Genomic DNA, 71830 nt, shown 5'->3' with positions numbered 1-71830 from the left:
GACAAATATTTAGGAACGGAGGGAATAGAAAACAAAGTTGGTGATGATGGTGTGTGTGCCGACCTGCAATATAGGCCGTCGGATTTATATCTAACGGATAGGAAGAAAACTATGGCAATTTTGCAAAAATATACCCACACCCCTCTCCACGTTCGCAAATACGGCCTTCCCTCGTTCATCCTTTTCTCTCACAAGATAAACTACTCATACAAATGCATCCTGATGTTCCGTGCAACGCACGGGCATCTAGCTAGTTTCTTTTAAAATAGTTACTGCGATAATTGGGTTGAAGTGATATATTTTATGTCTGCCCCGAATGATTTCAGATTCACTAGTAGTAACAAAGAAAAGGTTGCCTTGTTAATTAGCAGAAAACAGGGTGAAAACTATCACATGAGGCCGGTAAAAACGAGGCACACTGGGTTCAGCGTCATCGTCACTACAGCTGTGCGCACGCGAGAAGTCTACATATCAAGGGGGCTACTGAGCGAGGCACAGAGACACAATGTTCGAGAGAGAAACCAATTGACAGATTACGATCAGATCGAGTTGTCACCCTTCTGCTGTCATTGTTGGGGTGGGGGGGAGGGGGGAGAGAAAGACGTATCGAGAGTGTGCGCGGTAGGCACAGATGCACAACTAGCGAGTGTGTGTGTGTGTGTGTGTGTTTGAAAGAGGAGTAGATAGATTACTATCAAGATCGAGGTGCCGCCCTACTCCTTCGGTGTCGGGTAGTGTGTGTGCGTGTGTGTGTGTGTTTGAGAGAGAAGCCAATCGATAGATTAGTATCAAGATCGAGGTGTCACCCTACTCCTTCGGTGTTGGGAAGTGTGTGTGTGTGGTTGTGTGGGTGTGGGTGTGTGTGTCGGGGGTCCTGCAATATAGGCCATCCGATTTATACCCGACGGAAAGGAAGGAAACTATGGCAATTTTGCAAAAAGATACCCACACCCCTCTCCGCATTTGCAAATAAGGCATTCCCTCGTTCATCATTTTCTCCCACAAGATAAACTACTCATACAAATGCATCTTGATGTTCAGTTCAACACATGGGCATCTTGATAGTAGGGAGAAGGAGTTTGTGTGACACATATCTAGCTATATTAAGGGACAGGTAGATAGCATTTGTGTGAGGCATACTTAAAGCATCATGAAGATAAATAAAATTGTGTGGATGCAAGTGCCAGAAAAAATGAACCGAGAAACAATGTGTGCGCGCGCGTGCGCGCGCGCGCGTGTGTGTGAGAGAGAGAGAGAGAGAGAGGGAGAGAGAGAGAGAGAGGGAGAGAGAGAGAGAGAGAGCGAAATCTCAAAACAAAAGGTGCTCTGTTGGAATCCCATTGTATGTATTCATATGGTTCCGGAACTCGAGTTAACCTTAGGCATATGTGTGAGAGACATTATTATACTTTGAGACATTAGTGGCTGTGGGTGGGCGGAATTAAAGGGGTGGGCATGTTCGACAGAGAGAGCGTGTGTGTTTCTGTGTGAGAGACTTGTAGGACGGGGTAGAAAGACGAATTCTAACCTTGACGGAGGGAGAGAAATACACGAAGTGCGCGTGTGTGATTCCGATGCCCACAGGGAAATGAGATATGTATGCGTGTGAGAGAGATTGCACAATTCATTCACGTATCACTATCTAGCGATCGTGGACGTGCATCGCTTGAACATAAATCAATATCTACTTCGTATCGTGGCAAAAGGTACAATATCGATTCAACGCTATAAAGATTGGACACTCACATATCACATTTTTTCTATTTAAATAAACCTTTTCAGTTGTGCATGCCAAAGTTACAGTGATGTTTCTTCCAACAACCAATGTAGCTATCATGTACATGCACCATTGTTACTCTTGCATTCAAAATCATTAGTCTTGGATGATTTAAGGTTCTATTATGAAGTAATATATGTAATATTCATATATGAATTCAACGAGTACGCAATTTATGAAATGGAGGCTATGTAATCATATGAGGTACCACTTTTAAGTAGCGGACTACAATATCCATTTCTTTTTGTGCGCCTCTACACTAACACGTCAATGCATTATGTTTAAAGTAAATAACCAATTGCACTAAATTATCTATTTACACAAGAAATACATAGGCTGAGCGTTTGATCACTTTTTTTGTGAACGCGCCACTACACCCATACGATTGGCCGTGCCCGTGTGAACGTCCAAGTTATCGGCGCATCATCCCGAGTTATTGTCTTTTTTTCTGGGGTGGACACACCAGTTATTAACTGCTGACGCGTGCCCCGTGTACACAGTCTCGCATGACCTTCCCGCTAGCACGGTCCAAATTAGTTGAAACTGGATACGAACGATCCCGCGGGCGGCAAAATCTCCCGCCTCCTTCTAAAATTTCAGCCACCTTAGTCTTTAGCATGCGAAATTCCCCTTTTGTCCTTGGTGCACGGAGACCAACAGTTACAATACCGCCCTCATCTACATAATAGGTCGGGGCTGCTTTGGTAACTTCTGGTTCCCCCCACTACATGGCACCCCCATTTCCTCTCCCTCTCCCGCAAAAACGACTAACTCCACAGCACCAGAGCATCTCACATCACGCCGTCCGTACTTCATCGGCCTTTATCCCCTCCACCGGCGTACCAGAGCCCATTCACGGCCAGCGGCGTCCACCTCGTCGGATCTGCTTCTGCGGCCGCATCTACCCCTCCCACCTCCCCTAGAAACAAGTAGACTGCTCATCCACTGTACCACAGCCCATTCAGTGCCGGCCTTGTCCACGGTGCCGGATCTGCTTCGGCGGTACTCTCGTCAACCGCAGCGCATCTGCAGCGGCTCATTCGTACTCCCCACCGGAGACGCTTCGTCCACACCCCCCCCCCCGGAGCCGCCCCACCGACGCCCCCATCGACGGCCTCTGATCCTCTTCGCCGACACCTTCCTCAACCCTACCGAAGCCACTTCACCGACACCATCGTCAACCCCACCGGAGTAGCTTCGCCTATACCATTTTCAACCCTACCGGGGCCGCTTTGCCAACTCACAAGTCCACGGCCTCAGACCTGCTTCCTCCACCCTCATCCAACCTACCAGAGCAGCTTCTGACGCCCCGTCCACGGCCGCAGATCCGCATCGTTGACACCATCCTTAACCCAACCACCGGAGCAGCTTCACCTACGCCCTCGTCCACGGCCACAGATCCGCTTCGCCCACACCGTAGTCCACCCTACCGGAGCCGCTCCACAAACACCCTACTCGACGGTTCTAGATCTCCTTATCGGACCCCGACAGCCAGCGCAGTGTCATCACCCTTGATGTTTCTAACCTGATTCCCACCGTCTGGCAAGATGCCAAGCACCCGCCATGGCCTAGGTACTTGTCACCTTTAAACCCGTCCAGCATCACCTGCCCCATGTACTTCAAATATACTAACAGGTCGCTGTTACCTGTTATGCAGCTGGCAAAAACTACAAGGACGATGTTTCTTCTGGATCTAACAGCTTGGCCAACCAAGATCCTGGACTAAGGCATTGCTATGATCTTGTAAGCGTGTCTCTCTCTCTTGTATTGTTCTGTGCCTGCCAGCGTGCTTTGCTAGGATTTTCGACCAGTAATCCCTTTGTGCAGACAATGATTTCTACTACTGGCTGCTAAATTAGATTGTAGATGTCATACATGATACTACCTCGTACCTCCGTTCCTAAATATAAGTCTTTCTAGAGATTCCACTATAGGCTACATACGGAGAAAAATGAGTGAATCTACACTCGAAAATGCATCTATATACATCTGTATGTGGTCCATACTGGAATCTCTACATAGACATATATTTAGGAACAGAGGCAGTACATTACACAAAATCGTAGGTGGCATGTAGGAATTCCAGTACACTACATTAGGCTCCCTTAGAGTGCCTACTAGTCCAGCACACAGAGTCATGGCTAGTTTATGCTACGCACACAATCATTAATTGATGGTTTAAATATGCGCAAGGGATATGCAATGTATTATCATGTAGAGATGTCTGAAATTAGCCGTGTCAACTTGCAGATAGGGTTACACAATGAAAAGGTACAAGATGTATGTGGCAATTTCATGGAACATCGCAAAAAAAGGAAAGCCAGCGGTGAGCCTCTGCAGTGTGCTATGGTACGTCACTCCTCTATTTCAATCATCGTGACATGTTATTTGTATGTGAGTTCTATTGGCCAAATTTCTTAGGGACAGTTATTACGAGTTATCCTAAGAAAATAAGCACATGTGAATATAAGCTCCATGTAATAAGCCAACCAGTTCTTTTCATTGCGTTTTCAGCTTATCTTTGGTATGATCAGTGAAAAGTCTAGATTGCATTATATTTTTTCATTTTATTGCCCATATGAAAATTAATTTGACTTGCAAACATCACAAATTGAACGCAGTGCAATAATTAATATGATAGGAAAACAGACCATCAATATTTGCTCAAAAATGCAAATACAAAGATACCATCTACTTGGCACAATCTACTTTGGTCAATGTTTTCCATAGAGATCCCATTGCCTAATATAAACAAAAAATGCATGACCCACATTTAAATGAAGAACAATTATTTATTGAAATTCGATGGTCCAAGTGGCTGGTTATTATCATATAGCAGCACCACCTGAAAGCATCATATAGCAGCAGCAGCAGCAGCTCATAGCAACTCATCATACAGCAGCAGCAGCAGTGTGCAATTCATCATATACCAAAAGCAGCTCATAGCAATTCATCATATAGCAGCAGCAGGAGCAGCTCATAGCAATTCATCATATAGCAGCAGCAATAGCAGCTCATAGCATTCATCATATAGCAGCAGCAGGAGCAGCTCATAGCAATTCATCATATAGCATCAGCAGGAGCAGCTCATAGCAATTCATCATACAGCAGCAGCAGGAGCAGCTTATAGCAACTCATCATATAGCAGCAGCAGCTCATAGCAATTCATCATATAGAAGCAGCAGCAGCTCATAGCAATTCATCGTATAGCAGTAGCAGCTCATAGCAATTCATCATATAACAGCAGCAGGAGCAGCTCATAGCAATGCATCATATAGCAGCAGCAGAAGCAGCTCGTAGCAATTCATTGTATAGTGGATCAAAATGAAAATTTGGCAAAAAACCAGAGGAGATCCTCACCTTGTTGGATGAGCTCATCCTTCAACAGCACCTCAAGGCCACGGTCTGGGAGGTGGGGAGGGGGAATAAGGTGCCTTCTGCCGCAGTGTGGCATCAGCCGTAGTTGTGCAGCGCCTGCCGGAGTAGTGCGTTGGATGAACCACAGTGGAGCAGCTGCTGGAGACCATGAGAATGAGGGGCGGCACCAGAGGGAGGAGCGGCCAGGGAGATTTGCCCCTACCCGCCGGCCATGTAGCCTAGCTGGACAGAGCATCGTCGAGGACCAGGCCAGATGGGACCAGTGGCGACGGCTTGCTGGAGGAACCCTAGTGCTGCAGGCAGGGGATCGAGGTAGAGGGAAAGGGGAGAGGAGATGCAAGCGGGCAGGGCAATGAACGCTTGCGTTTTTGTTTTTACTTGAGGGTGAGGTGTGACGCGGGCGTCACCAGTTGCCTTTTGAGTGTAATATAGGCAGACAACATAGTCATTTCACTATTCCCCTTCCCTTCAATTTTTAGTGAGGTTCTACCCGAAACACCCCCCCCCCACTAGTAGAAAAAATGCCATTTGTCCCGGTTCATAAGGCCCATCTGTCCCGGTTGGGGAACCGGGACTAAAGGGTCGTTACTAATGCCCTAGGCCTTTACTTCGGTTCTTATACTAACCGGGACAGATGGGCCTCCACGTGGCCGCTCCGGCGAGCCCAGGCAGGAGGGCCTTTGGCGTCAGCATTTCAGGGGCTGGTTTTTTTTTAAAGGAGGTGGTTTAGGGGTTTTGGGGGTTAATTTAGGTTGGTATAGGTAGCTAATAGAGAGATGTGTCCTCTCTTATCTCCGTGCTACTGCTACTGCTATGCCTAAACATGACTTAGATTGAAGTGAGGCAACATGTGGTGCATGTCGAAAGTAATACTAATCCTAACTTGATCAAGTTTGGATTGTACTACTTTCGACATGCACCACATGCATGTTGCCTTCACTTCAATCCAATCCATGTTCATTTCACCCACAGATATATATACTAACTCTTCATGCTTGCATCATGCATCATCATAATAACAAGTCCTACTAATCATCATCATACAACTTCTACTCGTTCTTAATAACAAGTCATACGATCATCATCCTGATAGTCATCGAACCAACCCTACTTAATTGTTCTTAGCACATGATCATCAGTATTAGGCAGGACCTAAATACCCTATTTAAGGTAAAATAGCATAAAACAATATAGACCCTGACTCTCCATTATGGAGAATGGAGATCATCCTGTCTACAATTCTTGCGCGGCGCTTCCTTTTGCTTCCAAGAACCTCCTTACGACTGTCCATACATTTTTTTCCATTCTCTGATTAGCATGTCTCCACTTCTTTTAGAAATCCGGTATGGACAGTTGAGATTCATAGGATGACCTGGTTGTATGTTCAAAAGATGAAGGCTACCATACTCATACATCAAATGAGCCACACAATCCGTCGGGATTCTCTATTGAAAAACATAGTAATAACTTCATAGTTAGCAATGATGTACTAGTTTTAGAAGTATGCAAAAGATGCACGGATGTCGTAATAGTAAAAAATCTTACCAGGGTATCTCCATGGTAGTTACCGTAGTTCAACACGTGCACTAGTGGCACGTATTGACCATAATGTTGAGGAGTTTGATTGTAGATATTGTAATTCTCAATATCAGTAAAAAATCCGACCAGATGATTTTTCTCCTTATAAGTTAACTCAGAGCCATCGGTGTAGTAGGTTCTGTCTACCATCTTCCGCACATTCTTTGAACAATCAAAATAAGCTGTCAATGGAAATAAGCTGTCAACTATTTTGAAATGAACAATATAAATTATTTAATAATTAACTATGTTTGAGAAACTCACATAGCGGTAGAACTGGAGGCGTATCAACAAGGACCCAAATGTCCATATTTTCTTGGTCGATGTCAGGATCACCAAGATCCATGGTGATAAGCATACCCTCATGAAAACCATACATCTTGCAAAGTGCTTCCCAACTTTTGCAACCAAAATGGGTTATGCTCTCAGAATTATACAGATTTACTTCAAAATCCACATCATGATGAGTTCTTAGGTGAATTTTCTTTGTTTCATAATTTTCATGGTCTTCAAAATCCATCCTCTCCAAGACATAGCGTCTTGCATGGCATGGGATAAGCTACTCAAATTGTAAAAGATGAAAATTACACGTTGAAATAGTTCAAGTCATGCTTAATTACGAAAAAAACACTTGTCGTCATTGCGTACCGTTTCAACTTCGAAGGTCTCCTCGAGCTTAATGCTGAAGCGCCGATCATCGTCCAGGTGAGGCCTGTCGCACAGACCTCGATCGTCGTGGCACCAGCTGCACTCCCCCGGGAGACTTTCGTCGTCCGATGATGACATTTCCTACGTTCATAATTCAAAGATTAAACTTGTACAATTAAATATATGTACTACAAAAACTAAATTAGATCATTATTATTCATCACGGGTTGACTATCGGTCTGTCGAGTCTTTTCTTGAAAACTCTCAGCTCACGTGGTGTATACATTCGACCGTTGGTGATGGTCGCTCCTCCATTCGTCCCCGAGTGCATTACACCAAAATGTCTAGCACACGGGAACGAAGGAGAAGCGACCCCCACGACAACAGTCGGGATTCTTCGTCCTCTCATATATATATGGTGGAACTCTCCCTCACTGATTCCTCTCGACATTTGTGACCGTCGGTGATGGTAGCTCCTCCTTTCGTTCCCGAGTGCATTACACCAAATTGTCTAGCACACGGGAACGAAGGAGAAGCTACCCCACGACAACAGTCGGGATTCTTCGTCCTCTCATATATGGTGGATACTCGACAGACTTAAAGTCAACCCAAAATATCGTTTAATTATCTTTCTAAAAAAGGATTTGGCTGGTCTCACCTCGAGATCGGAGGGGGTCGGTGACGGGGACGACGGCGGGGATGATGGAGGGGGGCTCCTAGATTTCTGCGACAACAAAAACCCTATAAGCTATCAACTAATCATATGCATACGCCTTGCATAGTGCTCTCCAATTTTAGCATTCAAAGTAGGAGTAGTTTTCCAATTTGAGCATTCAATAAGCAAAACCAAATCGTAAAATAAAGTAGTATTCAAATTAGCATGCATTCAATTATAAGAAAAACTACATCATCTCTTGCGTCCGTAGATCGTCGAATATTATCACTAATACACCTCGAATACTATCATACATATAGCATCGCTAGTACAGCTAGAACCGTAGCGCCCGACGGGTATCGGCGCGGGCGGTGGACACCCAAAGGGAAGGAACCATCACAGGATCATAGCTCCAGTGAGATCCCTGAAGAACCTGCCAGGTATTGTCGAACCTGCCCTCCAACGCAACCATGTAGCGACGGACGTGCTCGTCCTCCTCGCTGACACGGTGACGTACAACCTCCGCGGTGTCCGGAAGCCTAGGCACTGTCACTGGCCCACGCGACCGCCACCAAACAAGGAGCAGGTCAACGACGGGCTGGCTCCTCACCAACCTACGCCCCCCGGAAGGTAGCACCTCCCAATACCAGCCCGGCGGAGCCCAGTCCCGGACATGGCCCCTCTGATCAAGCCGGTCTCCTTCGCCGAGTCGACGACGAGGATGTGGGATAGCCATCGTCGACGTCGATGCGGGAATAGTTGCTTGAAATAAAAAAATAAACTAGTTCTATTCATTTTCTTGCTAAAATAAACTACTTCTATATATATTAAAATAAAGTAGTTTTGTTAAATCAACTAGTTCAACTACTAAGCACTTACTATAAATAAAATAAACTAGTACTTACTAAAAATAAACTACTTCTATATATAGTAAAATAAAGTAGTTTTATTAAATCAACTAGTTCAACTACTAAGCACTTAATTTTACTTTTTCCTCTACACTAACCTAGAATGCACTAACCTAAAATCGATATCTACTAACAATAACCTAAATAAAAAATTAATACATATATGAAAAAAACATATATAAACAAAAAATGCTATGAACATTATATTCATACATACATAGCCACGTCCATTCATCATATAGCTACCACATACATATATACATTATATATATGACAAAAATGCAATGAACAAAAAAATAATACACATTAAATATGAAAAAAAGCACTGAAAAACAGAGCCGTGGCGGCGGCGGCTCACATCGGGGCCGGCCGGCGAGGGCGACAGCGGGGGCGGCGAGGGCGTCGGCGACGGCCACGATGGGTGGCGCGGGCCGGGGCAGGGGCGTGGCCGGCGACGACGGCGACGGTGGGGGCGGGTCGTGGCGCAGGGGCGCGGCCGGGCGCGCTCGGGGGCGACGGCGTGGGCTCGGTGGCAGCGGACGGCGTCGGCGTGGGCTCGGGGGCACGGGCGACGGCGACGGCGGCGGGGCAGCCTCGCGGCGTCGAGGAGGTCGGCGTCGTCGGGCGGCAACTGGCGATGAAATCTGAAAAAATGCTAAGTTTTGGCTTATATAGGAAAGGCTTTAGTCCCGGTTCGTGGAAACAACCGGGACCAAAGCCACCCTTTAGTCCCGGTTGGTGCCACCAATCGGGACCAAAGGCCTCTTTTCAGCAGCCCAAAGGGCGGGAAGCAGAGGCCTTTGGTCCCGGTTGGTGGCACCAACCGGGACTGAAGGGGGGCTTTGGTACCGGTTCGTGGCGCCAACCGGGACCAATGCCCCCCTTTAGTCGCGGTTGGTGCTACCAACCGGGACCAAAGGCCTGCACCTGCCAAAGCCGCGGTGCAGTGGGATGTTTAGTCCCACCTCGCTAGCCGAGGAGCGGCAGGACCTGCTTATAAGGCCTGCCCCGCCATCTCCATTGAAATCCTCTGAATTGCAGGCCTCTGGGCCTAATCTCGCATTGCTATGCCTGTGGGCCTGCTGGGCCTTCTGCGGGCCTGAATCCTGGCCCATGGATGGGTTTCTAGTCGTATTAAGGCCGTGGTGGCCGAGTAGGTGGCATTTTTTTATTTTTTCCCAGTTTATTTCTTTTCTTTTTTGCTTTATTTATTTTATTTTGTTTCTACTTACAACAAAATACTTATTTATTTTATTTTATTTTGTTTCTAATTACTTATTAATTTTATTTTATGATAATTCTTTTTGCTATTAAAGTTTCTAACAAAAAAGTTCTTTATGAAAATTCTTTTTGCTTTTAATGATTTTGAACAGAAAAAACTTTGATAATTTTAGTTGCATCAATTTTATATAATTTTAGTTTCAATAATACTAGAGGTTGCCTATAATGTTTTGAACAGAAAATACGTTGATAATTTTAGTTTCACAAATTTTATTTATGTTATTAAAGTTTATTTTATTTTGTTTCTACTTATATATTTTATTAAAGTTTATTTTATTCTGTTTCTAATTACTTATTTATTTGATTTTATGATATTTGTTATTTTCCATGCATTTACTGATTATTTTGAGCTATAAGACCCTGAAATTGAAAAGCACTACAAATGAACTCTGCAAAGGTTGAAAGTTGGCATGGTATCATCATTTCACCCACATAGCATGTGCAAGAAAGTAGAGAGGGTTACGGAAAAAACTGGATGCACTTCGTGTACAAAACGGATAATCTCTTTCGAAGTATCAGGGTTTCATGCGAAACTCGTCTCTTACAAAGGGATTTCATTTTTTAGAACTTATTTGAACTCCATAGTTTTTCTGTGTTCAAAATGCACCATTCAAAGCCAGATCACCAATTTTCAACCCTTTCTGACTTCATTTGTTATTTTCCATGCATTTACTGATTATTTTGAGCTATAAGACCATGAAATTTGAAAAGCACTACAAATGAACTCTGAAAAGGTTGAAAGTTGGCATGGTATCATCATTTCACCCACATAGCATGTGCAAGAAAGTAGAGAGGGTTACGGCAAAAATTGGATGCACTTCGTGTACAAAACGGACAATCTGTTTCGAAGTATCAGGATTTCATATGGAAACTCGTCTGTTACAACAGGCATTTCAAATGAACTACGAAAAGGTTGAAAGTTGGCATGGTATCATCATAATAGTTGTGGAGAGAAAGTCTTCACTTTTTTTCGCTTGTGTGCTTTGCTTATTGCGCCGTAACCATGGATAATCTTCATCGTTTATCAGGATGCTTGGGTCAGCCTTGACTTTGAAGGGAGGAATTTCATGAAACTTTTCATAATCTTCACACATGTCTGTCTTGCCCTCCACTCCCACGATGTCCCTTTTTCCTGAAAGAACTATGTGGCGCTTCGGCTCATCGTATGATGTATTCGCTTCCTTATCTTTTCTTTTTCTCGGTTTGGTAGACATGTCCTTCACATAGATAACATGTGCCACATCATTGGCTAGGACGAACGGTTCGTCAGTGTACCCAAGATTGTTCAAATCCACTGTTGTCATTCCGTACTGTGGGTCTACCTGTACCCCGCCTCCTGACAGATTGACCCATTTGCACTTAAACAAAGGGACCTTAAAATCATGTCCGTAGTCAAGTTCCCATATGTCCACTATGTAACCATAATATGTGTCCTTTCCCCTCTCGGTTGCTGCATCAAAGCGGACACCGCTGTTTTGGTTGGTGCTCTTTTGATCTTGGGCGATCGTGTAAAATGTATTCCCATTTATCTCGTATCCTTTGTAAGTCAATACAGTCGAAGATGGTCCCCTGGACAACGAGTACAGCTCATCACAAACAGTGTTGTCACCTTTGAGACGTGTTTCCAACCAACTGCTGAAAGTCCTGATGTGTTCACATGTAATCCAGTCGTCACACTGCTCCGGGTGTTTAGAGCGCAGACTGTTCTTGTGTTCATCGACATACGGGGTCACCAAGGTAGAGTTCTGTAGAACTATGTAGTGTGCTTGAGACCAAGAATGCCCGTCCCTGCATATTATTGAGTCCGCTCCTAGCGTGCCTTTTCCAGTCTGTCTCACATCATACCGCGATTTAGGGTGACCTATCTTCTTAAGGCCAGGAATGAAGTCAACACAAAACCCAATGACATCCTCTGTTTGATGGCCCATGGAGATGCTTCCTTCTGGCCTAGCACGGTTACGGACATATTTCTTTAGGACTCCCATGAACCTCTCAAAGGGGAACATATTGTGTAGAAATACGGGGCCCAGAATGACAATCTCGTCGACTAGATGAACTAGGACGTGCGTCATGATATTGAAGAAGGATGGTGGGAACACCAACTCGAAACTGACAAGACATTGCGCCACATCACTCCTTAGCCTTGGTATGATTTCTGGATCGATCACCTTATGAGAGATTGTATTGAGGAATGCACATAGCTTCACAATGGCTAATCGGACGTTTTCCGGTAGAAGCCCCCTCAATGCAACCGGAAGCAGCTGCATCATAATCACGTGGCAGTCATGAGACTTTAGGTTTTGGAACTTTTTCTCTGGAATATTTATTATTCCCTTTATATTCGACGAGAAGCCAGTCGGGACCTTCATACTGAGCAGGCATTCAAAAAAGATTTCCTTCTCTTCTTTGGTAAGAGCGTAGCTGGCAGGACCTTCATATTGCTTTGGAGGCATGCCGTCTTTTTCGTGCAAACGTTGCAGGTCCTCCCGTGCCTCAGGTGTATCTTTTGTCTTCCCATACACGCCCAAGAAGCCTAACAGGTTCACGCAAAGGTTCTTCATCACGTGCATCACGTCGATTGACGAGCGTACCTCTAGCTCTTTCCAGTAGGGTAGGTCCCAAAATATAGATTTCTTCTTCCACATGGGTGCACGTCCCTCAGCGTCATTCGGAACAGCTAGTCCGCCGGGACCCTTTCCAAATATTACATGTAAATCAGAGACCATAGCAAGTACGTGATCACCGGTACGCATGGCGGGCTTCTTCCGGTGATCTGCCTCGTCTTTGAAATGCTTGCCTTTCTTTCGACATTGATGGTTGGTCGGGAGAAATCGATGATGGCCCAGGTACACATTCTTCCTGCATCTGTCCAGGTATATACTTTTGGTGTCAGCTAAACAGTGCGTGCATGCGGGGTATCCCTTGTTTGTCTGTCCTAAAAGGTTACTGAGAGCGGGCCAATCGTTGATGGTTACAAACAGCAATGCATGCAGGTTAAATTCCTCCTATTTGTGCTCATCCCACGCAGGTACACCGTTTCCATTCCACAGCTATAAAAGTTCTTCAACTAATGGCCTTAGGTACACATCAATGTCGTTGCCGGGTTGCTTAGGGCCTTGGATGAGAATTGGCATCACAATGAACTTCCGCTTCATGCACATCCAAGGAGGAAGGTTATACATAAATAGAGTCTCGGGCCAGGTGCTGTGATTGCTGCTCTGCTCCCCGAAAGGATTAATGCCATCCGCGCTTAAAAAAAACCATACGTTCCTTGGGTCACTTGCAAACTGAGCACAGTACTTTCTCTTGATTTTTCTCCACTGCGACCCGTCAGCGGGTGCTCTCAACTTCCCGTCTTTCTTACGGTCCTCACTATGCCATCGCATCAACTTGGCATGCTCTTTGTTTCTGAATAGTCGTTTCAACCGTGGTATTATAGGAGCATACCACATCACCTTCGCAGGAACCCTCTTCCTGCGGGGCTCGCCCTCAACATCACCAGGGTCATCTCGTCTGATCTTATACCGCAATGCACCGCGTACCGGGCATGCGTTCAAATCCTTGTACGCACAGTGGTAGAGGATGCAGTCATTAGGGCATGCATGTATCTTCTCCACCTCCAATCCTAGAGGGCATACGACCTTCTTTGCTGCGTACGTACTGTCGGGCAATTCGTTATCCTTTGGAAGCTTCTTCTTCAATATTTTCAGTAGCTTCTCAAATCCTTTGTCAGGCACAGCAATCTCTGCCTTCCACTACAGCAATTCCTGTACGGTACCGAGCTTTGTGTTGCCATCTTCGCAATTGGGGTACAACCCTTTTTTCTGATCCTCTAACATGCGATCGGACTTCAGCTTCTCCTTTTCACTTTCGCACTTTTCCCTTGCATCAACAATGAACCGGCGGAGATCATCATCTGGTTCCTCTTGATCTTCAGCTTCCCACGTTGCAGCATCACCGTATTCAGGGGGCACATAGTTGTCATCGTCCTCTTCTTCTTCGCTGTCTTCCATCATAACCCCTATTTCTCTGTGCTTCGTCCAAACATTATAGTGTGGCATGAAACGCTTATAAAGCAGGTGGGTGTGAAGGATTTTCTTGTCAGAGTAAGACCTCGTATTCCCACAATCAGGGCATGGAAAACACATAAAACCATTCTGCTTGTTTGCCTCAGCCACTTCGAGAAATTTATGCACGCCCTTAATGTACTCGGAGGTGTGTCTGTCACCGTACATCCATTGCCGGTCCATCTGCGTGCATTATATATAATTATGTGTGTCAAAAGTAAGAAAATTAGACAAGTATCTATCTAAAGTAAGATTTTTTTTCTTTCAGAAAGAAGATAAGAACAAGAGGCTCACCACGGTGGTGATGGCGACGAGATCGGCGCGGGCAATCGACGGCAGTGAAGACGAGGACGGGGCGTGACAGACCGCTAAACCTAGACAAATCTCGGAAAAAATGGAGCTCGGAGGTCGAGCTTCGAGAGGAGAAAGCTTAACTAGTGTGGCTCGGGCATTTCATCGAACACCTCACATGCATAAGAGGTGAGCTAGAGCACCCAAATGCCCTTCCTCGCCGGCCAGCAAAAAACAGAGCACTGTGGAGTGCTCTGCTCGCCGGCGATGGGGTATATATAGGCAACTCATTTGTCCCGGTTCGTGGGTGGAACCGGGACTAAAGGCCATCCTTCTGTCCCGGTTCCTGCCACAAACCGGGACCAATGGTTGTGGGCCAGGAGCGAGGCCCATTGGTCCCGGTTCGTGCCAAGAACCGGGACAAATGGGCCCAAACAAACCGGGACCAATGCCCACGTGGCCCCGGCCGGCCCCCTGGGCTCACGAACTGGGACAAATGCCTCCATTGGTCCCGGTTCGTGGCAGAACCGGGACTAATGGGCTGGCCAGGCCCGAACGAAAGCCCCTTTTTCTACTAGTGCCCTCCAACGCGAAATTAGTTAAGCCCAAGCCCATAACTCAAAAATGACTTATTTACATCTTTTATGGCTTATTTTGACAATAAGCCCTGAAAAGGCGGAATAGAACTGGCCCTTAACCTGCAATTCAATTGTGCGTGCAATGATGAATCACTCCTGCCTGCTATAGTGTACATTTAGGCATCATCATACATGACATAACCTAATACATGTGCATTCCATTGTAGAATCTGGAATATGCAATGTTTATGTTAGTTCATACGTTGCACATGATGTTTAAATGCCCCTTAAATCTGGTCAGTCAAGTGATGGTCTTTAAGCCTCCTTCTTTGCTTCTTTCCTTGATATGTAAGATTTGCTCACACATTTGTTCAATTGCTTGTTTGCATCAACCAGCCATACTAGGACTGTTTGCTTTGATTACTTGCTATTCTTGACCTAACACTCTAACACAGCTTGTCAACGATTTAAACACTAAGGGCTGTTGTAGTGGGGCCTTTTCTAACTCATAGGTGACATAAAGGTTTGGCTGTACACTAAAGTAGGCTCTCCAAGAGTACCTAGAGATCCAGTCCGAAGGTATGCCTAGTTTTTACATAGTGCAGACATAGTAAATGCTCATTTCCTTGTGTGCAAGTGCAAGAGATGTGGCATGTTTCATTATGTGGTGTTGTTTTGTTATAATCTCATCCTTTTGTGTTCACAGAATAGAAAGTATGCATATTTATCTTCCAAGGAGACGAGTAACTAGTTTGTGTCACCTTGCAGAGGGGGTGCAATGAAGATAAGATTGAGGATTTCCAAGTACAAGATGTTAGGAAGGAGCCTTGCAAGAGAAGTAGGAGCTGCGCTGAGCCTCTTCAACCTGTTAAGGTAAGTCACTGTATCCAACTCAACAGTTCAATTCCTTGTTTGTTTCAGGCATAGTTAATTTGCTCTTTTCAATTGCTTTATTTGTCCTCAGTTAATGAGATGCCCAAAGAATGATGCCTGATGTTGGGTACTTGTATAACTATTAGTTGACATAATTAAAGGCCTTACCATTTAATTACTCTGCCGAAGTGTGCCTGAAGCTTTGAAGTCTATTAACCAACTTTTATTGAATGAGGCTCACAATCTAGTTTATACTAGGCTAATGATTGCATAGTTTTGCTTGCTGTAGTATGTTTGTATGAAATCCTCTATTGTTCATTATGCTCCCTAAGACTTTAATTGAGCTACAGAATGGCCAACTGCTTGCTTACTTCTACGCAACGTGCTGTCTAAATTTGTAACTTGTCTGTGTTTTGGATTGGGCCCCAACATCATGCTCCTCTGGTGAGCTAAGAGAGATTTCTGTATGCAGGCTGCACAGACTACCTTTTTTTATAATTTTTAAAATATCACCTGCTTATGCTTCATGACGTGTAACATTATTGTTAGTCCTGTTTTGCCATGTACAAAATAGTCTGTCTTGCTCGCTTCACTGTTGTAACTATATTTTTGCCCTAGTCATGTGTACTTACAGAAACATTTCAGGATGAAGTGACATCAACACAAAGATCTGCGAGCAGTGCAGCATGGCCGTTACCGAATGATTATGGATTGGAATTGGAATGTGCTGATGTTCTCGAGCATCAACTAGAGGTGGCAAGACAACGTGTACATGATTCTGAACGTACAATCAACAAGTTGAGACTGGACATGCAGGTATTAGATGCAGGAGTCAAAAATGAAACAAGACACTGAGGTAACAACGAAGGAATTGGAGATTTTGCAGACTGAAATTTGTGCTATCTAAATCCGGCCAATCCTATTTTCTAAAGAGATTATAGTACAAATGGTAAGTTATGTTGATGCGCGTCCATTATGTATGAGCTGTATTTGCCTAGTGTATGTAATTTGCTGTTTGTGTATGCTTTATTATCACTGGTGCCGAACCATAATGCCCAGTGGGTATAATCGGCTATAATTTCTTTATTGTATAGTGTAGGATTATTCTACGTTTCTATGCCTTAGTCTCTTTATTGTATAGTGTATATTTTTTAGAGGTGATAGTGCAGAGTAGGATAACTCTTTGAATATGCTATATCGTTCAAACGGGGGCCAACTCGCCCTAACGTTGTAGTGACCATGGCCCTCCACAGGCCGTACGATCCATGGGCCATCTACGGGGCGGACAATCCATGGCCTTCTATGGCCGTCGGATTCGTGGGCCTTCTATGGGCTGTCGGATCCGTGGGCCTTCTATCGGCTGTCGGATCCATGGGCCTTCTATTGGCCGTCGGATCAATGGGCCTTCTATGGGCCGTCGGGTCAATGGGCCTTCTACGTCCCGTAGGATCCATGGGCCTTCTACGGGCCGTCTCATCTATGGGCCTTGTACGGGCCGTATAAGGGGCCCTAAACGGGCTAGAGTGAAAATCGTACGTTTTATGGGCTGACCATAACGGGCCGTTAATAGGCCGTATTTGATGATGCTATGAAAATGGGCCAACAGATTAACGGGCCACAAACGGGCCGACTGTATCCACGGGCTGAATTTGGCCCACAAGCAAAAAAGGCCAGTAACGGGCCGTAAGTAACCGAATGCTGGAAATGAGCCCAAGAATAAATGGGCCCTCAGAAGGCCGGAAGGTAACACGGGCTGGAAACGACCCAATGGAATAATGGGCCGCTAATGGGTATAAAGCGATACACTGTTCATTACGGGCCGGTTTCACCACGGACCATTAATGGGCCAAGAGTTACAAAGGGACTCATATGGGCCAGAATACGTCATGGGCCATACATGGGCCGGAAGTTAAAATGGGCTGGAATTATATTGGACGGCCCAGATGACGCTACTGGGCCTAATTCGGATAGGCCGTAAACGGGCCCTGGGTTAGCGGGCTGTAAATGGGCTATATGCGAACAGGCCGTTAACAGGCTTGCCGTGGGCCAGCCCGCCACCTTTTGACCAAGTCAAACGGGCTGGCCTTTTCACAGGAATGGGCCTCTGTTCGGCCGTGCCACGTGTCGACGTATCATAGGCGCTTTGGGTCCAATGAGTGGATGACATCTGTCCCAACGGTGAGCCGACACGTGTTTCCTCCAGCCAATGATGATTTTACACGTGGAAAATCCCCATTGGTCGGGGCTGTTAACGGGTTATCGGATCCAAAACCGGACCCGATAGCTTAACGGCGTTCCATTACGGTGGATGCCACGTGTCGGTCACCCTTGACGAAAGCACTTCTGTGACGCGCGATTTATCGTCATGGAAGTGGACACTTCCGTGATGATAATTTTGGTAATGTCATGGAACACTTCTACGACAGCACAGGTATGACTATCTTGATTCTGTCATAAATTTGTCATGGATGTAAATGCATGACAGAAAACGTGACCTACTGTGACAAACACGTATCATCACGGAAGTGTATTTTTTTGTAGTGTTCCTTGGAGTCTTGTACTCATCAAGCATCGTCCGTGCCATCTCAATGAGTGTTCTGTTCTTGCGCTCCACGATGTCATTCTGCTGAGGTGTGTATGGAGCAGAGAACTCATGAGTGATGCCCAATGTATCAAGATAAGTGTCGAGGCCGGTGTACTTGAACTCTGTGCCGTTGTCACTTCTGATGTGCTTGATCTTGATGCCATAGTTCGTCATGGCACGATTGGCGAAGCGTCTGAAGACATCCTGCACTTCATTCTTGTAAAGGATTATATGCACCCATGTGTATCTTGAATAATCATCAACAATGACGAAGCCATAGAGTCAAGCAGTGGTAGTGAGAGTTGATTAGTGAGTAGGGCCAAATAAGTCCATGTGAAGCAGCTCGAAGGGTTGAGATGTCGTCATGATTGTCTTCAAGGGATGCTTGGCCCTTGTCATCTTTCCAGCTTCGCAGGCACCACACAGATGATCCTTCTTGAACTTGACGCCCTCGATGCCTACGTCATGTTTCTTCTTCGCGAGTGTGTACAAGTTCCTCATGCCAGCATGCCCTAGCCTTCGATGCCAGAGCCAGCATTCTGAAGCTTTTGCTAGAAGACATACGGCCATCTGTGGTCCTTCTGAGAAATCTACCATGTACAAATCGTCCTTTCGATATCCTTCAAAGACTAGAGATTTGTCAGACTCCATAAGCACAAGGCAACGATCTTTTCCAAATATCACAATCATGTTCAAATCACAAAGCATTGAGACACACATTAAGGTGAAACCAAGGGATTCAACAAGCATCACTTTATCCATGTGCTGATCCTTTGAGATTGCAACTCTACCTAGACCCAATACCTTGCTTTTACCAGTGTCAGCAAATGTGATGTGACTCTTGTCAGATGGACGTAAGGTTGAGTCCATGAGAAGACTTCGATCACCAGTCATGTGGTTAGTGCATCCACTGTCCATAATCCATTCTGAAGCCTTTGGTGTCATACCCTACAGTGCAGTTAGGGGGATAGGCTTCACCAAGGGTATTGTGAAGCATAAACATTTGACGAACGAGTGGATTATGAAAGTTCAGATCCTGGTTAGGGTAGATAGGATGACTGTCAAGGAAACCAGGAACAAAATACATAGTAAGACCATTTGGGCATTTTATCTTGCGCCCCACAAGATGTTTTAGGTCCCCAGCATAAGCATCAGACGCCTTTGATTTCCGGCTGGAGACCCTTCCCTGCAAAAGAGAGTTAAGTTTTCTTAACCACCCACATTTTCAGGGGTGGCTTACAAGCAATTAGTCTAAGTGCAGCATCTGAGAACTTTGGCTTTGGAGCCCTAGCAAATAGCCTTGCAGGAGCTGAATAATACCCATATGAATAAGCAGAATAGTTCTTGGTCTTATGAACATAGCGGTTTGATGAAACCCGCTCATATTCACAAGTCTGAGCATGATTTCCCTGCAAAACATTGGCATTAGGGTGACTCGGGTTAGTCCTCTGTCTGTATGAAGCCTTTGGACCATATGAAGCCTTTGGTCTGGGGTTTTCTTCTTCCCAGGTGGTGTCATGATGACATTCACAGGAAGATTCTCAAGACAACTTTTGGGTACCCAGATCTTCTTCATAGGTGGTCCATTCCTGCAGTTAATACCAATATACCTGGCAAACACTTTACCATTCTGATTCTTAAACAGTTTATAGTTTGCATCAAAGGATTCATCAATGATAATCGGGTTAGCACAAGTGAAGCCAGATAGGGTAGATGGATCCACTGAAGGTCCCTTTGCAGCAACCCATGTGGTTTTGGGGTACTGCTCAGGCTTCCAGTAAGAACCATCAACATTCATTTTCCTCTCGAACCCAACACCCTCTTTCCTAGGGTTTCGGTTCAGAATCTGCTTTTTGAGGACATCACATAGTGTCTGATGCCCTTTGAGACTTTTGTACATCCCTGTCTCAAGCAATTTCTTCAACCTGGCATTCTCATCAGCAATAGTAGTGGTATCCTCAGTAGAGGGGTTAGTTAACACATCAGCAGTTGATGATATTGCAGTAGTAGCAGAAGTAGAACATTCAGCAATAGAGACAGCGTTATCACGCTCAAGAAATTTTAGACATGGTGGTTCAAATCCTTCCTGAGCGGGACTGATCTGTTGGGCGGGAAGTGACTCGTTCTCCTTTTGAAGATCTTCATGAGCCGCTCTCAATTTCTCAAGTTCTTGCTTCCGTTGAAGATAATCGTAGGAAATCTTTTCATGAGTTGTTGAGAGCGTTTCATGACGACTTTCAAGTTCCTCATATTTAAGATGAAGATTTTTGATGTCTTCAATTAAAGACTGAGACCGGGTCATTTCCGCGTCCAACAGGTCATCGCTTTTGTCTAGCAATTTTCGAATATGTTCCATAGCTTTCTGTTGTTCAGTTGCAATTTTAGCAAGTGTTTTGTAGCTGGGTTTGGATTCACAATCAGAGTCATCTTCACTTGATGTTTGAAAGTAGGCATCGCGTGAGTTTACCTTGGCACCACATGCCATGAAGCAGTAGGTGGGAGCAGAGTCGTCCTTGTCATTAGCATCAGTGTTGGTGACAAAGCCAATGTCTTCAGTGTTGAAGATGGACTTGGCAACGTAGGTTGTAGCTAGAGCCAGACTCGCAACGCCAGAGTCGGACTCCTCCTCCGACTCCACCTCTGCCTCCTCAGAAGCAAACTCCTCTTCTGAATCCATCTCCTTGCCAACAAAAGCACGAGCCTTGCCAGATGAGCTCTTCTTGTGTGATGAAGACTTCGACGAAGATTTGGAAGAAGACTTTGATGATTTCTTCTTCTTCTTGTCATCCGAATCATATCCCTTGCTCTTCTTCTTCTTGTTGTTCTCATTGTCCCACTGCGGACATTCAGAGATGTAGTGACCAGGTTTCTTAAACTTGTGGCATGTTCTCTTCTTGTGGTCATGAGTAGAAGCTTCATCATTTCTTGAGCTGGATCTTGAAGACTTTCTGAAGCCTTTCTTCTTAGTGAATTTCTAGAATTTCTTCACAAGCATAGCAAGCTCCTTTCCAATGTCTTCAGGATCCCCAGAACTGCAGTTAGATTCTTCTTCAGATGAGGAAACAACCTTTGCCTTCAAAGCGCGAGTATGGCCATAGTTGGGACCATAGATATCTCTTTTCTCAGATAACTGGAACTCATGTGTGTTGAGCCTCTCAAGTATGTCAGACGGATCGAGAGTCTTGAAGTCAGGGCGTTCTTCAATCATCAGGGCCAGGGTGTCGAGTGAGCTGTCAAGCGATCTCAGAAGTGTCTTGACGATTTCATGCTTGGTGATCTCATTGGCGCCGAGTGCGTGAAGCTCATTTGTGATATCAGTGAGGCGATCAAATGTGAGCTGGACATTCTCATTGTCATTTATCTTGAAGCGGTTGAAGAGGTTGCGAAGAACACTGATCCTTGAGTCTCTCTGGGTTGAGACGCCTTCGTTGACCTTGGAGAGCCAGTCCCAGACTAGCTTCGCAGTTTCCAGAGCACTCACACGACCATATTGTCCTTTGGTCAGATGACCACAGATGATGTTCTTGGCTGTAGAATCCAGTTGAATGAACCTCTTGACATCAGCAGGGGTGACACCTTCACCGGCCTTGGGAACGCCGTTCTTGACGACATACCAGAGGTCGACATCAATGGCTTCAAGATGCATGCGTATCTTATTCTTCCAGTAGGGGTAATCAGTGCCATCGAAGACAGGGCACGCAGTGGAGACTTTGATTATCCCTGTAGTCGACATAGCTAAAACTCTAGGTGGTTAAACCGAATCACACAGAACAAGGGAGCACCTTGCTCTGATACCAATTGAAAGTGCTAGTTATCGACTAGAGGGGGGTGAATAGGCGATTTTTATGAAAGTCTTCAAAACACGGGGGCTTTGAAGACAAACAATAGAAATGAACCTATTGACATGCAGCGGAAGGTAGACTACACTAGGCAAGCCATACTCAAGTAAGCAATGAAGTGAAAGCACGAAGACTATTAGTAGCTAGGTAGTATGGATCAGGATGGAAGATAGTATGAAGCCAAACAACAATAGTCGTCACACAGTGAAGTCAGTCAGATCAAGCAAGCAGGCAATGACTTCACGAATGCAAACTGTAAGTAAAGAGAGGTAAGAGATAGAACCAGTAGCTTGGTGAGGACAGGGATTTGTTGGACCAGTTCCAGTTTTTGTGACAACTGTACGTCTGGTTAGGGAGGCTGAGATATAACTCAGAAGACCGCGTCTTCACCTTATTCCCCTTGAGCTAAGGACACTTAGTCCTCGCCCAATCACTCTGGTAAGTCTTCAAGGTAGACTTCCAAACCTTCACAGACTTCGTTCACCGGCAATCCACAATGACTCTTGGATGCTCAGAACGCGACGCCTAACCGGCTGGAGGATTCACAGTCCTCAAGTGTAACAAGTCTTCAGGTCACGCGAACAGAAAGACTTCAGTGATGCCTAACACTCTTTGGTTCTGGGTGTTTTGGGCTTTGTCCTCGCAAGGATCTCTCTCTCAAATGCTTCGGAGGTGAGTTGATCTCAAACGACGAAAGCCGTGTACTAACTCTGAGCAGCCACCAATTTATGGTGTAGGGGGTGGGCTATTTATAGCCAGGAGGCAACCCGACCTGATTTGTCCAAAATGACCCTGGGTCACTAAGGAACTGACACATGTCCAACGGTCAGATTTCAAACACACGCGGCAGCTTGACTTGGGCTACAAGTAAAGATGACTCATCCAGCTCTGGATAAGATTTGCTCTCATTGTCTTCGCTCGAAGACATAGGATTTGGTTGAGCATCACTTCAGTCACTCTGACTTTGTTCACTTGGACCCCACTTAACAGTGCGGTGGTTCCTATGACTCAACTGTTGTTACAGAAACGGAACTACTACTCGCCGTCGATCACCGGAGACAAGAAAGAAACGAGAGAGGAGGGACACAGAGTATTTCCAGGCGCTCGAACACCTTGCCGCATGGACGGCTCATGTGTATTTCCGTCGAGTTCGCCTGGAAATACTTTGTGTCCCTCCTCTCTCGTTTCTTTCTTGTCTCCGGTGATCGACGGCGAGTAGTAGTTCCGTTTCTGTAACAACATCAACTAAGAAGAAAAGGAAACTACGAAACAACTATGTCTTCGCAGTCCATAGTCTTCACGTGAATGTCTTCTTGAGTCATAATCTTCGTTGTGAATATCTTCACAGATCACCATTGTCTTCAATGTCTTCACACATTTTTAGGGGTCATCTCTGGTAGGAAAACCGAATCAATGAGGGACTACTACCTGTGTTATCCTGCAATTCTCACAAACACATTAGTCCCTCAACCAAGTTTGTCGTCAATACTCCAAAACCAACTAGGGGTGGCACTAGATGCACTTACAGGACATGACGGTGGACGGCGTGGAAGGTGGCTCCGGCGGACGACGCTCCAGTGGAGGGTAGGGACGATAGCTTTGGCGGCTGCCTCTGGCCGCAAATTTGACCGGTCCAGGGAGTGGGAGAGGAAAGGAAGTGGCGAGAGAGGAGGAGGTGTGGGAATGAATAAGGCTCGGTTGGACGAGAAGCGGTGGTATGTATAGAGAGAGCAGTGGCGGCCTGCCACTACAAGGGTAGATACGAGTGGCGGGCACCTTTGTAGGGACTGCCACTGTAAAAAAATATTTTATTTGTTACTAGGGTTATATTTTTAACATAATTTCCCCTGTAGAGATGAAACTTGACACGGTATCTTAACTGGAGCCATGTAGGGTGTGTCAAAATTTGAGAGCATTACGGAAAAAAATGATGCACTTTGTGTACAAACCGATTACTCTCCAGCGAAGTGTTAGCGTTTCAAATGGATACCGCCGCTTTCCACACACAACTACATTGTTTTACATGATTTCAAATTTCATTTTTTTCATGATTAATACACACCATTGGAACCTCCATGCTCAAATTTGATCACTTTTTGAGTTGTTTTGCTATTTTTGAAGCATGAACAGGTTTTTTTTAGTCACTAAGAAGGGTAGAGCGCTATTTGGTTCAACATACCGTAGAAACGAGCTCCGAAAGGGATGAAACTTGGTGTGCGGTCTTAATTGGACCCTGTAGGGTGTGGTAACAATTTAAGAGTGTTACGAAAAAAACATGATAGACTTCATGTACAAATTGAACACTCTCCGGCAAAGTGTCAATGTTTTGAACGAAAACCACGGCCTTCCACAGACAGCTCCATTTTTTACATAATTTCAACTTAAAACTTTTTCCATGATTAATACACACCATTGGAAGCTACGTGCTCAATGTTTCTCACTTTTTTAGTTGGTTTCCTATTTTTTTAAATATTAACTGGTTTTTTGGCCACTGACATATTTTGCAAATGAGCTCCGAGAGGAATGAAACTTAGCAGTGTGTCTTAATTGGAGCCCTGTAGGGTGTGCTAAAAATTTGAGAGCTTTATGGAAAAAAATTGATGCACTTTCTGTACAAACCAAACACTCTCCGGCGAAGTGAACGAAAACCGCTGCCTTCCACAGACAACTCCACTTTTTTACATGATTTGAACTTCAAACATTTTTCATGGTTACTACACACCATTGGAAGCCCCATGCTTTAAATTTGACCACTTTTTAGTTGGTTTGCTATTTTTGAAATATTAACTGGTTTTCAGCCACTTAAAAGGGTGAAACGCTATTCGGTTCAACATACCATGCAACGAGCTCCACAAGGAGTGAAACTTGGCATAGTGTCGGAATTGGACCCCTATAGAGTGTGGCAAAACATTGAGAGCGTTACGGCAAAAAAAATTGATGCACTTCATGTACAAACCGAACACACTCCGGCGAAGTGTCAGCGCTTCGAACAGAAACAGTCGTCTTACACAGACATCTCCATTTTTTTACATGATTTGAATTTCAAACTTGTCACATGGTTAATTCACACGGTTGGAATCCCCGTGCTTAAATTTGGCCACTTTCTTAGTCAGTTTGCTACTTTTGAAGCATTACCTAATTTGTTGGCCACTAAAAAGGGTAGAACTCTATTCGGTTCAAGCTATTATGCAAACGAGCTCCAAAAGGGGGTGAAACTTGGCATGGTGTATTAATTGAACCATTGTAGGGCATGGTAACAATTTGAGAGAGTTACGGCAAAACTGTGACTCACTTCGTGAACAAACTAAACACTCTCCGATAAAGTGTCAGTGTTTCGAATGGAAACCGCCGCCTTCCACACGAAGTTCCATTTTTTTTACCTCATTTCAACTTCAAGCCTTACCATGATTAATACCCACCATAAGAAGTCCCGTGCTCAAATTTGGCCACTTTTTGAACTGGTTTGCTATTTTTAAATCATTAACTGATTTTCCCGCAACTAAAAAAGGTAGAACGCTATTCCCTTCAACTTATCATGCAAACGAGCTTGGAACTTGATGAAACGACCCTGATAGGGTGTGATAAAAAATTGAGAGTGCAACGATATAAACTTGATGTACTTCATGTACAAATCGAACACTCTCCAGCAAATGGAACCACTCGCCTAACACATAAAATTCTGTTTTTTACGGCATTTCCCTTTTAAACAGGTGGGTCCCAGACACCGCCCACGACTAATTTAAGTCCACATATAAGTCTTTTCCCAGTAGTGCGTGCAAATGAGCGGTCGAATATTGATATAGCTATATTAAGATAAGTAACTGATGGTAAAAAATGATCAAAACACGGGCGAGTTTGAGGATCGAATGGGATGGGATGGCTTGATTGACTTTTGGTCACTTGCACATCAAACAACTAATCTATTATACATGGGAACGATTAATGTCGTCCAGATACCGAGGCCGGGGGTCCTCCTCCTTTTCTAAAAAAAGAAAAAATGGGAACGGTTAATGTTGATTGGTTGCATTCCGGTACACAGGCTAGTAGGAGGTAACCTTTTTCTTTCGAAAAATAGACTTTCGCCCTGGTTTGTAAATAAAACGCCAACCACAGTATACAGCTGAACAATACAAGATAGTGCGGAAGCTTCTTACAAAGCAGATCAAAGGATAAACAGACAAGATAAATCACATTGCAAAAATGCACAAGTACAAAAAATGACATGAGTAAGCCGCTGAATAAGAGCACATGAGGTCCATCGGGAAACGCCACACCACATCTTAGGTCACCTGAGCTCCACGACAGTGCTCTGAGAGGGAAACGATACAAAGCATCCCCGTCGTCGAGTCCATAGCGGACACAGGTTTTCAGCTAGAGCTCTTGCTCGAAAAAGATCACCCCAACTACGTCCTTAAGAGAAAAGTGACACCATTGGGCACCGTCGCCATTGGGACCGATACGTGGAGCTTTCCTCAGGTTCTACCGCGAGCCACAAGTACCCTAGGACAACAAAACCCTATAGGGAAGCCCCGTCGGGACGAATATGGGACCTCTAGAACCAGATCTAGGCGCCACCACTGCCGCCGGCAGAGAACATGCTAGGGCCACCTGGCGCAACACCCCGTGCCACCCACACGATGAAGAGGCTCAGTCACCGTCCACACTGTGAAGAGCCTCAGCCACCGCGGCCACTCCGAGGCTCGCTGGAGAACCGAACAACCAAGGCTTGACGACAAAGTAACTCTTCCGTTATTATCAAGTAAAGATATATGTGGTGCGTGACACATTAGGGCGGGAAACTGAGAATTAGCTGCAGTTGATGTCTAGCATCTTATGATCGATGCAGATCCACATCTAGGGACGGCTTCGATTTCATATCATCTAAAAAAATAGCATCGATCCAGGACAGACTACATCATAGATATTTATATACATGTAGGGAGGTTATATATGCATAGACATGTACCAAGACAGACGGTAACTCAGTGAGTAAGCTAGCTAGCTGCTAAACAAACCGGTACACTCTGCCAGCGGTTTCTAGCAGCTAGCCCTCGCACGCTCAGGATGGTGTTCAACGACGATGAGAATCCTGCCAGTACCTTGAATACAGGTACAGCCATTCGGCTAATTTGATACAAGAGTGTTCGAGTGCTTATCATGAATTATATGCGTGCATGCATGCGATATCAATGCAGGGAGCACCAAGGGGCTGGTGAAGATCCAAAAGCCAGCGTACAGCAGGGACGACGTGGCGCTGACGGCCGACGAGGTGACGGCGGTGATCGAGCTGAACGCCGCACCCAGCGCCGTCGTCAGGGAGGGGCTGGACCTTGTGGTGGTGCTGGATGTGAGCGGCAGCATGCAGGGGGAGAGGCTTGAAAGCATGAAGCAGTCGATGCAGTTCGTGATCATGAAGCTCACCCCCGTGGACCGCCTCTCCATCGTCACCTTCTCCAGCCACGCCCAAAGGCTCTGCCGGCTGCGCTCCATGACCGAGTCTGCCCAAAAGGAAGTCAAAGCCATCATCGACGGCCTCAAGGCCAGTGGAACCACCAACATCAAGAGTGGCCTCGAGATCGCGCGGCAAGTCGTCGCCGAACGCTCCACTAAGAAATCCCGCACCGCCAACGTCTTCCTCATGTCCGACGGCGTGCAGAGCGCCGGTGAAGCCACGGATGTCGATCTTGGCAGTGCCAGCGTCTACACCTTTGGTCTCGGCGAGGACACAGATCACAAGGTACGTACCTAGCTACTCTACTATATCTAGCCTTTTTCATTCGATACTCCAAGTGCTCAACGAGTTATGCTGATGATGATGCTGATGATATCTTAATTGATGCCATTGCTAGCTGCTCAACGCCATCGCCAAGAAATCCCCCGGCGGCACGTTCAGCACGGTGCGGGACGGGGCCAACCTCACCAGGCCCTTCTCCCAGATGCTGGGTGGCCTCCTCACCGTGGTGGCGCAGGACGTGAAGCTCACCCTCACGCCCAAGACCGAGGACGGCCTGACGGCGATGGTGGTGCCCGCCGACACCGACTACACGCAGACCACGGACAGCGCCACCGGCGTCATCACCATCAACTTCGGCACCCTCTTCAGCGGGGAGTCGCGCAAGGTCACCGTCAAGATGACGCTCTCGGACTGCGCCGCCGGCACCACGCGCCACGACGCGGTCCTCGCCGAGGCCCAGCACAGCTATACCGCCCAGTCCGTCGTGCACGGCCTCCAGACCCCCGAGAACCTCAAGATCTACCGCACCCCGAACCCAGCCACCGTCGCCGGCAGCAAGGCGCGCTGGGTGCTGGCCGAGCTGGCGCGGCGCCGGCAGGCCCAGGCCATCAGGGACGCCATGGCTCTGGCGGAAGCCGGCGACCTCGACGGCGCACGCTACAGGCTCGTGGAGGCGCAGAACGCGCTGGAGGAGCTCGTGCTGGACGACGGCCAGAAGCTGCTCGACTCGCTCCGCGCCGAGCTCGTGCAGCTCATCAAGCTCATGGCCACCAAGGATCTCTACGAGGCGCAGGGCCGCCCCTACGCGCTCGCCTCCGATACCTCCCACGCCCGCCAGCGCTACGCCGACAGGGGCGACGACACGGACGCAGTTCGCCTCTTCGCCACGGCACGCATGGATACCTACCTTAAGCAGGCTAAGCAGTTCGACAGTGACCCCACCAAGCCGCTGCCCTCCGCCGCCGACGACGTCAAGGAAGAGATCGCCGCCAACCCCATGGCAGCCTTCTCCTCCGAGCTCGCCGTATACCTCCAGAAGGCAATCGAGGCTCTGCAGGCCATCGAAAAGATGATCAACCCCACCACCACCACCTAGCATGCCATTTCCGCCTCAATTTGCCGAGTCTCTCTCTCTCTCTCTCCCGCGCTGCTTGCTCTAGTTTATTCCTTTGGTTAATTATTACTGTACTTCAGTATCCAATAAGCGCGGCCTAGCCCTAGTACTACTATCCAATAGGACATCCACTTGTTTCATCAACTTGTCAACCCATTTGCTTCAGCGGAATCGGGACTTTTTCTAGTCCCAACTAAAAAGTCCCTAATCCCTAAAAAGTCCCTCCCTGTTTGTTTTCAAAGACTAAAAAGTCCCTAGTCCCTTCCTAAAGGTTATTAAATGACCATGTTGCCTTTAGTATATAGAAAAATAACAATCAAACAACACCATGGGGTGGCGGGCCAATGGGTGCATGGAGGGGCATTGTTGGAAAAGTCTCAAAAAGACTCTCCTTGAGAGTCTTCTTCATTTAGTCCCAAATGCCTAGTTTAGTCCTTAAAAAGTCCCTCCCGTTTGGTAAAAAAGTCTTTAAGAGGGACTTTTTCTAGTCCCTACACAAAAAAGTCCCTGGAAACAAACACCCCCTTATTTCACTAGTACCATCATCGACCGTGTTTAATTTCACTTCCAACCCATGCATGCATGGATGTGTTTTCATCCTCTTTTTCTCATTGTTTATTTCTTCTTAATTTCAACCAACTTGTTGATTTTAGTGTTTATGACTATGTTTTGTTATGCCAGTCTTTTAATTAATGTCTTGTGCGTACAGAAAAACTACTGTATATAATATTATAATGTCACAAGATCAAATTATTTTATTAAACTTATCACTATGCCAATCTGTTTCATGACGGGAGAGTAGGCGCCATAGAATTGGAAGAGGTGGTTTTTCAGGGGCTTTGTGCAAATTACTGACAACGTGGCAGTAAGCCGGTCAACTTGGATCCAGGGTCAACAGGACCTCCCATGAATCACTTCAAAAGATTTGGGTTTAGGGTGTGCATTTACAAAGAATTAAGACTCGGTTGACATTTCGACAAAAGAATTGGAACCGCACATGAATTCCCTGCATATCACCCCAGCCTCGCAAAACTCCGACCAAAAAATTTGGGCTGGCAAGCTGGCTACCGTGAATACTTAGCTTCTTCCTGCCAATTGGTATCCCGGATTCCTAGTAATCTATGCATTCCGAGCTGAAAGGGAACACGATGGAAAAAAAAACGTCTAAGAAACAACTAGATGTGATCTGTTTTTCGTAAAAATGATTCAGATCTATTATTAAAGTTCACCGAAAGTACAAAGCACCTCAAACGTAATAAAATCTTATCGAGATTCTGAGACCACCGAACGACCACTAACGTCGACAGAATGAACCGCCCATGTGCCGTTGTCGCCGCTACACTACCAAAGTCGGCTTGACCCTGTCAAAGACAGCAGGGAGGTCTTCGTAGACGTGCCCCTAAGGACCAGCGCCCTGGAGCCACAATCATCGCCGTTGAACCCTTGAATAGATCTGAAGCACCTGAAAACAAATCTCGTCAAACGACGAGAATCCCTAACATCACCACCCTGAGGAGTTGGTAGGATTCTACATCAGACAGCCGTATTTGACGTCTAGATGGAGGAACTCGAGGAGGATCAGAGCCCAGAAGACAAATTTAAAGAAGAACCTGCGAGAACTAAAAAGACCTAAACTACTAACTGGAGAAAAGGCACTGGGATTCTCCTCCCCGCCAAGGGCCACCGGAGCGTCTGGCGGAGAGGAGACGAATCCCATACGCTCATTGACGAAGCTTGGAGGAGAAAGTTTGACCTAGCCGTCAAATGATATGGAGGAAAAAGGAAATGGTGCCCTTGTGCAAACCATGCACTTATATATAGGTGTGACTTCGTTATAGCACATCTAAGTAACGTCATTCCATTTTATTATGGTCTGCCGTAAACACACGTCCTCCATCCTCTTCCATGTAGTAGTTTAACTGGACGTTGCTTTTTTTAGACAATCTTGTATATCTTTATTTAAGTCGTCACAATGTTTACAGAGACGAACAGAAGAACACATGGGTGACCTAACCAAATATGGTGGACAACCCCTAAATGCAAAACGTGCTTCACTAGATTGTGAGGCTTGAAATTTGAACTCCTAAACTCGTGAACAAAACTACTTGAAAATGTTTATCGCAAATTTTAAAATGTTAATCGTCCATTAAAATTTGTTTAACATCACTCCAAAAATGTTCATCACGTATTTAAAAAATGATTAACATGTATTTAAAAATGCGACCCTATATTTGTAAAATATTCATCGTGTCGAAAGTGAACATGCAACTGAATCGGGTTGGGGGCAAGTTGCTTGTTGGGGATGGACATGAAACTTGGTCAGGTGGAATTGTGTGTCAAGGTTTTACATGCAAGTGGGTCGGGGCGGGGGCAAGTTATGTGTCGAGAGTGGCCATGCAAATGAGCCAGGTCAGGGTTTAGTTGTGTGTCAAGGTTTGACATGCAGTTGGGTCCGGTCAAGGCAAAGTTGCATGTGCTAGGGTTGGGTTGTGCAAGTTGTATGTCAATGATTTACATGCAACTGAGTCGTGGGTCATGGGGCAAGTTGTGTGTCGAGGGTGCACATGAAATTAGGGCCGGGTGAAGTTGTGTGTCAAGGAAAAAGCCAGGAGGGGGAGGTTGCATGTTGAAAATGCAAACGCAATTGAGTCAGGTCGGGGGGGGGGGGGGTTAAGTGCCAAGGATGGACATGCAAACTCTGTCAGGTCGGAGGCAAGTTACATGTTTTGAGGTTGGGCATCCCTTGGGGACGAAAAAAGATATTTTCTCAGAAATCAATTGTCTTATATGTTGTTCTCGTACGGTGAGACAACAAAAGCACAACACACACACACACACACACACACACAAATGCAATGCCTCCACCCCCGTGCCATCCCCTAGTACCACACGCAATAATGGTAGACTTACAAAGAATGTACAAAAATTTACTTAACTTTTCAAACTGTAATTCTCTCCTCCACTGAATTCAGCTGGGGGTGGACCCCTTCACCTCCCTATTACCAATCATAATCCACCCACCACATCAGCTTGTGTGTAATTTTCTTTTACCTTTTATAGGGTGGACATGCAATTAGGGTTGGATGGATTTGTGTGTCAAGGATTGATTTGCAACTGGGTCAGAAGGAGGAAGTTGCATGTTGAAAATGGAAATGCAATGAGTCAGGTCGGGGGGGGGGGGGGGGGGGGAGGGGGGGGAGGGGGGGAGTTACGTGTCGAGGATGGACATGCAAACTGTGTCAGGTTGAAGGCAAGTTACATGTTTTGAGCTTGGGCATCCCTTCAGGACCAAAAAAGATATTTTCTCAAAAATCGATCATCTTATATGTTGTTGGTGAGACAACAAAAGAACAAAACACACACACACACACACAAAAAAAAAACGCAACGCCTCCATCCCCGTGTCATCCCCTATTACCACACGCAATAATGCTGGACTTACAAAGAATTTACTAAAGTTTACTTAATTTTTCAAACTATAATTCTCTTCCCCACTGAATTCAACTGGGGGTGGGCCCCTTCACGCCCCTATTACCAATCATAACATCAGCTTGTCTTAAAAAAAATTAACAATTTATAGATGTAGCATTACTCGTACCACACTGCATGCACCGCACATCTCTCTCTCTCTCTCTCTCTCTCTCTCTCTCTCTCTCTCAGTCATGACCTTGTCGTACCTGTTGCAGTAGCGTGGTATGCGACCTTATTGGGCCGCCCAGTGCCGATAAGTAAAGGAAATGCAAGCTGCATCAAGAATGGGTGGGAGATTCCCGTTGCACATGCTACAAGTTTCGTTTTGCCTTCGCTCAAGAGTTGACGACCGAATTAACCACACCATGTACAGCTTGGTCGAGCTCGACGTGACACAGGCATATTCGTCAGAGACATGACGGTGATCATTACAGATGTCCTAAATTTAATCTATGTGTGAACACAACGACGTGCATACATACAATTCCTTGACAGGGAATGATTATGCTGGCGTCAAACGGAAAACAAAGCTTGCTTGTAACGACCTATAGTGTCCTAGACTATGACAAGAAAATAAAGCTGATTCTTTCTTCTTTTCGTTTTTCTTTTCTTTTTGAAGCTATAGCCTATCGTCTAGATGAACCAAAGCACTATCCATGTCTTGCCGTGATGAAAACAATACCTTCGTATCGTTAGAAAATGGGCATGTCCACAGTTTGAACTTGAACAACTATTTTACGGTATTGCTTAATGACTTTTAATGGATATTTTTCTGAACCTTTTATCCTTGGCAAGATAATTAAGACTACTGTATATCTCTATTAAAAAATGAATTTCCTCGTGTCGAGCCATGACCCTCCTTCCAAAATGCCATGGATTTAGAGTTTAGTGTTTAGGATTTGCATTGTCACTTCATGCTAGATTCATCGTTTAAATACAATCTGGTATATGCAAGACATGATACAAGCTCACTCAAGTTTGAATGGCCAAGTCAGTGTTGGTGTCTTACCTTGCCCTAACTCTCCCTCTGACCTACCTCTCTCTCTGTCACTTCCCGCTAGCCCGAGCTGAAGAGAAGAAGAAGAAAACGAAGGAGACAGTGGACACGGTAGAGTTTCCGGCGCACGAACGCCACGGCCGCAACTACGGCCGTTTCCCTCAAGCACAAACTCGAGCTCCTTCAAGCTGTTACAACGGCCATCGCGTGGCTTTATACATGAGCCGGCGCATTGGGCACGCACCCACGCCTCCACTCCCTCCCGATCGCTCGCGCATCGCTCGCTCTGATCGTGCCCGCGTCGCGCTCCGACGCGCACGGCCCATGGTGAGCGCCAACGGCAACACCCTCGATCCTACCACGCGACTCGCCAACAGCCTAGACCTAAACACACGCACACGACGCACACTCGCACGGACACGCCCGTGTTGCACCCGCACGGACACGCCCGTGCTGCACCCGCACGCACACACACACACGACCCTGTCGCGGTCCCGACGCGCCCAACACACCCAGCGCGGGCCCATACACGTGCCGGGCGCGTTCAACTCGTCGCCACGGCTTATTAGACGAACACACTCCCCCTAAGCCGTGGCTCAGAGGAGGCCGTCGTCCTCGACGTTGGCGTCCGCCAGCAGCGCGCGCTCCACCGCCGGCTCCTTCCGCAGCTGGGGGCACTTCCTCTTGAAGTGGTCGCGCTCGCCGCACTTGTAGCAGCGGCCGCGCCTGTTGCCGCCATTGCCTGACGCCACGCTCCTGCCATCGTCGTCGTCCCGAGCGCCGCTCCCGCGCCCGCCACTGCGCCGCCATGTACATGAGCTGGCCGTCAGCCCGCTTGCCGCCTGCTTGCCCCCGTCGTCGTAGCCGCTCGTCGAAGGCCTTCAGGCGACCCAGTGCCTCCTCAAACGCCATGGTGGAGACATAACAGAACTGCTCGATTCCGGCCACTGCCGCGTATAGGCGGTCCGGCACGGAGTCGAGGAGTTTCTTGACCAACGCAGCGTCGTCCAGCGTCGACCCGAGCCCCGCGAAGCGCGCCGCCATGCCACCGAGCTTGCCGGCAAACGCATCCAGCGTATCGCCCTCCGCCATGCGCAGCTGCTCAAACTCTCCCCGGAGAGTGCCCAGCCGCGCCGCCCGGACTCGGTTCGCGCCGACGAACCTCGTCTTCAAGCTACCCCATATCTCTGCCGCCATTTTCTTCAACGGGACCTGCAGCAAAATCTCCTCGGAGAGCGCCCCGAGCAAATACGCCCTCGACGGCTTGTCCTTCTTGGCGATGACCGCCGCCACCATGTCCTCCGCCGGAACCACTGCCTCCCAGAGCCCAGCCGCGTCGATAATGGCCTCGACATTGATTGCCCACACGGTGTAGTTCTCACCGGTGAGCACTGGGCACGGCACAGGCAGCGAGCTCCCCGGCCCGCCGGCGTACGGCACGATCGACATCGCCGGCGATCAACCCCCGCAACGTGGCTCTGATGCCAACTGTTTGTGTCTTACCTTTCCCTAACTCTCCCTCTGACCTACCTCTCTCCCTCTGTCACTTCCCGCTAGCCCGAGCTGAAGAGAAGAAGAAGAAAACGAAGGAGCCAGTGGACACAGTAGAGTTCTCGGCGTACGAACGCCACGGCCGCAACTACGGCCGTTTCCCTCAAGCACAAACTCGAGCTCCTCCAAGCTGTTATAACGGCCATCGCGTGGCTTTATACATGAGTCGGCGCACTGGTCACACACCCACGCCTCCGCTCCCTCCCGATCGCGCGGGCATCGCCCGCTCTGATCGTGCCCGCGTCGCGCTCCGACGCGCGCGGCCCACGGTGAGCGCCAACGGCAACACCCTCGATCGCGCCACGCGACTCGCCAACAGCCTAGACCTAAACACACGCACACGACGCACCCCCGCACGGACACGCCCGTGCTGCACCCGCACACACACACACACACGACCATGCCGCGGTCCCGACGCGTCCAACACACCCAGTGAGCGCCCATACATGCGTCGGGCACGTTCGGCCCGTCGCCACGGCTTATTAGACCAACAGTCAGATTATTTGAAGATGGGGAAAGTTGGCGTTACCAAGTCATGCAAGTAAAAAAGCAAGTCGTGCAAGAAGCCTTTTTTGCAGCACACATCCTTTCTTGGCGACTTTGCAGCAGACACCTTACATCCGTTATTCATATGTATAAATTTGAAGCAAGGTTTAGCCCAGATTGAAAGACTCAACTGCCGTGTGCCCACTGAACTTGGTTCAGAGTCCTCGCACTCGCCACTCCAGGCTTGACGCACACGCATGGGGGACCGTTTACACCAATGAGGCAATGACCATAATTAAATTTGCAACAAGCATACGACTTATATACATATACCAACAACGAATGGATCAACAATAATTTGTCAACACTCACAACGTGTGTGAACTGTCGCACCATGTACTAGTTCAGATTGAATCATTATATTCTCTAAGAATGGTAACAAATTCTTGGTCCTACCGGTTCTTCTTAGCATTTCTGGTTTGCCAATTGGTATATAGCATCAACATTGGCATCCCAATATTGTCACTGCAAAGTGGTTGGCCTTGGGATTAATGCATTTTTTATTTGAAATGGTTTGTTTACGCGCTCATGCTAACTGGTATTTGTTTCTTGAAATCCATACAAAAAAGGAATTCCATTGTCACAAGAATTTAAGTGCAACCATGTTTTTTTTTGTTTGCAACCACGTTAGCTATTGATGAGCCACTGGTATGTTACTACTCCCTCCGTTCCTAAATATAAGTGTTTTTAGACATTTCAAATGAAATACAACATACAGATGTATATATGTAGACATATTTTACTCATTTTGCTCAGTATGTAGTCACTTGTCGAAATCTCTAGAAAGACTTATATTTGAGAACGGAAGGAGCTGAATATGTGCGATCAAATCACAATATTGTTCTTGCAAAGAAGCACTTAATCACTGTCCAACGCAGCATGCATTGTGGAAGTCGTAATGTATGAAGGGTTAAAAATTTATTTGCTTAGCGGCAGCTAACTCAGCCAACTGGAATTAATGCAGTTGGACACGTTGTTTTTAGCATAAATATCAGGACCTCAGCCTATCTAGCTTGGTCATAAAAACAAGTCTAGGTCAAAACAACAAAATGACGAAAATGGCCCTTGGTTGTGGTTGACCGGCGGGGCAGAAACGTCATGTGCTATCCCTGTTGGTGATTACCGATTATTGATGATGACATGTTAGTGCATTCGATGCACCCATAAAAGAAGAATGCATTCGCCTGTCGATGAAGCAAACCAAAGCAAACAGCCAATCCCAAGCAGCGTATATAGATCACCTCCGTTGGCAATGCCGTCCTCCACTGTCCTCTCTCGTGAACCTGAACCAGTAGGCGACACTGCCAATGGGAAGGCCAAGGCCAAGGCCATCCCCTACGTGGTCGAGGACTGCCTTGGCGTCATGAAGCTGCTCAGCGACGGCACGGTGATCCGCTCCACGCCACCGCCGTTCCCTGCCGGCGCCGACTACGACGACGGCCGCGTCGAGTGGAAGGACGCCGTGTACGACGCCGAATACAACCTCGGCGTGCGCTTCTACAGGCCACAACTCGGCGAAGGTAACACCAAGTTGCCGGTGCTCGTCTACTTCCACGGCGGGGGCTTCGTGTTCGGCTCCTACTCCTGGCCAAAGAACCACGCAGGCTGCCTCCGCCTCGCCTGCGAGCTGCCCGCCGTCGTGCTCTCCTTCGACTACCGCCTCGCCCCCGAGCACCCTCTCCCCGCCGCCGTGGAGGACTCGGCCACCGCGCTCCGTTGGCTCGCCACCCGCATCTCCTCTCGGTCCGACGCGTGGCTGGCCGAGGACGCCTGCATTTTCCTTGGCGGCCAGTCCTCCGGCGCCACCCTCGCGCACCACCTGCTACTCCGCCCACACCCCATGGTAAAGATCGCCGGCTGCATCCTGCTCATGCCGCCCTTCTTGTCGGAGACGGCAACCCAGTCGGAGCTGGACACGCCGGACACCGCCTTCTTGAGCCTCAAGATGTCCGACAAGTATTTCCGCCTCATGATGCCGGTGGGGGCGAACAAGGACGACCCTCTGGTTAACCCGTTCGGCCCGGCCAGCCCGAGCTTGGAGACGGCCGACGTCGGGCGCATGCTGGTGGTGGCAGCGGAGTGCGACATGGTGAGGGACAAGGACATCGAGTACGCCGACCGGCTCAAGGCGATGGGGAAGGACGTAGAGCTGGCCGTGTTCCCTGGGCAGGAGCACGCCTTCTTTGCAACAAAACCATTCTCTCCGGCGGCAGACGAACTGCTCACGGTGATCAAGCGCTTCCTTGATCAGCGCAATTAAATGAGCTACAATCTTCCTTGAGGGCGAGCAATGTCGTCTTACTATCTCTTAATTAGGTTGCTATTGGGTTATGATTTATGAGTCTGTTATCTTGGGTTTCTTGATTCACCAATTGATTGTTGCAACGATATTCGATTCAGTTCAGATTTAACAAGGAGCAAGGCTCCAAAGGCAGCATCTATTCTCACCGAAAATGTTCGGACCAGACCGTCCGGGCACTTTAGCCATCCAATGTAGCTCACCAAAAGTGTCCTCGGGTGGTGCGAAAATCCAAAATCCCATAATCCGGCATCAAACCAGGGGATCTTTGGAGGGAGTTAGAACGTCCGCCATGTCGACTCCGACAACACGGACCCACCCAAAACCCTCTCCCACGGTGTCCATTCCAAAATTCTCCATGCATTCAGCGGACATGACTCTCGGCTTATCGGCTGTCCACCTACCCTGCATTCACACTAGCAGAAAGCCCCGATGCCTACCTTCGAGTTGCTGGCATTCAACCATCGCCGCTCCGCGGGCTCGGACAATTTAAAGCTGGCCGGCCATGACCCAAAATCCTACACATACGAACACCTTCTTCCACCGTCCGATCCACCATCCAAGCACCCTTCACATCCTCATCCATTGTCCACCGTAGCAATGGCAGGAACCGCTCATTCGTGCTGGAAAAGCAGCTCTCGCCGGGGCTACGTGCTGAAATCGTGGTCGAGGTTTGCGCCTCGGACACAAGGCGCCAAACCCGCATTGAGGTGGCCCAACTCCAAGCTCTCCGGAGCTGAGCTTGGAAGAGGAGGAGATGGGGGAGTGGCAGAGCGCGTCCCCATGGCTATGATAGAGGTCGCAGACAAGGAGGCGCCAGAGTTGAAAGAAGGAGCACTCGCTGAGGTGGTGTGGTCGTTCACGATCGACGACTGTCCGGGGTTAGACTACTCCAGGCAGAGGAGGTGGAATGCGTGTCCGACACTGCCGTCGTGACAATGGCTTCGATGGACTCGAGCATCGTCGACGTCTAATGAGTGGTGTTTGCATCCATGCACAGTGCCCGCACCATTTGCCATGAGCATTGGCAATTGCAATTTCGCATCAACAAGACCGAGCGCAACTGCCTCTTTCAGGGGTTGGAGACGGAGGACGACATGTGGGAGCAGCACGAATGCCAAAGAGGCGCCCATCGCTAGCTCCACCTCGTTCGCATTGGCCGTTAACAATGACAAGGCTAGAATGTCCGGCACGGGGTCCATTGAGCTCACCTCTGATGGGGGAGTAGAGTAGGATTTTTAGTTGTTTTTAGGGTTCTTTTGCTATGTTTAATTTATTCTGAAATTTTGATGTCCACTTTTAATTGGTGACTCTGGTTGGATAGTCTCCGCCCTTCTCATGGTGACCTGCGTTCGAGATGCCCTAAGTCGTTGGCAAAAACTTCTAGTAACAGATAGCTTGTCGTGTTTGCTTCTCTTCATAGGCCACCTCTTGGACAATTTTCCTGCTTCCCCTTGGCACCAGGTTAGGAGGATGGTTGCAATGGAACGCTTATTGGAAGCACCTATTCCCGGCTCTGAGCAGTGGAAAGCGAGGAATCGTGCACGCGCCATGTTTTTCGTTTCTTCTTACTTTTTTTTATTCTAAAAATGCTCATGAATCCCATATTCAAAAACAAATGTACGGGATTTCAAAATATGCTCGACAATACATCTTTTTGTGCATTTACGAAATGTTCACGAATTCAAAAAAAATGTGAATATGAAAAATTGGCAATTTTGAAGAAAAAAATGTTCGTGATTTGATATCATGATGTAAAAAATTGTTCACGAATTTCAAATAATCATGAATTCTGAAAAAATGGTCACATATTTAAAAAATTCACAAACATAAAATTGTTTCCGGATTTCAATAAATGTGCATGATAATCAAAACAAATCATGAATTCGAGAAAACTTCACGAGTTCAGCGATTTGAGGAAAGAAACAGAATAAGAAAATAAAATATTTAGTAAAGAAGAAAGAAAAAAATAAAAGAATAAAGGAAAACAAGAGAAAGAAAGAAAATCCAGAAGAAAAAAAGAGTGGAAACAAGAAAAGAAAAAACGCTCTTGTGGGGAAAAAACAAAATGGGCCTGCCCATAAACAGGACGAGGTGCGCGGGACGGCGGGAGGTTACGCGTTTGATCGCTATTCCCCAACCTACGGCAGGAATAGGATCCGTGGTGCCTATTTGGAACTTCAGGTGCCAAGCCGCACAGTAGCTCGTGCGTTTAGTAATTGGGCTGCTGCCCAAATAGGGTGGGCAATAACTTCTTGTAACAATTTCTAGTTGATGTCTGAAGGCATTCGAGTCTACGCCATTTAGGCGAGCGAGTAGGGTTTAGGGTTTTGGCGAGCAAGTCGAGCAGGCCAGTCCATTGCCCCCGCATTGCTTTGGTTCGCTAACTGCATTTTTCTTGTTTTCTTTTCTGTTGCGCTTTTTTGTTGGTGTTTTTGGTTTTCTCTTTTGTTTCTATTTTTTTCTTTTAGGTTAGTTTTTTTTCACTCTTCCATTTTTTTAGTTTTGTACTACGAACATTTTTTTCTTTATATGATGAACATTTTTCCAAATACTCACTACACATATTTTTGATATATTGTGAACATTTTTTGTATACAGTGAAATTTTCAATGCATGATGAACTTTTTTCAATATATGGCGAACATTTTGGCAAGACTGGGATCCGCCGGAGTCGCCCCTTGGGAACGAAGTGAGGGCAGGCAAGGGGAGCCTGCTATACTTTACAAGTTTACATTCAATTTATATACCACCTGCTAGTGGGGTATGCGTTGGTGTAGGACACCCTTAGTTAGTATATAGTTAAGTATTTTCTGAAAAAATCCAGTTTAGATGTATACTAGTTTCATATTGTTGAGTAACCGGTTGGACGTCGTGCTGCCAAAGATGATCAACACACAAAATGCACAAAAGTAAAGGGGATAAGATACATGATATACGTACGCAACTAGGGTGGTGCTCTATTTATAGAGATGATCTTCTCTCTTTTTTAACGATTCATAAAGGCGAGTGTATGTGCGTATAGAGATGATTTTCTTGGGGTTAAGACAATTGCGTACCTTCTTATATTAGACTAAAGTGTTCGATCTAGATAGGAAACACCCTGTAGAGCCGGCTGAACCTCCCCCATAGGTGGAGTCAGTTTCCTAACAGGTATGACTCATTTATGTTTGTTGTTGGTCAACACTGAATTAAAACCCTCCGTTAAAAATATATTAAAATGACACCCCTTTATTTATAGAAAACAGAAAAGGACAGCAGTGGTAGTACTCCTGTATAGGGGTAACATGGAGAGTGCCCTTCTCAGTGCTTTACCATGTATAGATGCTAAGAATGTCACATAGGCAAAAAAGTTGATGTGGCAAAGTAATTAAAGCGATAAGAGAGCACTTTGGTGATCCGAAGAACAAACAATGTCAAGCATGTGGACCTACAAAATGCCTATCAACCAATGGATAAAGAATCTAGTTGCTAAATAAAATGAAAGCAGCTTAGCTACAAAAGGTAAGCACCTATGCATTGGGGAGATTAGTTGCCAAGACTTGTAGTGCACTTAGCACCTCACCTAAGCACCAATGCATTGAAAGAGGCGGTGCGTAGGGGCCCGTAGCCGCACCGCTATTGGTTGGCCACTTGTCGTTGGGCTCGTCACCAAAATAGATGGTCCATGTAGGCTTGGAGTACTCGTAGGAGGTGTGTGTGATGCGGTGGAACTCCACGATGTCCTTGTTCTTGTTGATGTCTGCTGTGTCACGGAGTTTAATGGAGAACATGTCACCATAGGGCCTAACGGAGGCAATGAAGATGGGCAGAGACACCGGGTCGGCGGAGACTACAGCGAAGTCGGAGGTGACGACGATGTTGTCCATGTCCGGGCTGAAGACGGGGTGACAAACGTGGCCTGCCAGGGACATGACCCGCACCAGCACCTTGGGGTCGGTGGCTAGGACGAGGAAGATGGAGAAGCAGTTAGTGTCGTCGACGATGTCTCTATCACGAGAGGAGGAGAAGACGACCCAATCACCCCTGGGCGACCAGCTGCAATGGCTGTCGGTCCAGGGCCCGTCGGTGAGCTGCGTCACCGTGCCTTCGCCCCACTCCCCTTCCTCTGCGTCCTCCATGATGTAGAGGTTGTTGTACTTGCCGTACTCCGGCCTACCGGATCTGTCGCGCGTCGACCGGAACACAAACTTGGTCCCGGCCGGGTTGCTTGAGGGGAAGGCGTCGTTGAACTTGCCCTTGGTGAGGCGCCTCATGTTCCGGTCATTGGGCCGGAGCTCGGAGGCGCCTTCGAGGGCACAGATCTGCAGGTGGTCGGCCGTGCCCTCGCAGAAGTAGATGGTGTCCTTGCTCATGTCTTGGTTCCACGTAGTGGACAAGACTCTGATCTTGTTCCTCACCTGCTCATATCATACACACCGATTGTTGTAGATAGATAGATAGATAGATAGATAGATATATTTCATGGATGAACCAACAAGAAGACGAGAGAATATATATATATTTGACGACGTACCGAATGGACTGGTCGCGGCCCCTTTTCGTCGGCGACCCACACGGATCTGAACTCGTTGTCCACGTAGCAGATCTTGGAGCCGTCATTGCTGATGCTTGGGAACACGCCGGCCAGCCCGCCGTCCTTATGCTTCTTCTTGGGATCAGCGGTAGTATTCACCTTGTCATCGTCGGTTCTGCAGCGGTGGAAACCCACGCGGCTGCCGCCGTCGAGCACGAACGGGTTGTAGTGGTCAGCCAACGGCGTCGTGCGATGGGTGATCACCACCGGGCTGGCAGGCTTGCCGACCTCAAAGATCTCGATGTGGCGGTACTGCTCCTTCCTTGTGCGGTCCACGGAGGTCTCCCGGGTGACGGCCACGGCCACCGTCGTCTCGTCGATGGCCGCCGGAGTCATGGCCTGGATGTTATCAGGGGTCACCTTGACGGTTTCCTTGGTGGTGAGGTCGTACCGGTACACGCCCCAGTCGGTATTATCCTTGGTGTCCACCCCTCGGTGGAAGAAGATGACGTTGTCGCTGCCCCACGTCGGCCACCCGCCGTCCTTGATGAGGATGCTGCGCCCAAGCCCGCCCTGCGCCTCCCGGTCCACGTTCATCACCACAATATCGGTCTTCAGGCGGCCGACCTCGCCGGACCGGAAGTTGGCCACCGCCACCCTCTGCCCGGACGGCGACACGGCCGGGTTCAGGTCGTATTGATCTGCACGCGCGCAGACGCATCAGTCGCGTGCTGAATGGCCATGGCCATGGCCAAATGCCTGCCCAAATGATAATACTATATACGAATACGATATGAGAGAGCAGATCAGATCTGATGGTTACCCGGCGGAGTGAGGCGCTCCGTCCTGCCGTCGGCAAGGTTGGTCTTGTACACCACGGTCCACGGACACGGAGTGCGCCGTGCTGCCGCCGGCCCCTTGGTGGACACGTACACCAGCGAGTGCCCGACGGTGAGGCCGCCCGCCTCGAAGCCGCCGGCCAGGCAGCCACTGTCCTCCATTCGGACCCCGCCGAAGGTGCCGGCGCCGTAGACGTCGGCCAGCGACAGCACCGTGTTCTTGTTGTCTGCGGCGCGCAGGGCCACATGGAGCGTCTCCAGGCCGTTGTCCCTCCCGGAGATGAAGACGAGGGCGGTGACACCGCCCTTGTCCACGTCCTCCGGAGTGGTGCCGCCGGCCAGGGCCAGCGCGGTGTCCTTCTTGGCCAGGAAGGACAGGAGCTCCTTGAGCGCCGGCGCGGGGATTGCCCGGCCGTTGTGGTTGTACGACACGCCGTCGGTGAGGCGCTGCTCGTCCCGCGCAGACGATGGCGGCGGGTTCACTGGGCACGAGAAGAGGTCCAGCGCCACCGGTGGCCTGGAGGTCCCGAAGAAGGCGATGGTGCTGCGGCTCTCCACCATTGTGCCCGGGGCTCCTCCTTGCTCTTCACCTTCACGCCGGTGGGTTGTGTGCTTGTGCTTGTGTTTGTTTTTGTATTTGTGGTCTCTCATGATGGATACTTCTTGGGCTTTGTGTTTGAGTTTGTGTTTCGGTGCTCGGATGACTGCTGGATTTATAGATCCATGGCCGCTTCAACATCTCCCTTAATTAATTAGGGCGTGGCTATATGTCAGTTGCCTGAAGAAAACGAATTGGGTCAGTCTATTTTTTGAGCCTTCCTTTGCTTTCCTCCCTTCAAAATCAACTCACCACAATAGCTAAAGTCAGTCGACTAAGAGGGTGTTTGGTTACAGGGACTTATTGGTGTGGGGACTTAAAAAAGTCCGTTTAAGTCCCATCTAAACCAAACATGAGGGGCTTATAGGGACTTAAAGTGGACATTTGGGACTTATAAAATAAGACTTTCAAGGAGAGTCTTATAGGGACTTATAGTTGTAATATGGTCTTTTAGTCCATGTTAAGTCGCAGGAACCAAACAGGTAGAGACTTTTTAGGGACTTAGGACTTATAAGTTGGGACTAAAAAAAATCGTAAGACTTATGAACCAAATAGGGCCTAACATTTAGCTATTATGAATTAATTACTCCCTCCGTCTCAAAATAAGTGATTCAACTTTGTATTTAATAGTGTATTAATTTTATAGTGTATTAATGTTATAGTGTTCAACACAGGATGTGATCAAATGGAGCGAATGACGCAAATTCGTTTCCAAATTACCCCCCTCTTCTTTCCTCTTCGTTTTTAGGAAAATCATTGTCATCATGAATCAAACTTTAGAAAACCAGAACAATGTTAGCACTTAATTTACGTCATCTACTCCCTCCGTCCAAAAATTCTTGTCTTAGATTTTTTTTTTAGATACGGATGTACCTAATACTAAAACGTGACTTGATACATCCGTATTTAGACAAATCTAAGACAAGAATTTTGGGACGGAGGGAATACTTCTTAGCAGCGCATCACCGGATGGTGGCATCCCTAGGCTTTCTTCATGCTCCTAAACAAGTAGTAAATTTGTATTGCATGTGATGTGGTACCTTCAAGATCCAACTAGATCAACATGTAGTTAAATACTCGTATCCTTTTAGTCTTCTGACGCCATCCAATAGCTAGGATCAATGCGTGATGTGCATGTGGACTTGTGATGTGCATGTTTGCCTAGTAGCATAGACACTAGCGAAAGGCCGAAAAACACTTGGTAAAGGCTTCGCTCAGTGCTACACTCAACAAAGAGCGATGCCATTCTTACATACGAGTTTTACGTAAATCCTATATACTAAGTTCATTTTATTTATTTTTTGCATCAAATTGAGACTTTATTCGACAAACTAACATCCGGTTACAATTTACCCGTAGGCTGCTAAAAAGAAAATCTGGGCTTTGAACAAGCCAGCTATCCGTACCCTCCAGCGTACAAGCATGCTGTGTGACAGTTGTTGGCACTTTTTTCTCTAGGTACTTATTCCTTCCCTCACAGTACACGTAAGAAAAACTGCGTAAGTACGAATAGGATTTCTGCTCAAGAAAGGGTGCTTGGCATACACCCTTCAAGCAGAGCTGACTTCGCCGAGTTCCTTTCGTCGCACACTCGGCAGACCCTTTGCCGAGTGTCGAAACCCGGCACTCGGCAAACAAACAGCCAGATTGGACGTAGCGAACGGAGCGGGTGGTGGCACGTGGCGCAGATGATTCAGGAGTACATGCAGTTGGCAAAAGATTTTGCAAAATTTAAGGAATAAAACGCCGGCGGGCGTTGCTACTGCTCGGAGCTCTGAGCGCTCGCGGTAGGGTGGAGCTCAGGACGACGAACGGAGCTACCTACCATTGGCAAGCTGCTCATCAGCACTATACACGCACACATGACACATCGACCGACTAGCTTCGCATGCAAAGAGCGCACACACGCATCACACCGGCGAGACACAACGCACGCACGCCCACACTGGTCAACACATACATCACGTTGGCAAGCCACATGGAAGGTTGAGTCGTCGACCACCGAGACGTCGATCGTTCGCGAGGACGAACTCATACAGCGTCGCGGGCGATTTGCTGGACACAACGTAGGTCAGGATGTCGTCCCAGCCGCTGGTTTTCTTCTACTCTTCTCCGGTGGATGGCGACGAATCTTTTAGTGAGGCATGTGTGGTCCTCTCTCCCAATGCCTAGAAATACATTAATGGATTAAATAGAGCAAGCCAACCCCAAAAACTGCCAAACTTTGACATGTAATGGTGTAAGTAGAGTGTAGAAAAAAAATTAAAGGCCAACCCATGAAGCAATCATCACTTCACCATCAAACCTAATCCGTTCTATCTTGAAACCTAGATTCTTTCTGAGATGATCTGGTTTCTAAGCACTGTACATCATAACTTTAGCCAAACCTCCTCAGATTTTTAGCACAACCTCTAGGGACTATATAATGACACCCCGCAGAATTTTATGTTTTCTAGACTTGGTTTGCGTTTTTCATAATTAAGGAAACAATAATCTCCATGTTTGGGGTCAAGTCTTGGCACCTTGATGTTTGGAATTCCACATATTTTTTGCCTGGATAAGGCGTAAACATAGACAAAGAATCTATCTACGTCCATATGCACGGGTATCCAAGGTAAGTACAATTATGTATTCCCACCACAATGTCACCAACTCACCATCCTTAAGAACTGTTTTCGATAGCAAAATACTTATCTAAAGTAATTTTGTTACCACAAACACTACGTTTCCCAAGTAACCGCACTAAGAAATCTCTTATGCACACACTTCTAAGGGATTGTAGGAGTTTTCGATACGTTAGGAGGCAAAAACAACCAATAAGGCTTTAACAAACGTCAATCCGCCACTGCAACAGATTGAATTTATAGCAGAACAATTGATCAGTAGCAAAACATTTCAATTTCAGCCAGACTTTTTAGTAATAGCAATTTATAAGTGCCGGAAATTGCCATCTCATATCTGAAGGATAGGCTTGCACCAAGATGCTAATAGTTCGATTGCAGTAAATTAAAAGGACCTTGAAGAGACTAACTATAAACAAACAAGTCCTCGATGGGATCTAATCAGGTCTTCCCATCTTTAATTAAAATTCCACCTTGACACGCCACATGCATCTATATATTGTACTCGTCACTTAATCTCGGGATGTGGATCCAATCAATGTGCTGATTCCATTTTGGTGCCAAGGATCAGATCCCATCAAGATGCTAAACAGTTCGTTTGCAGTAAATTAGAAGGACCTTGAAGAGACTAGTTATAAATAAGCAAGTCGTAAACTTAGTCTCATAAGGATCAGTTAGGACATCAAGATGCTAACAGTTCGATGGGATCTCATAAGGTCTTCACTTCTTTTATTATGGTTCAGCTCGACGTGCCACATAAGTGTTCGTCAGAGACAATGACAGTGATCATTACAGATGTCCTAAACTTAATCTCGGTGATGAACACAACGACGCGCAAATATAATATTCCTTGACACGGAATGACGTGGCCTGTTATGCTGGCGTCAGAAAGAAAACAAAGCTGGCTTGTAACGACCTAGAGTCCTAGACTATGACAAGAAAATAAAGCTGATTGTTTTTTTAGGGTAACTAGTAAACATGTCCATGTGTTGCTAATATACATCTGCAAACATTGGCAAAGTAGATAATATCATAATAATGCATTGGTTAGTTTTTACTCATGCTACAGCCTGTAGGTCAGAAATCGAGCAAACTCATCGTTGTTAGTGACATCAATGAGAAACCAATTAGGTTCATTTGGCATTTCTTCTGAGCTGATTGATGCCTTGCATCTGCTATAGTTTGTGGTCAACCTTCCATTCAAGAGAATTGCCTACGAAAGTCAGGTGGGTTCGGAGTAGCAAACTTTAGCTAGCCAGATCCTATAAGAAAATATAATGGAAGAATCGGTACAAAAACACAAATAGGAGCATATAAATTTATACAGAGAAATCATGCAGCAATTCAATCTCATAAATACTCCTCTAAAAAATACACTTGGTTTCGCGCTTGTCCTTAAGCACAGTGATTAACCCATATGTATCAGGAATAACTATATACTCGTGTGGGAACATGAATAGAAATTCAAAGAGCTAGAAACTCATAAAGAGACAATCAATTCAATGTTCGACGCCTAGCCTAATAACTTTGCTTGATGCTGGAAGGCGGAATGATTAAATATATAAGCCAAAAGGTGAACCGACTTGCCGGTTTTTGATTTGTTCATGTAGCGAACACCTAGATCAAGGATTGCATGCTGCCGCTAGAGATGATGCAGACCACCCCTGCTGGTTCGTCTCTGGTCTGTATGATGCAGAGTCTGGTCATGAGACTCATGACCAGTCCTGGTGATGGACAGCTACAATGCACATTTTTCTTGATAAGGCATTAAAGATTAATCCGATTTATTTGCTTTAATTGAATTTGGACTGGAGAATGGAGCACGGAAAGAATAGTGAGTTACTTGCCTGGTAATAAGTGTTGGGCAACAAATTCCAGCCATATATGGAAGGTGAACCACGGTGCCATCAGTCCACTGCAGTTTCCAACAGTGTAGGGGAAGTCAACTGTAGTGCCATATGCCATAGTTCCTCCACTCCACAGCATCACCAACTATGGTGGCTGCCCGATCTGATTCAAACTATTGTCGATGCACCTCCTCCTTCCTCATCCATTATGGACTGCAGTGTGGTCGGGGCATGGAAGCTGAGGAGATTGAAAGGATCACCTCTTCAGCTGCATCAACCAACATGGATTTCAGTGTAGTTAGGGCAGGGTACCAAAAACCATAATAATAATATTACAGGAAAAATACCCATGCAGCTCCACGCATGACACCCACTTTAAAACATAAGACAACTGGAAATAGGATAACTGCAACACAAATTGATCATGTAGTTGCTGAAATTCCAATCAGATTACCTAGCTGAGATTCTAAAATGTGATCAGGTAAAGAAAACAGGAAACATATTTTATCTCTCTAGGATTCAGAGGAAACCAGAAGCTGAAAACTATACTTGGGATTCCTGCAAAAAAAAACAAGCTGGGAATGAATACTTGCTCACATGCTCATGGTTACAACAAAGCTTCACTTCATAGGAAGTCTATTTGACACAATGAGACCAAAATTATCACTGAGGCAGGGCACTCCGCAAAGGTCACAATTTATGAAACCTTCCCAGCAGCAAAAAAACATTATGGACAACAAGGTCACAGAGTCGACTACCTTTTTTTTTGGCATGAGACAATACTGCTACTTGATACAATAAATTTCTTGGGTACTCGTGTGTGAACAATACACGAAAGGAATGTTTTCGTCTCATCTGATTTCTGGTTTGTGGTTTACCTAAACAAGTGGTTTCCAACTGCCTACTAAAAGCAATACCACTCCACAACAAAACAGGCCATAAAACAAACCTCTTCCGATATTTTTCACATCTTCTATATGCTTCATATAGGTGCTCTAGATCATCTGCGCTCCACCATAGATCAAGCATATCAGGTAGTTTTTCTTCTGCAAATGAATGCTTCTTGATTAATGATCAACAACGTAGATGATGGTTACCTAAAAACGTAAAAGATATAGTAAGTATAGCTAACTAATTAAAACAGATAAATGCATTAGCAGTTCCCCCAACCCATGCTTCAAAATATATTTTCCTCTGATTAGTTACCGTAGACTGATTACCTGTAATGTTATTACAGCGTAGACTGTTCTAATTAGTCTACGCTGTAATAACATTACAGGTAAGGAAAAAAAAGTTCTCGGTGTTACAACAAAATATATATTTGTTCACTCCTACAGAAACAGCATCAGCATCGGGTCTCAACTCCTATAGCCAGTTTTTCGAGCCGAAGATTGCAGAGCCATCGGTTCCCATTGAAACTGATGACTTTGTTGATTTTGAGGATTACAAAAAGCAAGCCATGGCTAGCATTTAAATTGGTTAGTCTTGGATTTGCTCACTACTCACAGCAACACCCTAGTATTTGAATGCAAGCCGTGCCCTTTTTCCTGTTTGATTAGTAAGTATATTTCCAGCACTTCATTCATGCTCGAGCCTGAGCATCTATCTAGACTTCCAATCAGTGTAATCCCAATTCTTTTCAACTTCAGAAAAGCTGAGATGCAAAATATAATCGAACACACAGAAAAACAGATCACATCCTAATGATTATAAGTCTACGTCCTGGCTATCTTAATGATTATAAACGACAAACACACAGAAAAACAGATCACATCCTTCTTAAATGCTAGCCACTAAAACAGAAAATTGCTGCAAATAAAAGTATAAAATGGAACCAGCTCTGAATTTTATTTCACACAACTGCAGCATTACAAACTACTGAATGGCAACTATAGTTACAAAGCAGCAGCCATCTCACACATATAAAAAAATTGACACTATGATCTAGTAAGGTTACAGCATGGGCACAACTGCAGATGTAACAATGGCTTAATTGACAAGGCCATCTAGAAAAGAAGAGGGCAGGAAATGGCATCCAAGAAGCCACAATGACTTACCCTGTTACATGAAGGATAACGCTAGATCACAAAATTACATCACTGAATGGCATCCAAGATAACCACTTCATTCCTAAGAAAAATGAGAAGACAATCAAACATATCAGGGAAGGTTAAATGTGGACTTGAGTAATCACAACTGTGCCTTGCAAAGATTTTAAAAAAATATTGTGTTCACACATGATAAGTAAAACAATATTCGAAATCAGACATGTTAACAAGTTATTAGGCAAATTTTCTGAAGAGCTCATTTGATTGCACAGAGCCAGATTAGATCAATGGTCAGCTTCAGTAATAGTATGGCAGCAGAATTTTAACTTGCCTAAACTGAAGTCCACTGCTTGTTGAGAAAATGTAGCAAACGAAGCCTCAAGCAGATTAAACATTTACTACAGTACATGGACTTCAAATCGTAACAACAGAATTACCAGGCCGTCAGTAACAACTTGGCAGAACATGAGAAAATGTCAAGACAAGGATCACCATTTTCAGAAAATATAAACAGTGAGCATACTACAGAAGTTAGAAGTAATGTAAACAGTGAGCATACAGCCAGCTCTACCTGTCGCCAACTAGGATCATTACTAATGCTTTACATTCACTTCCATGTCAATCACGTAAGTGGAGATAAAACTGAAACTTTCTTACTATGACAACCACAGTATATTAACAAAAAATGAGTGATGCAGCAGCACTGTACCTACTAACAAAAATCCATCAACATGCATACATTTATCAGATTTCGACATAATGTATATTTATTCCAAGTGAGTGAGTTGCATGTGTGGATGTGCTTCCATACAGACAACAATCAAGACATCCTCATGTCCATTAAGCAAGACAGAACTTACATGACGGTTGAATATGAAGGATGTCCTTGTGAAAATTATCTCTCAAGGCCTGCAGTGAGAAAATAACACAGATTAGCCAACTGCACAGCACATTCCTATTCTTCTCTAGCTATTAAAAGCTAAACAGAAAATAATTATCAGGTATTCATAGCCTAAAATCGGCTGCTTATACTATTTACCTGTATCAACATGTACTGATAAAATGACATGGATATTTGCACAGCTATCAAGCAAGACAGCGTCATATATAGCTTCCATATTTGCACAGGTATCAACTAAAACAGCATCATATATCAACTCAGCATTTTTTTTAAGAATCTTCGACTAACAGAAATATACTTTTTAGGATAGTCGTAACCAGATCTCTGTAAGAGCCTTAGTCATGTCCAAATTATCATAATCAGAGAACCAACATTATCCTTTTTGCTTACTAGTTCGATTGTATATGCACAACACATGGATAAGCAACCTGGAAATATTCATTGCATTTTTTTTATGAAAAGGGGTTTCCCCCCACCCCATTTTTATTAAAACCGGGGCAAAGCACCCAGGCCAACATTTCAAAGCTCTCGGATCTAGCCAGAGTAGCAGGATCAGAAGAAAAACTATAGCAAATAGGATCAGCCACACAGGGCCTGAGCAAACTTTTTAAACATCCCTTTTTGCAACTACCAGATGAGGAAGAAAAGAAACTAGGCCTATTACATCAGGTCATCTTTTTTCATTTTCAGAATCAGCCCGAGTGAGCTCTCAGCATGAGGTCGCCTAGTCCACCCATCATGCCAGCTCATTTCATCATGACGGCAAAGAAGTAGTGATCTTTACCTTGGTCAAAACAGGAGAGCAGTTGCTTCATTTACTAATCCTACTCCATTCTAGCCGGTACATGTAGAGTCAAATTCCAACTGATTGTATCAATATTTCAAGACCTATAACCTCCTCTTACTGCACATGCAACAACAAGTTCAGAGATATATTACTCCCATAATACAAGGGATACGCATTGCTCACACATAACACTTGCATTGCTCACATAAGAATATGAACAAGAGAAAGTATTTGACAAGCATTGCTCATAGCAGAATGTAAAATTTATAAGATCTGAGCAGATAACCCTTAGGCCTGCGTCATAACATAGCACAGATAGAATGGGAAACTTTGTAAACTCAGTTAGTAAATATTTTCGTTGTTTACTTGGCACTACTTATTACAAAAGAAAGCTGAAGAAATATAGGTAAACATCCACTAAATCAATTAGGAAACACGTGACTCATGGCATATAACACAAACAGGATCAGCAAATACTATTGGTTTAAAGTCCATTAGGATGCACGTGCAACAAAGAAATACAGAAACGCAAGTCATCCCGCAGAGAACTCAACCACAGAAATTTTCAATCTTCTGTAAAGTACTAGCGCAGTCAAATACAGAATAACGTTAGCTCAGTTTACCTACTTAAAAATCAGTGGATATGGGAGGAAACTTTTCAACAAAGTAATCTTGCGAAATAAGCTTCAGAAGCTGCCAAATACTCCTTCATGACTTGGATGGTTTTCCGAATCTAGAATTAATGGCTTCTAATGCATCTGAAATTGTAGAATGCAGCTGAATTAGTTCACTCTTGCCCACATCATTAACACGTATTAGAAAGGAAGACTGCAAAATCAAGACGAGAATGAAGAAACTAATTACCACAAAATCTCTGTTGATCATACATGTATGACAAACAGAAGTAACAGCTATGTGTTGCTGGATAAATCCACCTTCAGGATAAACAAAGATATACCGAGTAATTTCATTCTCTGACACAAGATATGCAGAATAGTTTCAATGCTATGATTGTCATGAGGTTTCTAACTATGATTGATAAACATAAACAGAGGATGAGCACCCATGAATTTTCCTGAGTTGCGTACAAAACTGGCCTTTATAGATAGTACCGGAGAGAGTATTATTATACATAACTGATTTATATTCTAGTTTTTCCTCTCGAACTAGCCAGGTTGGGCATAAACTGCGGAATTAACAAAATAAATGAAAAGATGTATTTTATATAGTTAGGAAACAGAACCAAACAAACTGACCAATTCACAGAGCTAGGGTGTTTACAAGAGCAAGTACATTATTAACAAAATTAATTGATCTCTACTCTCTAGAATATAGTACTATCGGCTTCACCAACACGTTATTCTAAATTAAGAGCAATGCCTAGAAAGAGAATACTAAACACAGGAGCATCGAAATTGACCGGGTATGCAATACTACCAGATTCTCCACGTAGTTCTACAGGAACCTGGTTGCGATCATGCGGTTCGTTGTTTATGGCAGTGACTACGAACATCGACGCGAGACTTGCACAGTGAACAATCACATTATGATGCATACCCTACTCCTAAATCCTAATATCTCTCCGCCGCTCGTTTCTTGTTAATGTTCAAATATATTTGTTGTGTGTTTAGCCATACAAATGAGGAAAGTATGCTAGAACAGAGCATGCACACACGGCAATTCAGGAGCAAATTCGCCATAAATCGTCGGGAAAACTGTAAGCAGCAACGCACAGGTGATCGGGGATGGCGCGGTGCAGAAGACAAGCAGCGCGCGCCAGAGAAACTAGAAGGTTTAAATCCAGCATTCGGGTTGGGCCTAGGAGCCGTGGGCTCGAGTAGTGGGCCTGTGGGCCGTGTAATGGACTTGCGGTATATAAGCAAGCGTGTAAGCCGTGTTGGCCGTCAAGTTTGAAATGAAAATACTCTAGCCTCCCGTTCTGTTCTTATCCTCTCCTGCTCTGCATCTCTCTCTCTCTCTCTCGTCTCCGATCCCCTTGCTCCTCCACCTGCTGCTCCGGCTCGCCGCCGTCGAATTCTGGCCGACCCTAGGTCGTGACAGTCTGGTATCAGGGCCGTCGCTCCTCTCCGCTGCGAATCGCCTGAGAATTTCTTTTCCCCGACTCGTGCCCAGCAAATCCGAGGCGATGGTAGCAGATCACCCTAGGGTTCGATCTGCGTAATCCCCGACCTGAGGTGGGCTGTTTCGGGGGAAATCGGCGACCACGACGACATTCAAGCCGAATCCGCAGCCGCGCTTCATCGCGGACGAGATGGAGGCGTTTCAAGAAAGTATGCTGAAGGAGTTTGCGGAGATCCGCGCCACGCAGAGCAAATTGGCTGCCGTCGACGGACTCAGCGCGCAGCTAGCGGCTACTCCTAAATCCTAATATCTCTCCGCCGCTCTTTTCTTGTTAATGTTCAAATAGATTTGTCGTGTGTTTAGCACGACATCTCGCTACTCCTCTTGTACAAATGAGGAAAGAATGCTAGAACAGGACATGCACACCTGACAATTCAGGACCAAATTCGTCCCGAAAACCAGATCGAAGCAGGTACGGTTTGACGTTAGGGTGGGACCGAGCCTCACCTGCTTGAACGACAGAGACGACGGCGGGCAGCTCCGGCGTCCTGCCGAAGGACGGGGACCTCGAGACGCGGGGCGCCAAGGACGGATGCCCGAACCCTAGGTCCCGGCGACGGCGGCGGCGACGAGAGAGCCGCCGCGGGCGCATGCGACGCCGTCACGGCCACCAGAGCTCGGGCGCGGCTGGGATAGGGTTTCGGGGAGGCGGCGAACACATGGCGGAGCTACTTTTCCAGGGAGGCGCCGACTCCAGTGAGGGGATGAGCAGAGTCTCCGAAACTGGAGGGAGCATAGGAGTGGCCGGCGGCGCCAACCCCGGTGGAGGCGCCGGCGGCGAGTGGGAAGGCCGAAGGCGTCGTCGGGGCTCGGGAAGGAGAAGAGGCAACGCACAGGGACGAAGTAAATGGGCCGGCCCATTTGCGCGACGAGAAATCCACCGGGCGAATAGTACCGTACCGGAAGTTTAATCAATATGTGATCAGTTTATTAGGCCGAATTCTGCCTAGTGCATCGCCAACACGGGGATCATGCACGGCTGTCAGCTGCGAAAAGATGCCAAAGCGCACAAATAAAAGAGGCCGCTGAGCCCAACCCGTGACCCAGCACCGAAAAGTGCACACGGATGAAAAGATGGCCTCCGAGCCCATCCGTGACCCAGCACCGATAAGTGCGCACGGATCAAAACAAATGCAGTGAAAAGATCCCCTATGAGGGCACAGTCGTAAGAAAAAATAGCGCAACTGCACCCCCGGGTTGGCACGTGCTATACATTAGCACTGGGCTTTTTGTTCAAATTCCTTTTTTAAGGCTGTTTAAATGTTCAAAAATGCTTTTCTATCTTTTTTCTTTTAGTTTTTCTATTTTCATAAATTCAAGAAAATGTTGGGGTTTTCAAATTGTTCCCATTTTCAAAACTGTTCGATAATTCAAAAATAGTATTTTTAAAACAAATGTTCCCAAAATTCAAAAATAATTCAAAAATGTTCTGAATTTCTAGTATGCGGTTTCAAAAATGTATGGACTTTTTAATAAAAAATCCATGCTTTTTTAAGCCGAATTAAAAAACTAATCACCACAGTAGCTATATGGGTCGGCTCAATCGGGGCTCTCCTTGTGCGGAAGGCCGACTACTGTTTGCACAATGAGCCTCATATAAGAGCTCCCAATATAGAAGATCCCCTATAAGGGCACAGTTGTAAAAACAATTCGTGCAAATGCATCCCCCGGGTTGGCAAGGGCTATACATTAGCATTGGGCTTTTTGTTCAAATTCCTTTTTTTAAGGACGAGCTACCCTGTTTAAAAATTCAAAAATGCTTTTCGATCTATTTTCTTTTAGTTCTACTATTTTCGTAAATTCAAGAAAATGTTGGGATTTTCAAAATGTTTTTGTTTTCAAGTTTTGTTCGGAGTTGCAAAAAAATGTTCCTGTTTAAAAAAATTGTTCGCAGATTCAAGAAAATAGGAATTTCAACAAAATTCATGCTTCCAAATTTGCTTTGGAATTCCGAAAATTGTTCCCGTTTTCAAAACTGTTCGATAATTCAAAATTAGTATTTTTAAAACAAATGTTCCCAAATTTAAAAAATAATTCAAAAATGTTCCAAATTTCTAGTATGCGGTTTCAAAAAATGTATGGACTTTTTCTGAAAAATCCATGCTTTTTTAAGCCGAATTAAAAAAAAAACTAATCGCCAAAGTAGCTATATGGGTCGGCTCAATCGGGGCTCTCCTTGTGCGGAAGGCCGACTACTGTTTGCACAATTAGCATCATATAGGAGCTCCCAATACAGATGGCCTTGCTTCGGTTGAATGCCAATATTTTGGCTAATATTTGCTTGGTTGCCAAAACAAGGACTAACTAGTCCACGGATACCCCCTCGGGGGCTTCCTAGCGGACGCGCACGAGCGCTTCAATCGCCACGTATCGCGTGTTGGGGGCATCACGGAAACCCAGTTTTTGTCCTGCACGGTTTTGCCAAGGATTTTTTTCCACTGTTTTTTGGGGTTTCGGATTTCACTTAATTTTTCCTATGTTTTTCTAGGGAAACTAAATTTTTTTGTTTTTCTAGTTTTAATCGCATGAAGCACACCATGTGAAAGAAACTATGCATCCCAAAATTGAAGAACACAGTTGTGTATCATGCGGAAAAAATTGTGCTTCCCACGTGAAGCAAAAAATGTGCTTCTCGAAAAATGAAAAAGCACAGCTGTTCCACGTGAAGCACAAGTTGTGCTTCTCGGGAAATGAAAAGCACAGTTATGCTTCTGTAGGGGTTTATATATTCGCGAATGGACGCACTCCTGTGAGAAAACTGGGGGTTGTCGCGTGTGGTGTGGGACACCAGTGTGAAACGTGATAGTAGTCATTAATTAGCGGTCTTTCTGGGGGATAAGCAGCTACGGCATTGGCATGGCGGAAGTGGCAACCGTATGAATGGAGTGCCATTGACTTGGATGTGCGCGGGAGGAACATGTTGGATTGAAACTTCCCTTTCCCGTGCTCCAAACCAACGCCCACAGCCTTCAAATATGGAGGCTCGTGGGCTAGATACACTAGTAGGAAAAGGGGTTTTTACCCCGGTTCATAAGGGCCTTTAGTCCCGGTTCAGGAACCGGGACTAAAGGGTCGTTACTAATGCCCTAGCCCTTTAGTCCCGGTTCTTACACGAACCGGGACTAAAGGCCGTCCACGTGGCCGGTGCGGGGAGCCCAGGCAGGAGGGCCTTTGGTCCCGGTTGGTGCCACCAACCGGGACCAATAGGCATCCACGCGTCAGCACCTGGCAGGAGCTGAGGTTTTTGTTTTTTTTTAAAGGGGGGGGGGGGGTTGGGGGTTTTGGGGGGTTAATTTAGGTTGTTATTAGGTAGCTATTAGAGAGAAGTGTCCTCTCTTATATCTCCGTGCTTGGTTTACCAACGCTACGTACTGCTATGCCTAAACATGGCTTAGATTGAAGTGAAGGCAACATGTGGTGCATGTCGAAAGTAATACTAATCCGGACTTGATCAAGTTTGGATTTTACTACTTTCGACACGCACCACATGCATGTTGCCTTCACTTCAATCCAATCCATGTTCATTTCACCCGCTGATATATAATAACTCTTCATGCACGCATCATGCATCATCATATATAATAACAAGTCCTACTAATCATCATCATACAACTTCTACTCGTTATTAATAACAAGTCATACGATCATCATCCTCACAGTCATCGAACCAACCCTACTTAATTGTTCTTAGCACATGATCATCAGTATTAGGTAGGACCGAAATACCCTCTTTAAGGTAAAATAGCATAAAACAATATAGACCCTGACTCTCCATTATGGAGAATGGAGATCATCCTGTCTCCAATTCTTGCGCCTCGCTTCCTTTTGCTTCCAAGAAGCTCCTTGCGACTGTCCATACATTTTTTCCATTCTTTGATTTGCATATCTCCACTTCTTTTAGAAATCCGGTATGGACAGTTGAGATTCGTAGGATGACCTGGTTGTATATTCAAAACATCAAGCCTACCATTCTGATACATCAAATGAGGCACACAATCCTCTGGGATTATCTGTTGAAAAACATAGTAATAACTTCATAGTTAGCAATGATAATGCACTAGTTTTAGACCTATGCAAAATATGCACGGATGTCGTAATAGTAAGAAATCTTACCAGGGTATCTCCATAGTTGTTACCGTAGTTCAACACGTGCACTAGTGGCACGTATGGAGGACCATAATGATGAGGAGTTTGATTGTAGATATTGTAATTCTCAATATCAGTACAAAATCTGACCAGATGAGTTTTCTCCTTATAAGTTAACTCAGAGCCATCGGTGTAGTAGGTTCTGTCTACCATGTTCCGCACATTGTTTGAACAATCAAAATAAGCTGTCAATGAAAATAAGCTGTCAACTATTTTGAAATGAACAATATAAATTAGCTAATAACTATGTTTGAGAAACTCACATAGCGGTAGAATTGGAGGCGTATCAACAAGGACCCAAATGTCCATATTGTCTTGCTCGATGTCAGGATCATCAAGATCCATGGTGACAAGCATACCCTCATCAAAACCATACATCTTGCAAAATGCTTCCCAATTTTTGCAACCAAAATGGGTTACGCTCTCAGAATTATACAGCTTTACTTCAAAATCTATATCATGATGGGTCCTTAGGTGAATTTTCTTTGTTTCCATACTTTCATGGTCTTCAAAACCCATCCTCTCCAAGACGTAGCGTCTTGCATGGCATGGGATAAGCTAGCCGAATTGTAAAAGATGAAAAGTACACGTTGAAATAGTTGAAGTCGTGCTTAATTACGAAAAAATAACACTTGTCGTCGTTGCGTACCGTTTCAACATCGAACGTCTCCTCCAGCTTAATACTGAAGCGCCGATCTTCGTCCAGGTGAGGCCTGTCGCACTGACCTCGGTCGTCGTGGCACCAGTCGCACTCCCCCGGGAGACTTTCGTCGTCCGAGTACGACATTTCCTATGTTCATATATAATTCAAATATTAAACATCTACAATTAAATATATGTACTAAAAACCTAAGTTAGATCATTATTATTCATCACGGGTTGACTATCGGTTTGTCGAGTCTTTTCTTGAAAACTCTCAGCTCACGTGGTGTATACATTCGACCGTTGGTGATGGTCGCTCCTCCCTTTGTCCCCGTGTGCATTACACCAAAATGTCTAGCTAGCACACGGGAACAAAGGAGAAGCGACCCCCACGACAGCAGTCGGGATTCTTCGTCCTCTCATATATATATGGTGGAACTCTCCCTCACTGATTCCTCTCTGACATTTGCGACCGTCGGTGATGGTAGCTCCTCCTTTCGTTCTCGAGTGCATTACACCAAATTGTCTAGCACACGGGAACGAAGGAGAAGCTACCCCCACGACAACAGTCGGGATTCTTCGTCCTCTCATATATGGTGGAGACTCGATAGACTTACAGTCAACCCGAAATATCGTTTAATTATCTTTCTAAAAGAGGATTTGGCTGGTCTCACCTCGATGTCGGAGGGGGCGGTGACGGGGACGACGACGGGGATGATGGAGGGGCCGGGGGGCTCCTAGATTTCTGCGAAAACAAAAACCCTATAAGCTATCAACTAATCATAGTGCTCTCCAATTTTAGCATTCAAAGTAGGATCGGAGTAGTTTTCCACTTTGAGCATTCAATAAGCAAAATCAAATCACAAAATAAAGTAGTATTCAAATTAGGATGCATTCAATTATAAGCAAAACTACATCATCTCCATGCGTCCGTACATCGCCGAATATTATCACTAATACACCTCGAATACTATCATACATATAGCATCGCTAGTACAGCTAGAACAGTAGCGCCCGACGGGTATCGGCGCGGGGGGTGGACACCCAAAGGGACGGAACCATCACAGGATCATAGCTCCAGTGAGATCCCTGAAGAACCTGCCAGGTATTGTCGAACCTGCCCTCCAACGCAACCATGTAGCGACGGACGTGCTGGTCCTCCTCGCTGACACGGTGACGTACCACCTTCGCGGTGTCCGGAAGCCTCGGCACCATCACTGGCCCACGCGAGCGCCACCAAACAAGGATCGGGTCAACGACGGGCTGGTTCCTCACCAACCTACGCCCACCGGAAGGTAGCACCTCCCAAAACCAGCCCGGCGGAGCCCAGTCCCAGACATGGCCCCTCTGATCAAGCCGGCCTCCTCCGCCGAGTCGACGACGAGGATGCGGGATAGGCATCGTCGACGTCGATGCGGGAATAATTGCTTTAACTAAAAAACAAACTAGTTCTATTAATTTCCTTACTATAAATAGAATAAAGTAGTACTTACTACAAATAAACTAGCTAGTTTAACTAGTTCTATTATTTTTCTAACTAATTCTATTAAACACTTTCTAAGTAGTACTTACTAAAAGTTATCGGGGAGGGTGGTACATATATCGACAACGACATACCCGATAAAAAATAAGAAGAGGAAGAAGACGAAAAAAAAGGAGAAGAAGAAAGGAATAGAGGAGGAGATCGAAGAAAAAAAAGAAAAAAAGAGGAGAAGAAGAAAAAATAGAATAATATATTATTCTATTTCTTCTTCTTCTACTCTTTTTTTTCTTCTTTTTCATCTTCTTATTTATTTCTCCTCTACTTCCTCTCCTCTTCTTCTTATTCTTCTTCTTCTTCTCCTTCTTCCTCTTCTTATTTTCCTTTTTTCTCTCCTTCTTTTTCTTCTAAATATGAACATACATAAATGACTTTTAAATATGAAAAATCTAAACTACACATCTAAATTAATACATCTAAATTACAACAACTAAATTAACTACACATCTAACTACACATCCAAATTAATACAACTAAATTACAAATCTAAATTAAACTACGTACAGTACTATAGCTAGGGGGCGCGGCGGCAGCGGCGGCGGCCATTACAGGGAGGAGGAGGAGGGGATCGGGGCGGCGCTCACAGGGTGGCGGAGGGCGACGGCGACCGCGGCGGGCCGGGGGCGGAGGGCGGCGACGGTGACGTATACGGGGCGACGGCTCAGGGGCGCGCGGCGGAGGCCGACAGCGACGGCGGCAGGGGGGCGGAGGACGACGGCGACGGGCGATGGCGTGGGCTCGGGGGCACGGGCGACGGCGACGACGACGGGGCAGCCTGGCGGCGTAGATCGAGCTCGCGGCGTCGTCGGGCGGGGGGACACTGGCGATGGAAATCAGAAAATTTCCAAAGTGCTACTTATATAGCAAAGGCTTTGGTCCCGGTTGGTGGCTCCAACCGGAACCAATACCCACCCTTTGGTCCCGGTTGGTGCCACCAACCGGGACTAAAGGCCTCTTTTCACTAGCGCAAAGGGCGGGAAGCAGAGGGCTTTGGTCCCGGTTGGTGGCACCAACCGGGACCAAAGGGGAGCATTGGTTCCGGTTGGAGCCACCAACCGGGACTAATGTGCTGGCGCGGTGCGGTGGGAAGTTTAGTCCCACCTCGCTAGCTGAGAGAGCTCAGCACCTGTTTATAAGCTGCGCTGCAGCTCAGATGCTGAGCTCCTCTCTAATATGCAGGCATTATACATGCCTACCTTTGTCATTGCCATGTTGGGCCTATTCGGCCTGCGGGCCTGCATCCTGGCCCATGTGCAGATAGGTTTCTAGTCGTATGCAGGCTGTGTGGCCCATTAGGCGGCATTTTTTTATTTTTTCCAGTATTTTTTTGTTTTTTGAATTATTTATTTTCTTTTGATTTTTGCTTTATTTTTTTATTCTTTTTGCTTTTAGCTCAGAATAATTATAAACTTTCTGTTAATCCATTAGTTTCCAAATTTGAATAGTTTAAATTTCATCCGGAAACTCGTGTGTTACAAAGGGATTTCATTTTTAAACCTAATTTGAACTCCTGACTTTTTGTGTGTTCAAAATGCACCATTCAAAGCCACATCATCATTTTTCAATCCTTTCTGACTTCATTTGTTATTTTTCATGTATTTACTAATTATTTTGAGCTATAAGACCCTAAAATTGAAAAGCATTTCAAATGAACTCTGAAAAGGTTGAAAGTTGGCATGATATCATCATTTCATCCACATAGCATGTGCAAGAAAGTTGAGAGGGTTACGGCAAAAACTGGATGCACTTCGTGTACAAAACGGACAATCTCTTTCAAAGTATCAGGATTTCATCCGGAAACTCGTCTGTGACAAAGGGATTTCATTTTTTTAAACTTATTTGAACTCCTGACTTTTTGTGTGTTCAAAATGCACCATTCAAAGCCACATCATCATTTTTCAATCCTTTCTGACTTCATTTGTTATTTCTCATGCATTTACTAATTATTTTGAGCTATAAGACCCTAAAATTGAAAAGCATTTCAAATGAACTCTGAAAAGGTTTTCTTTCTACTTACAACAAAAAACTTATTTATTTTATTTCTAATTACTTATGTCTTTTACTTTAATTATTTTATTTTTATTTATTTTACTGCTGTTATTTTTATTTATTTTACTTGCTGCTATTTTTACTTAATTAATTAAGGTTTATTTATTGTAGTTACTATAGTTTATTTTATTTTATTTTATTAAGGTTTATTTAGTTTTATTTATTTTATTAAGGTTTATTTATTTTATAAATATAAAAATGAACATAGATGCACTTATAGAGAAAATTCAACCTAAATTCATACTAAATTTCTATGAAATTTACTATGAATTTAAGTCAAATTTCCTGTATAAGGGCATCTATTTTCACTTTAATAGAAGCTCAACAAGGCATAGAGGGACGGGCTTATAAACTGGTGTGAGCGCCCTTCGGTTGGCGAGGTGGGACTAAACACTGGCCGCAACTAGGACCAGCCCTTTAGTCCCGGTTTGTGGTATGAACCGGGACTAAAGGGTGGTGGGCCAGGAGCGTGGCCCATTGGTCCCGGTTTGTACCACCAACCGGGACCAAAGGGTCCATACGAACCGGGACCAATGCCCACGAGGCCCCGGCCGGCCCCCTGGGCTCACGAACCGGGACCAATGCTCACATTAGTCCCGGTTCGTGACTGAACCGGGGCTAATGTGAAAACTGCCCTGTGACCTAAGCCCTGTTTTCTACTAGTGATATGGCATGAAGTCCAAAACTTATGTCAGATTGAGATGCATATGGCGACTCTGTTAGAGTGCCATTTTGGGTCCAGATCTTGGTGGTTATTATGACAGTCGACTTGATACTGCGGCCCTTCTGAGTTCCTTGAGGGAAGACCTAACCTCCATGGCCACTGTTTCATGCAAGTCATAACCATCAACGATGCGAGCAAGCTGAAGACGAGAGAGGAAAGGGAAAGCACACCAACTACGTGGAAGTAAAAGAGCGATGAATGACCGCCATGGAGAGGTTGCCCCACCATAAGGGGGAACAAGGGGCCGGTTCAGGTCAACTGTATTTGAGGAGCAAAATTGACATTGCACGTAGACCCAACCTGTTAGAGGACAAAAATACCGGTTTGCCGAATAAGGTCATGTCCAATGAGATCTTCAAATAAATCTCAAATGTTCGAATTAGACGGTTCAGACACTTTGAGCCGTTCAACGCGGATCACCAAATTGATCAGGACCTATCCGAACATTTGAATTTTCTAGCCTAGCCCCAATTCGGGGGGAAATCGGGGGAGTCCATGTGTGAGCCACGTCTGACTCTGACACATTGGACCCACCCCGAAAGGCATCTCCGGCTATAGAACCCCCCGCATTCACACCATCTTCATCGGACGTCCGCCTATCTACAGTCATGTCGGCACGCCACCCTAAAAGCCTACCTCAGTTGCCCACATTGAACCTTCGCCACTTCGCCTGCCCCATCTATTGAAAAGTCGGTCAGTCACCCACCAAAACCCTACCTTTTAGTCCATCTCCCCACCCCTCCGCCATCGTCCAAACCCCCCTAGTTCGCATCTACCATTGCCATTGTCCATACCAAGATCACATGGGACAAGATGTTGACTCCGGAGCGCAGCACCGAAATCGCAGCAGAGGTCCACGCAGCAGAAGCCCGACGTCAGGCCCACGTTGATGCGGACCAACCTTCCAGCTCTCTAGAGTAGAGCTCGGAGGAGGAAGAGATGGTGGACGAGGAGGAAAGCGATCCCATGGCCATGGTGGAGGTCACGGGAGGAGGAGACACCCGTGGCAAAGGAGGATATTATGGTCGCCGATGTCGCCGGTGGCGCGGCGGACGACATCTTCACCATGCAACAGGCGGAGGAGCATTTCAAGCGGACACTCTTGTAGGAGCTCCACGCTACGGTGTCTCAACTGCAGGCGGAGCGCGCGGATTATGCAGCCGCAGCAAAGATCCTTGTGTACCCGGATGTCGTCGACAAGAACACGGAACGGTGTAGAGCACCCGTATGATTGACCACGAGCGCGGCCAGCTCCGCACCAACAACACGCTATGAGAGTAACTTTTCGAGAAGCTCGAGGCTAAGGATGATGAGGCGCCGCATTAGCACGACAACGATGCGAAAGAGGCACATGGCTCCGACCGCCAACGAGAACGAGGCCGATGGCTCCTGTGCGGGGGTCATCAACCTCACCTCCAACCGGGAGTAGAGTAGTTTCTTTTAGTTGTTTTCAGAGATCTTTTGTATTATTGTAAAAACTAATCTAAAATTATATTACGGAAAATCGATATCCACCTTATTCGAGGGACATGTTTGGATGGTCTTAGTCCAGTCGGATGTGTGCAGGCACGTCTGGACATGTCCATGGATATTTGATGAGATCCGTTTGGCGAGCTGCTTTGGAGGCGCCCTGGGAAGAATGGGGTAGATATAAAACATCAAAAATCCCTCGTATCGTATGGATGAAGATTTTAGACAAATCTGCGGCGGTGTTGCACGCCTCCGGCCTCCGGTCCGTAGATGACATCATCCTCGTACAAGTGAGACAGGCAGAATAGGCAGGCTTGCTTGCTTGCCGACTAGTCAGGCCGAATTGATCGAATGCTTGAGACAAATGAAACCGAGCAGGCAAAGACTAGTCAGACCAGCACTTGATGAGTAAAGCGCTCGCTCCTTTTGCCCTTCTTCTTCCTCCCGCCTCGCCTCTCCCTCTGAAGCGACGACCGGAATGCGAGTGCTGACCTTGCTGGCTTGCGTCCGAGGTATGCAAGTCCGGTGGCCATAGCTAGGAGCTTCGTAACATGCATGCCACCGGTCCCAAGCTAGGAGCTTCGTACCAAACTTCATGCATGCATGCATGCCATCGGTCCCAAGCTAGAAGCTTCGTACCAACTGCACCAGCCGGCCGAAAGCTGACCTTCAGCTACGAGATGCGAGGTGCCTCGTCGTCTCCATCTAGGCGCATCGCCATTCGAACTCAAGAGTTGGTGTGTCAATTTCATATACGAGGAGGTCTCCCTGTCACCGCGCAGCTACACGTCCAAATCCAAGTCGAGTCGCTGGCACCTACAACATGATCCATCAGTCCGGCAGGGTCCCTGCGCCTGCAGCACCTCTCCTCACCTTGACTTTAGCAGCCATGGTGGCGACGAACTCGCGATCGAGGCAGAGGTCCAGCCCCACGTCGCCTCGGCTAGGTACTATTCCTTTTCCATCTCGCGTCGACGTAGCGTGTCTAGCACTGCACGACTTGTCAAACGAATGCAATCGGTCAACACTCGAACCCCTGGCTGACTAGCTCGCTCTATAAATACTCTACTGCTAAAGCCTGACCAGCCAGGACGTACGATAATGGCAAGCAGCAGCAGCAGCATGGTGGCGCTGGTCACCGCCGTGCTGTGCCTGACGGCGAGCCGCGCGCAGGGGCAGCTGCAGGTAGGGTTTTACAGCACCACCTGCCCCAACGCCGAGGCCATCGTCCGGGGTGCCGTCACGGCGGCCTTCGCCAACGACTCCGGCGTCGCGGCCGGGCTCATCCGGCTCCACTTCCACGACTGCTTCGTCGAGGTATGCACGTGTCGCATAGGATCAGGAGCAGCTGCAGCTATATATACACTTCCGCATGGGTTCATGCTAAGCAAGTAAATTAACAGCGGTCTCGGAAGATAACAAGTTGGACTTTGAGTCACATGCAGATGCCTTCGTAGTTAATGGAATGTTTTCTCTCAATCTCCCACTAAAGCACATCGCCGGAAGGTCTAGAATAAATCCAGAAAAATACGAGCACCAATGTCTAAAGACTTGAACTCTGATGGGTAGGGATATCGCTGAACTCCTAACCACCCAACAAAAGGTAGTTCACGCATGATGCTGTAACTAAGCATGATACTGTAGTTAACTTCGTTTATTACGTAGGGACTAATAATGTCCGATTTGTCAGCGTGTCACCATTGTTTGAACTTTGAAGTATAGGAGCCTCAGCATTCTACACCAGTTCTATGTAAACCCACTAGCGCATGTACTTATACATGACACTGAAGCCGGGAAGGTTTTGAATTCAAGACCCTAATACTTACTTTAAATACAAAACATACACGTTATTTTGGTCTAGCATGAGGAAGCCACACGTATGTGAGAGAAAAAAGCATTGCAAAACTTGCACTTTACCCGCTTTTCTTCATTTGGTTGAGTTTTTTTTCTTCGGTACAGTTGGTGCATATAATTCCACATCAAATTAATTATGATCTTATCCACTAAATTTTATTACACCACTAGGGTTGTGATGCGTCGGTGCTCCTATCTGTCAACCCCGGCGGTGGTAAAACGGAGCGAGATGCACCGCCGAACAACCCTAGCCTACATGGCTTTGAGGTCGTCGATGCAGCCAGGGCCGCACTAGAACAGAGCTGCCCGCGCACCGTGTCATGCGCCGACATCCTTGCCTTCGCCGCCCGGGACAGCGTCAACCTCACCGGCGGCAATGCATTGTACCAGGTCCCCGCTGGCCGCCGCGACGGGAACATCTCGACTGCGGATAGCGCGTTTGGCCTCCCTAGTCCAAACTTGACAGCGGATGGGCTCATACAAAGTTTTAAGGACAAGACCCTAACCGCCGAGGAGATGGTGATACTATCCGGCGCCCACACCTTGGGCCGCTCGCATTGTGACTCCTTCATCTTCAGGAACCGTGAGAGGCTGGCGAGCGGCACCATCAGCCCGACATACCAGGCGCTGCTGGAGTCGCTGTGCCCGACGAATACGGTCCAGTTCAGGAACGTGACGACGATGATCGACCTCAGCACGCCGACAGTGCTGGACAACAACTACTACAAGCTCTTGCACCTCAACCTCGGCCTGCACTTCTCCGACGACCAGCTCGTCCGCAACGCCACGCTCAAGGCCTCCGTCGATGCCTTCGCCGCCAATGAGACGCTATGGAAGGAGAAGTTCGTCGCCGCCATGATCAAGATGGGCAAGATCGAGCCCAAGAGACCGGTGCCCAGGGGGAGATCCGCCTCAATTGCAGCGTCGTCAACCTGCCACCATCATCGTCTTCTGCCTCCGTAAGGGCGATCGAACTGCTCCGCCCGGGCTCCGATGATAATGCCCCCGATGGCAACGATGAGGTCGCCACGAGTTGATGCATATCATGTACACCGAGTACAAAAAATTAATAATGAGCATGCACACTCACTCGCGTTCTTACGTTAGAGTGGGTGTAAGCATGTACCGTGAGGGAATCTATAACGTGTACAAGTTTGATGTGCACGAAGGTGTGGAGAAATGGTGAATCCAGCCTCGGTCATTGCTTGTAAGTTCGTGCTGCTGTTTTTTGGTTTTGTCGATGTTTATCTTTGTTGAGTATGATATTCGTGCATGTATATTGTCTTTTGTATATTCGCAAAAAAAAAATATTGTCTTTTGTACATTAGGCCCACCTCTCTAGTTTGTTGTATAGATTGAGGTAGAGGCCCCACCTTGTACTTATATATACCGTGCACATTACATCAAATCAATATATCGTGCAATTCATACATCCTCATGGTATCAGTTTTTAGGTTCTAAACCCTAGCTTCCGCGGCGGCCGCCGCCGCCCGTGCGCCTCTCCCGCGCCGGCCGCCGCCGCTCCTCCCTGCCGATGCGCCTCTCCTCCTCTCTCGTGCCGCCGCACCCAACTCCCTCGCGTCCCGACTCCATCCCGCTGCTGCTACCCGCCAAGTCTCCACGCGCGCTGCTACCCGCCAAAGCGTATCGCCAGCCGCCTCCACGCGCGCTGCTACCCACCAAGCGTATCGCCAGCCGCCACACGCGCGCATTGCCAGCCGCCCGCTCCGCCCGCTCGCGTAGTTGCACCAGCCGCCGCTCGTGCTATTCACCAGCCGCCGCTCGCGCACATCGCCAGCTTTGCGTCAGCCGCCAACCGAGCCAGCAGTCGCCCGCCCGAGCCGATCCTCGTCGTCATGTCGTCCGTCACGTCATCCGCGTTCACCAACTCCAACCCGTTCGCCGACGCCAACCCTCCCGACGTCAACGAGCTCCGCAAGATCAACATCCTCGAGCGGGTGCCGGTTCGTCTCTCGTAGGCGGACTCCTCCTACCACACGTGGAAGACGTATTTCTCCCTCGTGTTTCGGGAGTATCATCTCATGGACCACGTGGACGGCACCGTCGACTCCAGCCTCGTCCCCGAGTTTCATGACTGGTCCACCATCGACACTATGATCATCCGCTGGTTTTTCCTCACCATCATGCCCGACCTCTTCCAGACGGTCGTGACGGACGGTGATGATGCCTGCGCCGTGTGGACCAAGCTGAACGGGCTCTTCACCGACAACAAACTCCAGCGTCGTGTTTTTCTGCAGCTAGAGTTCTTTGGGTGTCATCAGGACAACACCTCCATTGACGACTATTGTCGCCGCCTTAAGACTCTCGCTGACGAGCTTCGTGACATCGGTGGCAAGGTCAATGATGACCTCCTCCTCAGCACGCTCACCGCCGGGCTCAATGAGGACTTCGGCAACGCCGCGGGGAACCTCAGTCTCATCCCCAACCCGTCCTTCGCCAAGTTCGTTGCGTACCTCCGCTTGGAGGAGCGGCGGATGAAGCAGGTGAAGGCGCGGGCCATCCACACCGCTCTCGCCGCCGGCACCACCCGCGGCGTCTCCGCGGCACCACCAGCCGCCCCGGCCGCGCCCCCTCCGCAGCGCCACCCGGCACCGTACCCGGCCACCCAGCAGCCGGGGCTGCTCCCGCTACCCTATGGGTCGCCTGCCCCTCCCACCGAACGGCGCCACGGGGGTCGGCGCGGTGGGGCCGGCCGCAGCAGTCAGCAGCAGCAGCAGCCGCAGGGCGCCGGCCAGCCCCGTCAGCAGCAGCAGCAGTTCCAGGTGCCCCCTCCGTTGGCCTCCGGTTACAACCCGTGGACCGGTATCGTTCATGCCTACACTATGCCGGTTCCACGGGCGCCTGCACCGACCCTTCCCGTGCCGCACCCGATGGCGCATCAGGCGTACTACGCGGCTCCGCAGCCGTATGGAGGATACCCACTGCCGCAGCTGAGCGGCGCCTACGGTCTCCCTGCGGTCCCGCCACCGCCCTCGCCGGCCCTACCGCCGGCACCTTGGGATCCAGTGCTCCTCGCCGCGCTGCACACCGCGCCTACGCCGAACAACTACACTGGAGGCGGCGATTGGTACATGGACACCGGGGCTACGGCTCACATGTTTGCTCATCCTGGTAATCTTGCCTCCTTCACTCCCGTCACCATCGACCGCCGCATCATTGTCGGCGACGGTTCCACCCTCCCTATCACACATGTCGGGCACACTTCTTTTCCTTCTAATTCCATGCCTATTACTTTGTCTAACATACTTGTGTCACCTCATCTTATTAAGAATCTTGTTTCCGTTCGTTGTTTAACCCGTGAAAATCATGTTACTGTTGAATTTGACGGACTTGGTTTTTGTGTTAAGGACGCTCGAACCAGGATGGTACTTCACCGATGTGACAGCCTCGACGAGCTCTATCCGGTGCATCCGTCGTCTACCTCCACCACTGCACCCGTTGCTCTCTCCGCCGGCGTCGATCTCTGGCACGCTCGTTTGGGTCATCCCAACCCCGTCACACTTCGTCATATTCTTAGGAGTTTCAGTTTCAGTTGTAATAAGATAGAGGATCACACCTGTCATGCCTGTCGTGCCGGCAAACATGTTCGCCTCCCGGTTAATAACTCCACCACCATAGCTTCTTTTCCTTTTCAGTTGATTCATAGCGATGTGTGGACCTCTCCGGTTCCTAGTAATTCGGACTATTTATATTATCTGGTTATCCTTGATGATTATTCTCACTATGTGTGGACGTTTCCTTTACGACGAAAGTCGGATGCACTCTCCACTTTGACGGCTTTTTACTCCTATGTTAGCACGCAGTTTGGGCATCCCATCCTTGCTCTTCAGACTGACAATGGAAAAGAGTTTGACAACCTTGCTTTCCGCACTTTTCTGTCGCACCACAGCACAGTTTTTCGTTTCACATGCCCGTATACTTCACAGCAAAACGGTCGAGCCGAACGCGTCCTTCGCACTCTGAACGACTGCGTTCGCACGCTCCTGTTCCATGCTAATGTGCCGCCTCGCTTCTGGCCGGACGCACTCGCTACTGCTTCCCTTCTCCTTAACCTTCGCCCTTGCCGTCCACGGTGGAACTATGCACCTCACCATCTTCTGGCATCGACTTCACCGACACCTTCACTCCGGTCGTCAAGCCCGGCACGATACGCACGGTTCTCCACCTTGCGGTCTCCCGTTCTTGGCCGGTGCACCAGATGGACGTCTCCAACGCCTTTCTCCATGGTCATCTCAAGGAGCAGGTCTTCTGTCAGCAGCCCACCGGGTTTGTTGACCCGGCACTTCCCGACCACGTGTGCCTGCTTTCGCGGTCCTTGTACGGACTCAAGCAGGCTCCGCGCGCTTGGTACCAGCGCATCGTGGCGTTTCTCCACCAGCTTGGGTTTCGCTCTACCCGCTCGGACGCCTTGCTCTTCGTCTATCATTAGGGCTCTGACACAGCTTACTTGCTGCTCTATGTCGACGACATCATCCTGACGGCTTGTACGGCTGGTCTTCTCAGTCAGCTCACGGCTCGTCTTCGCGCTGAGTTTGCCATCAAGGACTTGGGTCCTTTGCACTACTTCCTCGGTGTTGAGGTGGTGCGCAGTTCGGATGGCTTCTTTCTTCATCAGCGGAAGTACGCTCATGAGCTCCTGGAGCGCGCTGGCATGCTTCACTGCAAGCCCGCCGCCACGCCTGTTGATACGAAGGCCAAGCTCTCTGCCACGGATGGTTCTCCTGCTTCGGATGCTGCTTTCTATCGGTCTATCGTCGGTGCTCTCCAGTACCTCACCTTGACTCGACCAGAGATTCAGTATGCCGTGCAGCAGGTGTGTCTTCATATGCATGCTCCTCGGGATGTTCACTGGGCTGTTGTCAAGCGGATTCTCCGCTATGTCTGCGGCACTATGGATCTTGGAGTTACGCTTCACG

At 46.9% G+C, this 71830-nt stretch overlaps 3 protein-coding genes, 1 long non-coding RNA gene and 1 pseudogene across 6 annotated transcripts; 3 read left to right on the top strand and 2 right to left on the bottom strand.

Annotated features, from left to right (window-relative positions):
- The first annotated feature begins 27467 nt into the window (after nucleotides 1-27467).
- Nucleotides 27468-30211, top strand: LOC109769689 (uncharacterized). The gene is made up of 3 exons (XM_020328417.3): nucleotides 27468-27567; nucleotides 27653-28194; nucleotides 28307-30211. Exons 1-3 carry the CDS (start codon nucleotides 27522-27524, stop codon nucleotides 29285-29287), a joined length of 1569 nt encoding a protein of 522 aa, XP_020184006.1. The 5' UTR covers nucleotides 27468-27521; the 3' UTR covers nucleotides 29288-30211.
- A 6911-nt stretch (nucleotides 30212-37122) lies between these two features.
- On the top strand, nucleotides 37123-38240 carry LOC109769685 (strigolactones hydrolase CXE15-like). The gene has a single exon (XM_020328415.2). It carries the CDS (start codon nucleotides 37123-37125, stop codon nucleotides 38128-38130), a length of 1008 nt encoding a protein of 335 aa, XP_020184004.1. The 3' UTR covers nucleotides 38131-38240.
- A 3282-nt stretch (nucleotides 38241-41522) lies between these two features.
- LOC109769686 (uncharacterized) lies at nucleotides 41523-47103 on the bottom strand. The gene is made up of 3 exons (XM_020328416.3): nucleotides 43509-47103; nucleotides 42686-43386; nucleotides 41523-42569 (listed from the first exon to the last, which is right to left on the bottom strand). The coding sequence occupies exons 1-3, from the start codon at nucleotides 44173-44175 to the stop codon at nucleotides 41682-41684; spliced, it is 2256 nt and encodes a 751-aa protein (XP_020184005.1). The 5' UTR covers nucleotides 44176-47103; the 3' UTR covers nucleotides 41523-41681.
- Nucleotides 47104-48075: 972 nt separating this feature from the next.
- Nucleotides 48076-55347, bottom strand: LOC109769688 (uncharacterized). 3 transcript variants are annotated; one of them, XR_012205777.1, is made up of 8 exons: nucleotides 54916-55347; nucleotides 52950-53084; nucleotides 52324-52443; nucleotides 51499-51547; nucleotides 50648-50720; nucleotides 49540-49636; nucleotides 48591-48858; nucleotides 48076-48481 (listed from the first exon to the last, which is right to left on the bottom strand). It is a non-coding gene; the product is annotated as an uncharacterized lncRNA (long non-coding RNA). The 3 variants fall into 3 exon arrangements; XR_012205775.1 differs by having other exon boundaries at nucleotides 49540-49687; nucleotides 52954-53084; XR_012205776.1 differs by having other exon boundaries at nucleotides 52954-53084.
- A 10787-nt stretch (nucleotides 55348-66134) lies between these two features.
- Nucleotides 66135-68253, top strand: LOC109785827 (peroxidase 1-like; annotated as a pseudogene).
- The last annotated feature ends 3577 nt before the right edge of the window (nucleotides 68254-71830 follow it).

Source organism: Aegilops tauschii, chromosome 3, assembly GCF_002575655.3.
Source record: "Aegilops tauschii subsp. strangulata cultivar AL8/78 chromosome 3, Aet v6.0, whole genome shotgun sequence".
NCBI lineage: Eukaryota > Viridiplantae > Streptophyta > Magnoliopsida > Poales > Poaceae > Aegilops > Aegilops tauschii.
The sequence above is the reverse complement of the archived record's forward strand: the minus strand, read 5'-3'. Positions and strand labels throughout refer to the sequence as shown.

What these genes read in the sequence shown, in the direction of transcription:
- LOC109769685 (XM_020328415.2), top strand. Translation starts at nt 37,123, where the DNA reads ATGCCGTCCTCCACTGTCCTCTCTCGTGAACCTGAACCAGTAGGCGAC.
- LOC109769686 (XM_020328416.3), bottom strand. Translation starts at nt 44,175, where the DNA reads ATGAGAGACCACAAATACAAAAACAAACACAAGCACAAGCACACAACC. An exon ending in GGAGCGCCTCACTCCGCCGG is followed by an intron (nt 43,387 to 43,508) that starts GTAACCATCAGA and finishes GCGCGCGTGCAG; the next exon opens with ATCAATACGACCTGAACCCG. An exon ending in GGCCGCGACCAGTCCATTCG is followed by an intron (nt 42,570 to 42,685) that starts GTACGTCGTCAA and finishes TGATATGAGCAG; the next exon opens with GTGAGGAACAAGATCAGAGT.
- LOC109769689 (XM_020328417.3), top strand. Translation starts at nt 27,522, where the DNA reads ATGGTGTTCAACGACGATGAGAATCCTGCCAGTACCTTGAATACAG. An exon ending in TGCCAGTACCTTGAATACAG is followed by an intron (nt 27,568 to 27,652) that starts GTACAGCCATTC and finishes ATATCAATGCAG; the next exon opens with GGAGCACCAAGGGGCTGGTG. An exon ending in GCGAGGACACAGATCACAAG is followed by an intron (nt 28,195 to 28,306) that starts GTACGTACCTAG and finishes TGCCATTGCTAG; the next exon opens with CTGCTCAACGCCATCGCCAA.